We start from the raw sequence: 72,089 nt of genomic DNA on the forward strand, positions 1-72,089 counted from the left end.
TCGGGTCTGTGGTTCCGTCATAGAGGTTCATATCAGGGCTTTTGAAGTTTCTTGGAACTTTCGCCCTCATTATGTCCTCACTGAACGGGTCCTCTCCTCCCAGGGGCGACTCTTCTCGGTCGCCGTGGGAGTTCCGGCTTTTGAGGGAGGATTCAAGTTTTAAGAGTTTTTCTTCCAACTCTTTTCGTCGTTCTATTTCCTCCCGGAGGTTTCTTTCCGCCTCTCGCTATCGTTCTAGTTCCTGTTCCAGTTGCTCCAGACGACCTTGGTGGTTGTGGACCAGCCCCATTAGCTCAGTTGCATGGGGTGGCCCTTCCTTTCCGAATTCTCGTCCTTCCGAGGAGTTTACCTTTGGGTTTTTGAGCCCAGAGGTGCCTTCTCAATGCTGGTCGCTGGTTCCTTGATGAAGGGTCAGGTCTGCGTCATTGTTTCCGATATTTGGATTTTCTTGCTCGGAATCAGACGCTGTATGACCATCTTCTAGTGAGTTGTCCGCCATTATGGGTTGATCCCTCGGGTCCCCGGTAACGGCGCCAATGTTACGTTGGGTAACCGGAGGTTAATGGGCTGGACTCGTTAGGTTGGCCCAATCGTATGAAGGAGGAAGCCTTTGAGCGGGTTTACGCCTTCAGAGACTCCTTCCGACTTGTGAGCGTGAGAGAATGGGGGGTGGTACCTGCAAAGACACTCCGATGCCTAAGTTAGCAAGAGTGTGAGCAGGTCTAGAGAGTATTGGGACTTAGAGATACCTGAGGGATATCAGTGTATTTATAGTGGCGAACCAATAACCACTGTTGGAGTAGTTTCACCTTTTAAGGTGGATAACCGTCCTTTTATCTTAGGGAGGTTACTATATGGCTCCTGGAAATGGGTTGAGAGATTTTAGGGTCGGTTATTATCTGCCAGCTAATCTTCGCTCCCAACTTCCTTAGAGCAAGTCGTAGGGAGCACCGACTTCTTAAGATGAGGTCGGTGTATTGAGGAGTCCAATTAGTGGGTTGGATCTCGTCATATGGACCTGGACCTTAGCGTTGGGTCAGGGTATGAACATATTTAAATAGATTTTTTTAAAAAAATTAAAAATATTAAAAATGTCTTTTTTTTAATAAAATATTTAAAATATATATATATATATATCTAAATAAATTTAAAATTGAATAAACATATTTTATTTTTTAAAAAAATATTTTTAAATTAAAAAAAATCAATTCAAACTAATACTAATTAACAAAAGTTAATAAGAAGACCAAATTAATTTATATGAATATTTTTAAAAATAAAATTAAGATATCAATTTTTTTAAGAATCTAATAATTGATTCAGTCGTTATATTTCATAGATTAATTAATATATATTATGTTATTATTAACATGATGATAATAGTAAATATGTGTGATTATTTTAGTATTTATAAATAGTTAATTAATAGTATATAAATAAATTAAATATTATTAATTAATTTTCTTTACATATAAGTATATAACTATATTTGGATTGGACCTATTTAATTAACGATTCATATAATGACTATAATGACTAAATGATAATGTGAAAAGTTAATGGTAGTAAGACAAGTCACGCCTCCTCCTCCTTCCCCACCCCGCTGCTCTTCTCCACATCCAAACAGCACTTTTCAACGGCCAAAAAGCAACCAAATTCAAAATTAAAAAGAAATACGCAACACCCGCAGAGAGAAAAAACCGTCATAACGTAACAGAAATCAAACTGAATTCTGAACACTGAATACTGAACTGCACCCAAACCCAAAAATCACTAACAAAAAAAAAAAAATAGCTTCCTTTCTCTTCTTCCTCCCGTTCCTTCTTTTCCTACCCCTCACACTCACTTTCCTAGCCTCCTTCCTTCCCATCGTTTCTTCTTCCTCCGAACCTGAGCCCGAACCTACCGCTTCCAAACCTACTCACACCACGATGGACTCGTTGATCGGACTCGTCAACCGTATTCAGCGTGCATGCACCGTCCTCGGCGACCACGGCGGCGACTCCGCTCTCCCTACACTCTGGGAAGCTCTTCCCTCTGTCGCCGTCGTCGGCGGCCAGGTCTCTTCTCTTTCTACAATGCGTTTGAATTGTCTGTTTGATTTCAGATTTTAACGCCAGTTCACGTTCTTATGCGCTTTTGGTTTTGCTTTCCGTGACTGTGAAACCTTTTTTTGATGGAAGCGTGGTTTGTAACTGAATGCAGAGTTCTGGAAAGTCGTCGGTGTTGGAGAGCATTGTTGGCCGTGATTTTCTGCCTCGGGGATCAGGTTTGTTACGATTTAACAGTTGATTTGGAATTTTATATTTTTTCCACTGAAAGTTTTCTTTGGTTGCCGAGAAAAATTTGGAAATGGAAGAAATCAACACAATTTTTAATTTTTAACATTTTATTGTTCTTGAATTTTGCTTTACAAGAACTGTCGAATTCTGACAAGGGGACAGTATAAGACAATTCTGACAATAAGCTATGTTTTCTTTTTTCATTTTTTGAAAACTTTATTTTTATTTAATTATTATTGTTACTGACTTGCTGGCATCAAAATGAAAAATTCATGAACATGATAATTTTGGATAATGAAGGGACAAATGATACTCTGAATATTAATGAAAAAAAATGATACTCTGAATAATAATGAAAAAAATGGATTTAGCTAATATGTTACTACACATATTAATATTTACTATAAATAGAGATTTTAAAATTTTTTACTTTAATAAATGCATAACAAATGTATTGGAAATTTTAATTTTGCAATGTTTCTTATAAAATCTTTTATAATCGATAACCTTAACATGTACTTTTAGGAGTTAGGATGCATGTTAGCTAAATTCTAAAAAATAAAATGCAGAGAAATTAAGTAACGTTTCACTTTCGGTGCTGAAAAAAAAAAAGCAATGCTTGGCCTTTTGTTTTTGTTTTTGTTCTTTTTTTTCCTTTGTTTTTTTTTTCCCTGGATATCTTACATTTCAAATGCTTTGTAGGGATTGTGACTCGGAGGCCTTTGGTGCTGCAGCTTCATAAAACAGAAGACGGGGTGCAAGAACATGCGGAATTTCTTCACTTGCCAAGGAAACGGTTTACAGACTTCTGTATGTCTTCTCATAAAGTTCAAATATACATTCAAATATAGTGGAACTTAGAGTTCTCTGATTACAGCATGCTCCCTGCATGCATTTTTTTAAACTCTTAAATTGAGCCAACGCATGGCTGCATTGTGTCAATTTGTATTCAGTAATAATGTGTTTAACAGTAGGATATATGACTAAGATTATCTTTGTATCTCTTAGTGCGAGCATTTCCTTCGGTTGACTTAAAACTCTAATATAATATTAGCTGCTATGTTATTAGTGTTATACAAGTTGACACTGGTCACTGTAATAAATAAGTGATATGTATCTTACTATCTTCTAATCTGATTCTAGTTGATTGTTTTAGTAATAATATTCAAGATTTCTGTTTGATTTCTTAGTTATTTTTTGTAGCTAAGGTTCGAGTGGAAATTGAAGAGGAAACTGATAGACTTACTGGGAAATCAAAACAGATATCTCATGTTCCCATCCATCTCAGCATCTACTCTCCAAATGGTAAAGAGGTTTTCTACATTTTTATTTTGTTTATGCATGCTGCATATAGGAGAGGTTGCTGTCTGTTTATGGAATTATGGTTGTTCCCAATTCTTGTGTTATTCAAGTTGGTCTGATTATTACCCTTTCTGTTGTTAGTTGTCAATCTGACGCTTATAGATCTACCTGGTTTGACAAAGGTTGCAATAGGTACACTTTTTTCTTCGTCCTTTCTAGGTTGAACATCGATTTCAGCTTCTGCTTATTATCAATTTAAACTTGCTATTCTTGGTTTATGAAAAGATGTTTTATTTTGTCAGAGGGGCAGCCTGAAAGTATTGTTCAAGAGATTGAAAACATGATTTACTCATACATTGAAAAGGTATATAAAGAATTTACTCTTATCTACACTCCTACAGAAAATGAGTTCCCTTTCCCTCCCCTAACCTTGCCTACACGAGCGTGGAAATCTGAACTATGTTCACTTTTGTGGGAAAGAGAACAAAAATGTAATTCCTGCTTAATGAAAATGGCCAAGTCAAAATATTCAATGGATCTATTGGATAGATAACTTGTAGTTTTGTATTGCAGCCAAATTGCTTAATTTTAGCTATTACTCCAGCAAACCAAGATATAGCAACATCAGATGCGATCAAAGTTGCCCGACAAGTTGACCCTACAGGTATAGTTAATGCAGTTTATTTACTATCATGCTTCGATAGTTAGATGATATGACTCTTGTGTTTATTTCCTAATTGTGTTTTTCTTGATCATGCACTCAAAATGCTTTTCTTTTAGGTGAAAGAACATTTGGAGTGTTGACAAAGCTTGACTTGATGGACAAGGGAACAAATGCTCTGGATGTAAGAATCTTCACCTTTTCAGCATTCTAAAATCTAAATTTATGAGACTATACTGTTGGCTCTACGAATCAACTTCAAATTGGATGTATGGATAAATTTTCTGATTTTGACGGTAACTTTACCAATTTCTCATGTTGTAGGTCCTTGAGGACAGATCATATCGTCTTCGAAATCCTTGGGTGGGAGTTGTAAACCGTTCTCAGGCAGATATCAATAGGAATATAGATATGCTTGCTGCTAGGCAGAGGGAGTGTGAATTTTTTGCCACTAGTCCTGATTATTCACACTTGGCCAGCAAAATGGGTTCGGAGTATCTAGCAAGACTTCTCTCAAAGGTTTTTATTTATCCTTCTATGGGGCAATTACAGTGATGGGATTTGCAATTCTTTGTAGTAGTGGCAATTTGTATAAGAACTGACTTTGTTTCAGCATCTAGAGTCCGTGATACGGGCACAGATCCCAGGGATTGCTTCTTTAATTACTAGAAGCATTGATGAGCTAGAGGCAGAGATGGCGCACCTTGGTAGACCAGTAGCAGTTGATGTTGGGGTAAATATCCCATCTACTATCAATATTAGTTGAAAGTAATTCCAAATAGGATATTTATCAAGCTTCCTTCTATTTTTTCAGGCCCAGCTATACACCATTTTGGAATTATGTCGTGCCTTTGAACGGGTATTTAAGGAGCATTTGGATGGAGGGTAAGAAATCATGTCATTCTTCTATTCTAAAATTATTCTGTTTGCAATCCTCCATAAATGCTGACGTTTTATGGGAGAATAACAATGCCTTACCCAATTCTATACTGATAAACATTTGACTTACGACCAGAGGTTTCATTTTTTTTTTTTAGATATATGCAGTTCTTCAATCATATATAGCTTTTTTTAGATCGTTCGTTACAACTCGACCTATTAAAGGGAGCAAAGTAAGACATACTCAATGACTATTAATCCAACCTCTTTGGTATTGCCATCAAGGACGGATTCATAATCATGAGCTACAACAAGAGCAAAACACAAAACTCATGACTAACAACCAAAACATTCCTCTTATATGTTTCAACTCCTAATACAATCCCCCCCAGTCAAAAAAAAAAAAAATCTATACAATCCACCATAATAGTCTAATCCCTCTCTATGGCCACTGCATCTGTCTGCTCACCTTGCTTACCTTGGTTATAACACCTCTTGTTTCTATTGCCTTCTTAATGTAGACTCCTTTTAAGCTTTATATTCTACACATAGATCTTGAAACAAATTGCTTCCAGTTGGTCTCCTCCTTCCCTTTAAACCACCCCACATGCATTTATTATTTAATATCGGCTTTAGTTTCTAATTATAGATCAACACTCTTGACCATGAAAGTGGGAGAAAGTCTAGGTTAAGATCCAACAGCACATAAACATGCAAAAACAACACAAACATGGTGAAAGATCTCTGTTCAAGCCTTCTAAAAGCTTTCCAAGACTGTTCACCTATAGCTAATGGTGGCTGGTTATAGATTTTCTGTTGATAAGAACTGTTGTTCCTATTCCTCACCTCAATCCATTGATGTTCCGCTCTCACCATCACTATGGTTTTCTTGCTGTTTCTCTCTCTCCCCCAAGCTCAACTAATAGCTACGCGCATAAAATTTGTGTTTCTTATCTAAATTTCTTGTAAAAGATGAAGTAGATTGATTAATAATGCCAAGACAATTTTATAAATTATCCGAAATTCTTATGAAAGATAAATTGCAAAATAAAATGTTATAAAAAACAAACTAAACTTGTCCTTACATTTTCCTAAAAATATCTAGTCATTTAAATGTTATAGGAATTATAGGATGACATATAAGTAGGAGTTAAAGGTGTTGTCAGTTTTTTGTTTTTTTTGTTTCCTTGGTCAAGGTGTTGTCAGTTATTATCTGTTTGAACAAACAAGTTTCTATGAGATTTTTAACCTATTACCTACTCTGAAAGTTTGAAACAATCGGATTAATACTTCCTGCAAAGGAAAATTTTATACTTTCAATATTCATCTTTCCTAGACGACCAGGTGGCAACCGGATCCATATAGTTTTTGATTACCAGCTTCCAGCTGCATTGCGAAAGCTTCCACTGGACCGTCACTTGTCACTGCAAAATGTGAAACGAGTGATTTCAGAGGCAGATGGGTACCAACCTCACCTGATCGCTCCAGAGCAAGGTTACCGGCGTCTCCTAGAGAGTTCAGTTAACTATTTTAAAGGTCCCGCACAAGCTTCTGTGGATGCTGTAAGTGCTTCCGCTTTAAATAGTTTGATTAAGTTAACTTGTTCTATATTATTGGCCAACTTTAATACTGATTATGGATGTGTCACGTTAATGAAATTTTCCTTATTGAATGATATATGTGGCAGGTTCACTTCATACTGAAGGAACTTGTGAGAAAGTCAATAGGAGAAACTGAGGTTTGAGTTTTTTTTTTTTTTTTTTTTTTGTTAGTTTTTTTTTTCGGAAAAAAAAGTAACAGATTACTTTCTAACCAAAATATGGTTGTGTTTAATTTTTCCAATGCTGCAGGAGCTGAGGCGCTTTCCAACGCTTCAAGCTGAGATAGCCGCAGCTTCAAATGAGGCATTAGAGAGATTTCGCCAAGACAGTAAGAAGACGACTCTACGAATGGTAGAAATGGAATCATCTTATCTTACTGTTGAATTCTTTCGAAAACTCCCACAGGAAGTTGAGAAGGGAGGAAATCCAACTTCGCAATCGGCAGACCGATACTCAGATGGACACTTCCAGAGGATCGGTTCAAATGTTTTATCCTATATTGGCATGGTATCAGAAACACTGAGGAATACCATTCCAAAGGCCGTGGTTCATTGTCAAGTACGGGAATCCAAGAGAACTTTACTTGACCATTTCTATGTTCAACTGGGCAAAAAGGAGGTACGAGACATAACTTTAGATTCATTTGACACCGGATGAAATTGTGTTCATAGCCATATCCTTCGTATTGTACTGGGAAAATTGACCAGAATAGGGAACTTTACAGTTAAAAAAGATATTTGTTTCTGAAGTCTGAATTATTACTAAATTCTGTATGTGCATATAAATCTATTTTCCGATAATTGAAGTTAGGTGTTTAGGTCACTTTCTGGACTCACCGTTGCTGTTCTATTTTTCAGGGAAGGCAATTGGCTCAGTTGCTTGACGAAGATTATACATTGACAGAAAGGAGGAAGCTATGTGCCAAGAGGCTTCAGTTATATAGGTCTGCAAGGAATGAGATTGATGCAGTTTGTTGGTCGGGTTGAGATGAATCAAGTTATAGAGTTGAGAGTTGAGTGTGTTGACGGTAAAAGGATTGGTTTTCGTTGCTTACTCTGATGATGCCTGATCAGAGTTATAGTGGTATATATTGTTTTTTTTTTTTATCTTTTTAAATTGAATACATGTTGGTTTTCTACCCATGTTAAGATTTGAACTTCAAAAGCATTGTTGAAATTTAATCCAACTCTTCCTTATTTGTTCAAGTGACTTTCACCTTTTTAAAGGTCAGTTTTATATTTAAAAAAGTATTTAGTGTTATATTTTATAAAACAATGATGGTATATGATTAAGTTATTTTGTTAACCAAGTTAGTCTAATAGTTTAAGTATTAATTACCAGAAATTTTAGTTGAAGAAGAAAGAGGAAAAAAGGAAAGGCATAAGAAGTAAAAAGACTTGGTTACAAAAATAATTTGTTCATCTAACATCACTCTTTACTGAATACAAGATAATTGGAGTGTCCAAGTTAAAAGTTAAAACTATTAAATTATCCTTAACTAACTAATTTGACATACTTTTTTAGACTAAACCACCAAAACAATTCTCAATATATTTTGAAGTTGGCAAAATGAATTTTAAAAGTGCAAACGCCTCTCATGGCCTCTAAGAATGTGTTTGGTTTTGAGAATAGGATAAGACACTGAAAACAGACACAAAAGTATAGATATAAAATTAGTATTCTTATAGTATGTTTGATGATAAACTAAAGCAAATTATGAAAGTCCAATTTATTTTTTTTTATTCAAAACATTTGAGATGAAACTCCGCTTATGTTACACTTGCGGTACATAGTCGGTCCCAAACCCAGATAAAGGAGGAGGGTTGTGTTAGGTCTTCGACAACCAACATAAAAATATAGTCGAATCCCCATGACATGAATCAAAGATATTATTGCGCTAAAGCTAGGTCGTTGTTTGGAAGCAACGCACTGTATGGCTCGAGTACGGTGTCAAATGAGCAAGAGCCGCTGCATCGGTGCCCGGATGTAGTGTTAAATGAGCAAGAGTTCTCGCGTTTTCATGAACGGATGAGGGTAAATAAGCTAGTTCACAAAGTAAAAGGTAAATATCAGAGCGACAGAAGGTTGAGATTTGGGACATGGAACATAGGTACTCTAACAAGAAAGTCCATGGAGGTGGTGGACACCATGACAAGGAGGAAGATTAATATTATGTGCCTATAAGAAACAAAATGGGTTGGTGCGAAGACTAGGGAGTTTGATACTTCTGGTTTCAAACTTTGGTATACAGAAAAGGTGAAGAATAAGAATGGGGTTTGAATTATTGTGGATACGTAGTGAAAGAAGGACGTAGTGGATGTCAAGAGGGTGGGAGATCGGATCATCTCTATCAAACTTGTGGTGGAGGGAGGTGCTTTCCATGTGATTAGCGCCTATGCACCGCAAGTCAGTTCGGATGAACAACACAAGATAAGATTTTGGGAGGATCTAGAAAGTTTGGTTCAATACATACCTTCGGGAGATAAAATTTTCTTACGAGGAGATTTAAATGGCCATGTTGGGAGAGAAGTGACTGGGTATGAGAGTATTCACGGAGGGCATGGTTTTGGGGTGATCAATGTTGAAGGTAAAACTATTTTGGACTTTTCCTCACCCTTTGATATTCTCATTGCAAATACATGTTTTAAAAAGAGAGACGAACATCTTATAACCTATAAGAGTGGCATAACAAGCTCTCAAATCAACTTTTTTTGTTGAGGAGAGTCGACCAGAAATTTTGCATTAATTGTAAAATTATCTCGGGAGAGAGTTTGACAACACAACATATGGTGCTCGTCATGGATTTTCGTGTTGAACAAAAGTTGAGGAAAAGACATCATACGAAGAACCCAAGGATGAGGTGGTGGCAGATGAAAAGTGAGGAACAAAGAAATTTCCTAAGACGGGTAGGAGAAGAGGCAAAGTGGGATGGGAATGAAAGCGTGGAAGAGATGTGGAGGGAGATTGCAGAAGTTATTAGAAGAACAACAAAAGAAAGCTTTGGTGAATCTAGAAGAATAGGACCAAGAGACAAGGAGTCTTGGTGGTGGAATGCGAGTGTACAAGAAAAGATAAAGATAAAACGGGAGTGCTTTAAAGAGTGGTCTTTATGCCACAATGCAGATAATTGGAAAAAATATAAGACGGCTAAGAAAGAGACAAAAGTGGCTGTAAGTGAAGCAAGAACAAGAGCATATGAGGGTCTCTACCAGTCTTTGGGCACGAAAGAAGAAGAAAAAGATATATATAGAATCGCAAAGAGTCGTGAAAGAAGAACGAGAGATTTGGATCAGGTTAAGTGCATAAAGGATAAGGATGGAGAGGTGCTGGCTCAAGAGGAGAAGATTAATGAAAGGTAGAAGAGCTACTTTTACAAGTTATTTAATGAGGAACAGAAGACTCTTCCGAGCCTTGGTCGGTTATGCACAAGGAAAGAAGATCAAAACTTTGACTACTATCGAAGGATTTGAGACTTTGAGGTAAAAGAGGTTCTAAAGCAGATAAAAAATGGCAGGACAGTAGGACCTGATAATATCCCGAATGAGATTTGGAAAGGCCTTGGAGGAAAAGGCATCAACTGGTTAACCAAACTTTTTAATGAGATTTTAAGGTCAAAGAAGATGCATGATGAGTGGAGAAAGAGTACCTTGGTACCTATCTACAAGAATAAGGGGGATATACAAAGTTGCAGAAACTATAGAAGGATCAAACTCATGAGTCATACCATGAAGTTATGGAAAAGGGTCATAGAACGGAGGTTTTGAAAAGAGACACGAGTAACAGAGAACCAATTTGGATTTATGCGATATACCTATTAAGAAAGATGATGAATAGGTATCGTAGTAATAAAATAGATCTACATATGGTGTTTATTGATTTGGAAAAAGTGTATAATAGGGTGCCAAGGGATGTCTTATGGAAGGTTTTAGAAAAGAAGAGAGTAAAGATCACATATATTCATGCAATTAAAGACATGTAGATGGGGTCACAAATAGTGTGAAGACTCAAGTTGGTGTGACAGAGAAATTTCCTATTGGTATAGGATTACACCAGGGATCATCCTTATTCCTTAAATCCATTCCTTTTTACATTAGTCTTGGAAGTACTCACAGAGCACATCTAAGAGCCTGTGCTATTGTGCATGCGTTTTGTCGATGATATCATCCTTATGGAAAAGTCAAGGGAAGACCTAAATAAGAAGTTGGATTTATAGCGAGAAGCTCTAGAAGTGTATGGTCTGCGCATAAGTCATAGCAAGACGAAATATATGGAATGTAAGTTCAGTCTGAGAAGGAAAAACCCTAATATAGAAGTGAAGATTGGAGAAAACATCCTACGAAAAGTTAAAAGTTTTAAGTATCTTGGGTGCATGATGCAGGATAATGGAGAGATTGAACAGGATGTAAATCATAGGATTCAAGCAGGTTGGTCAAAATGGCAGAGTGAATCTGCTTTTATATGCAACAAAAAAGTGCCTTTAAAACTTAAAGGTAAATTCTATAGCACCGCTATAAGACCGGCTATACTTTATGGTACGGAGTGGTGGGCGGCCAAAGGAGAGCACGAACATAAGCTAAGTGTGGCAGAGATGAAGATGTTGAGATGGATGAGTGGTCATACGCGATTGGATAAAATAAGGAACGAAGATATAAGGGAGAGAGTTGGAGTAGCACCCATTGTGAAAAAGATGGTTGAATCGCATTGACGATTGGATTTTTGACGGTTTAGAATTTCACAAATGAATTCTCGTTGCAAGTATAGTTTCTAAACCAAGCAATAATCCAATCATACAAAAATTTGTTTGTCACAAGTACAAACCCCTAAAATCTATAAACCGAAGTATTTAAACCTCGGGTCGTTCTCCCTAGGATTTACAATAAAGTGTCTTGTTATTGGTTGTGAGTTATATTTGGGGTTTTTAAGATTTTAGACAAGAAATATAAATGGCAAAGAAAATAAACTAACAACTAGCAAAGCTCTTGGCAAGATATGAGAACTAGAAGTCCTATCCTAGTTATCCTCCTCAATTATGATGGCAAATTGCCCATTGCTCCCACTTAGTCAACCTCTAACCATGGAGGAAAGTCAAGTGGATGAATTAATTTGATTCCTCAAGTCCTAATCAACTCCTAAAGGAAAGACTAGCTTTAGAGGTATTCAAATCAATTAGCAACTTCAAATTATCAATCAACAAAAGGATTAGATAACTCAAGAGTCACTAATTACTCAACCAAAGCCAAGAGGAACAAAAGCTACACTAAAACCCAACCAAGCATTTCATCAAACACTTGGAAGGCATAAAAGAAAAGCATAGTGAATTGACAACAAGAATAGAATCGAACTACAATTATTGCAAAGAATTAATCAACAACAATCAAGGAAATCACAATTATCATGAATTACCTCAAATTGCATTATTGAAAGGAAATAAAGGAACAACAATATATCCAAAAACAAAATGAAGAATTACAATTATCAAAACACATAACTAGGAAGAGAGAGATGAGAAGATTAAGAATTGATAAAAGAAAATTGAATCAAAGCATGAATTAAATCTAGATCTAAGAAGAAAGATTATCCTAAACCTAATCCTAATCCTAATTCTAGAGAGAAGTGAGAGTTTCTCTCTCTAGAAACTACTTCTAAAACTAACTATCTATCTAATCCCCTCCTAATTAGTCTATGGGTGTGAATGTATGTCAATCCCCTTCAATCCTTGGCTCTTATATGCATTTTGGCGCCAAAGTTGGTTGCTGAAACCTTCCAAAATCGCCAGGCACGTGTTGCAATAAAAGAATCACGTGCGGACCACGACGCGTGCGCGCACGGTACGCGTGCGCGTCTCTGGCTAATTCTGCGATGTGCGCGCGAGCGCCTTGTGCGCGTACGCGTGCTTGGCCGAGATCAACTCTTTGGCTTTTTTGTGCTTCTCTCCACTTGCATGCTTCCTTCCTTGCTTCCTTTGATCCATGCCTAGCCTATTTCAATCCTGTAATTACTAGCAAACACATCAAGGCATCTTATGGAATCAAAGAGAAATTAGAATTCATCAAAATAAGGATTGAAAAGCATGTTTTTACACTTAAGCACAAATATGGGAGAGATACAAAACCATGCTAATTCATAGGCTAAATGTGACAAAAGGTTATCAAAAATACTCTAAATTCAATACAAAACAAACCGTCAAATTGGGGTTTGTCACGCATCTCAGGTGGTTTGGACATGTGAGAAGAAGACCGATAGAACACCCAGTCAGGAGGGTGGATGAGATGAAAGATGGAAAAGAGGCGAAAGGCAGAGGAAGACCTAAGAAGACCATCCATGAGGTAGTCAAACGAGATCTGCATGTAAACAGTCTCTATGTAGACATGATACAATGCAGAGCATAATAGCGTCGTTTGATTCATGTAGCCGACCCCACCTAGTGGGACAAGGCTTTGTTGTTGTTGTTGTTGTAAAACATTTGAGATGAAAAATATAATAATAAAAAATATAATTATATAAAATTAACAAGAATAATAAAAAAAAATAAAAAATAAGTTGTATTCCTTGTTAGTGTTTCTGTGTCTTTCTTGTCAAGATGGATATAAAATACACTAATTCAGTGTTCTAAATATAATGTCTCTGTCCATATCTCATCAACACAATTTTGTACCTTTGGGCTTCGTTTGGTTAGTGGGTGGAGATAAATAAGACACAGACACAAATACACAAAATGATATAGACACAATGAGACATGAAATTTGAGAACTTGTTTGGTATTCAAGGACAGAACACTATTTGTAATTTACTATTCTAACAAAATGACAATGTTATCCCTGCCACAAACCATTAACACCACCTCTTTACCATTATTTCAGTTCAAATTGTCACTGTTAAAACTACCATAACCACCTGTCTACCACCATTTCAATAAAAATTACAACTATTAATAATAACAAACATAGAATAAATTCAAAATTCAGATCCAATCTAATTTAATATATGAATTAAAAAAATAGAAAACTAAATAGATCTGGCAATGAGGAAGAGAGGCAGAAAAATTGTAGAAGAGAAGCGGAGAGAAAATTGGAAGAGAATTGAGAGAGGAAGAGGGAGCCACGACAAAGGCGGCGACGGTGGATTTGGTAAAGACAGATGCAAAGTGGAGGCGGCAACAAATTTAAGCAGAAAGAAGCTCAAAGATGAGGGAGCCAAGAAGGGAGAGAAGAGTTGAGGCAGTAGAGAGGAGGAGGAGGAGAAGAGGCGACAAGAAAGGACAAAGGAATGGAGGCGGTGGAGAGGGACAGAGAAGGTGAGGCGATGGTTGGAGTGGGAGGCATGGAAGAAGAAAGGAGGCAATGAGGAAGAAGGTGAGAAAGAAGAGAAAAAAAGTGGATTAGGATTAAGAGGAAAATGGTATAAATAAAAATAAAAAAAAAAAGATAACAGGGATAAAAGTGAAAATAAAAAACTATGTCTGTGTCTCAAACTTGTGTCACAGGTTAAAGATGAGACACAAAAAATATGTATTTTGTGTCCATGCGTGTGTCACCGTATCTATGATAATTTTGTGTCTCATTAAACAAACAATATACATGTGTTACCGTGTCCGTGTCTCTGACAGACATGAACACCAACCAAACGGGCTATTGTATCTTGTCTTAGTGTCCCGTGTCTATAAAATAAATGCAGTATAAAATTATGATCATTTGACAAATCATCTAATAACAATTCATGTTCAATAACAAGTTACTTATGTTTAAATGATTTTATCAAACATCTATAAGCTTCTGTGATCTTTCAAGATCTGTATTATTAGTACCAATATTTTTCGGATTGTGTTTTTAATACTTTTTTTGTTCAAATTTTTTTTTTCAAAAACTAAAATGGTTGAAAAGAAGTTGATAACAAAAAACTATACATAACAATAGCAATTATACTTTTTTTCTTCTAAATTAAGTTCCTGTAAAATGAGAGAGTTGATAAATAATAGAATGAGGAATTAATTGTTCTTGAATTAAAAGAGTTGAGCTTATATATAATGAGAGTTATAAATTAAATAGTAATTAATTTTTCAATTTATAACAATATTTTGAAAATCGGACCAGACCAACCAATTGAACCGATCCAACTAAAAACTGTCAATACAAATGAGTCGGCTCACAGGAAAAAACCGTTGAGAAGAAAATCGGAGGTGAACCGCTAAATCAATCAAGAACTGGCTAGTTGGGTCCGCCGGGACCTTCAGTCACAAGAAGGAAAAAAGGTCTTCGAAGGTCAATGCTCTCTTCATGGCTCACTGTAATAGTGTAATGACATTGTTTTTTGTTTTTTTTTTTTTGCTCTGTTCATAAGGGTTATTGATCTTTGAATTATTCTTGAATGATTTGTGTTTTCAGTTTTTTGTTCATTGATTAATTGATTATTGATGAGCTTTTACCGCTATTTGTGATTATTCATTGTAAATGTGCTATTGTCCTGCTGTTCTTGGTGCTTTTGTGTCTTAATTATGCTTAGATTGTGATTATCTTAATCAAATTATTGAGGTTTGTTGCCTCCAGATTTGGGTGCTCCAATTGAATATTTATATTCTTTGTTTTCATGATTTATTGTTTTGTTCATGATTATTTGAAATTTGAAAGGCTTTGACCGGGTTGATATTGTTGCTGATTTTGAACCTGGACTTTGGCTTTGTTGTTACGTTTCTGGATATGGTTACCCTTCAGCTTCAATTTTCATTCCACACACCCTGCACTAAACTAGGCTCATAGATTTTAGATTTTTTCAGAAAAACCTCTATAGGAATGAGATTTTAAGTCATTAATGAAACATGAAATCAGTAATTGGATATGTTATTAATACTCTTTGCATAGGCTAGTAATTGTTATAATATTCTGAAACTAAACCAGATTGTTTCTTAATTGTGAATATAAATATATTTTAGAGGATTTATTTATAATTTATTTATTATTATATTATAAAATAATTTTTTCGATTAAATTACTGTTAAATTAGTTGAATCAATAAATCAATAAACTAATTACTAGAGCGATTCAATAACCGATCGGATTTTCAGAACTTTGCTTTATAGCCTTACCAATCTCAACATGTAAATTCCTTACTAAATACTTATATAGGAATGACGGCTCAATATCTAAACATCTACTCAATGTTATCTCCTATTACTATCTTTCCCTCTTGTTTCGAATTGATTACTACTGGTTACGCTGGGTCCAGAGCCATAAAATGGTTTTCATGTGGCTTAAGGGACTTGCTTCATGGCAGTCTTTGTCAGCACACTGTACGTGATGGCTTTTCATTTTTCAATAACGATAACACCTTTGAATTGTCAATATATGGAAAATATGGTCTTGCTTAGGTCAAATTTCTCTGTTCTTAACATTCCAATAAGTGTCGGCTACCATAAATTTAAACGATAATATATACGACATCCCTTTATTATATATATATATATATATTAAAGTTTTCTGAGATTTAACTTATATTATACTCAATATTCTTATATTTTATAAAAATATGATATTAATTTTTCTTATAAACACGAGACTGACTCTTCTTTAGGAGGCATCGAAAATAATGAAGTGTATGTGTAATATAATGCTAGAGGAGACCAGTTATCCTAAAATCATTATAATGGCACTAACGTCCACCATGTATGGGACATGACCTGTGAAAGGTGCTACATTCAGAAGAATCTCCTTTGAGGGCCAAAGTCATTTTCTAATTATGACTATAGTCTGCTCCTTTTGCATTGTGCCCCTCTAGTAGATGGATGATACCAGACAGAGATCAATGTCGTTAGTATGTAATATGTGGCCAAGTGGGAATTAAAATATCAAGGTCTTCATAGTGGAGAAAGACCACCTAACCATTCCTCCTTGTGTTCCAAGCAAGATTAAGACATTTCTCAATTCAGTAAAACCCAATCTTTGGTTTTAACCTATCTTTTAAAATATTATGATTGTGAATGTCAGCTAATAATTCTGTTAAGATTCTTCTGTTTGCCTCATGTTTCCTATCTAGATAGTGTTCTGAAACATAGAATGAAAGTTAATGAAATTGAAGAAAAGTAAACGATCACTAAATATGACATTTATTAATGGAATGATTGACTACATATCCGTTGGACCGAGGAACACAGTGGTAAAAACCAAATCAAAAATTTATGAATCGGTTAGGTTATTAATTTATTGGTTTAACTGACAAATTATTAGTTGAATCGATAAAATCAGTCTTATATAAATAAAAAAATAAAAAATAATAAAAAATTTAAAATTAAAATTTAAAATACATATTTTAACTAATATCTTAAACACAATTAAACTTAAACAAATTATAATCAATAAGTTATAATTTGGTTAGTACATAAAATTTTAGTATTAATCATAAAGATTTTTAATTTTATTTGTATGTTAAAGTATTTTTATATTTATTATATAATTATATACTATATGTATTTATTAAAAAATAATATTAATAAATATTAAATAATCATAAAAAATAATTATATTGTAATTAATAAAAATATTTGATATTTTTATTTATAAATATTTAATAATATTTATATTAATAATTATGAATAATAAAAAATATAATTAATCTAAATATAAGTGAATATAAAATTAAAATAATATTTAAAAAAATTATTGTGTGATTTTACTATATAATTAACAATTAGCATAAAAATAACAAAGAATAATCTAAGTTAGTGGTAAGGGAAACATGCAATATAGCCACCAAAAAAAAAAGGAAAACATGCAATATAAGGAGGACACAAGTTCAACCATTCAAACCACATCTTTATCAATTTCTAAATCTTCTTTTGAATGGTTTGGTTGGATTGGTTTTCACCAGTTTGACCAATTCTTACTGATTCTTAACCTTAAACAGTTTTTTGATTGAACCGGATTGATTGGGATCCGATTTACCGATTTTTCAGTCCGATCTGAGTACACATAACATAATGGTGTGAGTGGTAAATTATTTCTTTGGAATATTAATACCGAGTAATACTAAGAATCCTAGGTAGTCAATTTTGTCTCATATCAGGTAATCTTTTTAAAATTGTTTTATTTATTTTAGATTGTAAATACTAAATCATAAACCCTTAATTCTAAATCCTAAATTATAGATTCGAAACTCTAAATTCTCCAAAAGAAGTATTTTTAGAATTAAAAAAATTGACTAATTTTACTAACTAAAAGTTAATTCTTTACACTTTCTCTATATATAACGAATCATAACTAACTGCTACTCTTGATTTATAATTGTGTGAGAAATCACTACAACCAAAACAAATAGAACAAACATACTAATTTGGAAAACAATGCCAACTTTCGGATGGCAAAGTGCACTTTACCTCCATACTTTAGAAAATACTCAAATTTACTTCTCTCTATTCTTGAATATTTTAGCCTTTTGTTTACTTAAGAGAAAGGCTGATTTGCAAATATCGAAAATGTTAGAAATCATTTTGTATATTCCCAAAATTCTGAGGGTATAATGCTCTTCCTCTGATTTTTATTCTTTATATTTGGAACGTCAAAGTTTGTAAGATTGACCAAACCAATTTTCTATAAATAGAAGAAGCCCGGTTCTCTTCAAGCATAAACTAGTTTCTGTTTTTCACTTTTTCTTCTCCACCTTAACTGCTTTCTTTATTCTTCCCTTCATGGCTGTCTCACTTTTGGGTCCTCTGGTTATTACCACCTTGCTTTGCATGCAAACTCTGGCAGATACTTCATGCACTGATTGTTTTGTTCAATCTCGAGCAGAATATTACCCGAACTCTGAAGTAAATGGCACAGATGGTAATAAAACTAGGGAATGAACTTAGTGCATAATACACTAGGAGAATCTAATTATGTAGATTTAATAGAAGTTATCAATGTAAAGTTATGCTAACATATATCACTGGACAATCTTAGTGCATGATACACACAATTTTATCTTGGTGCATGGACTGTAGCATTGTCAATAAAACTGCTAGAAGGATAACAAAAAGTGCACATCTGAATTGAGAAACTAGTAAACATGCTCAAACATGTGCTCATACTTTTGACTGATACATATGCTCCTCTTACATTCATTTCAGCTGGTGCATGCGGATTCGGTTCCTTTGGTGCTACCATTAATGGTGGCGATGTATCAGCTGCATCCAATCTTTACCGTAATGGTGTTGGCTGTGGCTCCTGTTACCAGGTAAGTGCGTAATCAAGTTAGCATTACTGCATAAGAACTACAAAGAGAGTTCATCAAGGATCCAGCTATGTGGCAAACTGCCAATTACTGTAGGCCACCAACTTAGCATGTTTTTTTGAATGAAGTATATATGTATATGTGTATATATTTAAAAAAAGGCATTCACTTAAAACCTATGAATCTTATTCTTATCACACAAAAAAAATTCTTCTTTCCTATTTCTTCCATTTGGTGCTCTGACTTTCAAACATGTAACAATTCAACAGCAATTCACATGGTTCAAAGTAGTAGAGATGTCATGATGTTGTACTTTTGATACTTGCTCAGGTAAGGTGTACAAACAATACCTATTGCTTAGACAATGGTGTCACTGTAGTTATAACTGACCAAGGCTCAGGTGATGGCACCGACTTCATTCTGAGTCAACGAGCCTTTGGTGGGATGGCTCAGACCAGTGACAAAGCTCCTTATCTATTAGCTCTTGGCATAGTTGATATTGAATACAGGCGGTATGATATAATTTTACACAGATAAAACCCTATGAGTTCATGTTTGCATCATCAACTTTTGAAGCTGTAGATATTTACAAACACACACACATATATTCAATGGATTAAAGATTTAACTGAGGCCTCTCTCTCTTCTTCTCAAGTGTTTCATGCAGCTACCCAAACAAAAACATAACAATTAAGATAGACGAGAGCAGCAGTAATCCTAATTACTTGGCTTTTGTCATATGGTTCCAACAAGGAATGAGAGACATAACTGCTGTGCAGCTCTGTGAGGTAGTTTTTGCCTCCTTTTCCTGTGCAAATTGGAATTCATAAATCTCTGAGATGAATAAACTCAATGCTTTAAACAGATAATTTTGTGAAGGAGGACTTGGAAATAAACAGTGTGTTAAAGATCACATAATCATGCTCTATCTTCAAACATTTATTTAAATAGAACACTTCAAACAGAAATAAACTGCAATAGCATTAGCGGTTAACTTGTCACTATACAGAAAGGAAATAATACACAAAAACAAAGAGATAAACTAAGGAAGAAGGATCCAGTGTCTTATTAGGAAATAATGCTGGCAAACTAGCAGTGACAATGACATTGTAATCTCTTGTACCGTGTGCAGACGCAGAACTTTGTCTGTAAGTTACTGGATCGGACTCATGGAGCAGTCTGGACTACTACCTCTCCACCAAGTGGACCTCTGTCGTTACGGATGCTGTTTAGTGCTGAAGATGGAGACCAAACATGGGTTGTCCCCAGTAGTAACATACCAGAAGACTGGAAAGCAGGGGAGACATATGACTCAGGAGTACAAGTGGACAAATAGAAAAACAGCAAAAATGAAATATCATCTAATCATAAACCTTTCTGTAATGAAAGAATAAAATAAGGCATCAATCCATCCTATCAAGTTCTGTCAATCACCCTTTTTTACAATCCCATCTACTTGATTGTCTTTCCCTTGATAAATTTATTATTTGGTCTCCATCTAGCTTTCAACTGATCAATAACTGAACTCTGGAATGATCATATCAAGAATCACTCACAAGGTGTACAAATACAATACAAATTTTCAGTGGGGAGCCAAATGCTTAAAGCTTTCTCTCAACTTTGACGAAGGATTCTGACATTTGCACATTATGAAATATTAATTGGAAACATTAACACAATTGATTGTTTCATTAATTAATCTTCAAAATATATGCCTCAAACAATTCTTTCAAATAAGGTCAGACAATTATGGACCAAACATGGAACTAGCAATCTGATATCTTATGGAAATCCTTTTATCAGGGAAAGCGAGACTGTTTTGGGATGGTTTGCAATCTGATACCATATATGAAGATATTAAGCATTAGCTGGATTTCAAAAGGTGTGAAACAGAAGTAAATGACTTCGATACAAATGGATAGAATTTTCCAAAACAAGAATGAAAGAGCTTTGATTTTAGTAAACATTAAACATCACATCTTGAGAATACAACAAACAAATTTGAAGTCACTCAAGTCAAATATAAAGTATGACATACAAAAGAAACAAAATAAACATTAGGAGTGTGTAAGAATAGAAAGAAATGGAAGGGAGGGATTTGTAGATTCCAAAACTCCATGGAAATTTTATATCTCATGTGGAAAGGAACCAAGGGGTGTGTGATTCGTTGAATGGTTTTACATTCTGGGAATTTTACACTAAAAATCTTATATGAGAATGTATTTTTAGTGTAAGTTTCCCAAGAATGTGAAAATATTCTACGAACCACACAACCCTAAGAGTAAACAAATGAAAATGTGATTTTAAAGTATGAGATCCTGTGCTTACATCCTTCACTTAGAATAAGGGGAAAGCATAAATAAATACCAAAATCACTACATGATTCCAATATTTAGTATTCTAGTATAGCGGTGAGTTTGGTTTTGTTGTTATCATCTGAAGCACTTGGTTAGAAAGGAATCACAGAATCTTCAGAAATCAAGAAAACAGGTATTGCGGAAATAGTCAACAGGTCGATTAGGAGTTACAAAGAGTGGAATGATATTTGATCTTTTGGGTTGTTGATGGCATTGACGAAGATGATTAGGAATTAATTTGTTTTATCTATTTAGTACTTTTCCTTTGATGCTCCACTTTATTGTATTGAGCTTTTTGTTTAAAAAAAAAAAGTAAATCAGCATTTTACTTGAGAAACAAAGACATGATCTTGGATCTGAAAACGCGTAACAAACCTGTTAGTGTTGACGAATTTGTCGTACATGAATTGGGTGATGATGCTGGTTTTTCCGACGAATTGATCACCTAAGATCAGAAACTAACTTTGTCAACTGAATTGCCAAATGATATTTTCATCCGTGCACCCAATTCACCCAGCAGTGAGTTAATTATGTTTTTCCTATAGGCAGCTTTTTTCTTAATCAAATATTCTGATTCAAAATCTTCAAGATGAACTAAATGGGGTGCTGCTTCTTTCTGTAGTCCTTTTCCCTTTATCATCAGCCTCACATGTTCAACATCATCCCATCTCCCTTCAGCAGCATAGATGTTTGAGAGCATTATATAAGGACCAATATCCAGTGGTTCCATCTCAATAAGTCTCTTGGCTGCAAACTCTCCAAGCTCCAGGTCTATATGCGTCCTACAACCAGAAAGCAATGCACCCCATAATACAGATCCAGCCTTGGGGACCTTTCTTATAAGATCTTCCGAGTTTTTCACCAAACCAGCTCGAGCTAGGAGATCAACCATGCAACCATAGTGTTCAACCTTGGGTTCAATTTTGTAAACTCGACACATGAGGCCAAAATACCAACAACCCTCCATGACCATACCTGCATGTGTACATGCAGATAAGACGCTAATGAAAGTAGCATCATTTGGCTGCAGACCTGACTTCTCCATCTCCAAGAATAGTTCCAAAGCTTTGTCCCCACTGCCATGCAAGCCATATGCCATGATCATAGAGTTCCATGATACAATGCTCTTAACTGGCATCTTGTTAAAAACATCTCTAGCCAGATCCATAGCCCCACATTTTGCATACATTGTCAGAAGACAGGTTGAAAGCAAGACATCAGGTTTAATGTTCCTACTTTTGATAAAAGAATGAACCCAAATGCCCATATCAATCCTCCCTAAATTAGCACATGCTGTCAGCACGCTCACCATGGTAGCCTCATTTGGCACAACTTCGCCACTCTCCATCATCCTCTCAAACATTCTCAAACACTCACTGAACTTCTTGACCCGCACATACAATGCCAACATGGAATTCCACGAAACTACATTCCTCACAGGCATCAGGTCAAACAACTCAAGAGCCCTAAAAACATCCCCAATCCTTGCATACCCATCAACCATACAATTCCAAGACACTACATCTCTGACAGGCATTCTCTCAAACAACTCATTCGCAGACTCCAAATCACGAACTTCCACATACCCTGCGATCAGCGAATTCCAACTAAAAACATCCCTCTCTGGCATTTCATCAAACAACTGGCGAGCATCTCCAATTCCTCCATTCTTCATATACCCATCTATCATCGAGTTATAACTCACCAAATCCAACACAGAACTTCCCTCAAACACCGCACGTGCATCCGCAACCCTCCCAAAAACCGAGTACATCCGTATCAGTGAGTTCCTAACAAACAAATCTGATTCAAACCCGAATTTCACAACCCTGGCATGCCCTTTTTCCCCTTCTCCCACGGACCCAACATCCCCAGAAATCTTGATCAGAATCGGGAACGTGTAGTGATTTGGCTCGACACAGCGGGAGATCATTCTGTCGTAGTAGAAGCGAAGCGCCCCGGAGGAATCGCCCCTGCGAGCGTGGCTCCGCATGATGGTGTTGCAGAGGAAAGCATCAGGCTGGCGCACGTAATCGAACAGGTGAGTGGCACGTGGGGCAGTGAGGGGGTCAGAGCAGAGCTTCTTGATCGCCCTGCCAGCTGCGAGAGGGTTCTGGAAGATTCCAGAAACGAGGAGCTGGGTGTGGACCTGGTTGAACTGTCGAATGCCGGCGCATGAGTCAAGCAAGAATAAGATGGGGTGGGTTGGATCCAGTATGGGTAAGATTTGTTCGGAGAGGCTGAGGTTGTTGTTGTGCAGTGATGGTGAACGAGAGCGAGACAGAGAAGATAGTTTAGGCCTAACTGCCATTTCGTTTAGGCGGTAAGGTGTTGGTTTCAGTTCCTTTTAGCTTCAACTTAATTTTATAACGGTCCATTTAAATTTAGGAGAAGTACAATGGTGACATTTTTTTTATAGAATAAAGTTCTATATATCCAAGCAAAATCTTTATGTAAGTCTATCTAAATTGTTGTACCAAAAGTACCCATGAAGTTTACGAACGCTGACAAAAGTACCCATAAACTAAGGAAATTAATGATGTACCCACGGGGTTTGTATGACAAAAGTATCTAAACCCTAATTTTTTTGTTAATTTTTTAATAAAATTCTCAAACTACCCTCACTCTCAACCTCAACTTACTTTTTCAACCTTCCATAACCCAACTTGTACCTTTAAAACCTTTGTCATGGAGTCTAAAACTACTCCTATAATAGACCAGGCCAAAATCAATGGTGGTGGTGGTGGTAGAGGACTTCGACCGATTCCTAACAGATAAATTTAGTATGGTAAGCTCTTTTCCATTTTTTTCGCCAATCCCTTCACACAAAGAAAGCCCTCAAATTAAGAAAAAAGGAAAAAACAAATGAAACGATTAAAAGCTGTTCCTTTATGATTCTTTCTCTCATTCTTCATCAGTATTGATTAATTCTTTTGTTAATCTCGACGCTGTAATCCTTTGTTGCGTTATTATTCAAAATTTTCACCATAAAAGATTCATTTCATCTGTTGTAGGAGTAGTTTTGGATTCTATAGCAAGTTTTAAAGGTGCATGTTGAGTTATGGAAGATTAAAAAAGTGAGTTGAAGTTGAGGGTGGGGATAGTTTGGGAATTTTATTAAAAAAATAAACAAAAAATTATGATTTGGATACTTTTGTCATATGGAACTCATCTTCCATGGGTACATCATTAATTTCCTTAGTTTATGGGTATTTTTGTCAGTGTTCGTAAACTTCATGGGTACTTTTAGTAGTTTTTTCTTTAGGAGAAGTACAATGGTGACATTTTTCTTATAGAATAAAGTTCTATATATCCAAGCAAAATCTTTATGTAAGTCTATCTAAATTGTTGTAACAATTTTTTAAATTACTCACTTCTTCTTTTTTATCTTCTCTTTCTTTTCCTTCTCCTCCTCCTTATATTTCTTCTTCTTCCAAATTTGCGCAGGTTCTTTTTCTCTTCTTCTTCTTCTCTTTCTCCTTTTTCTTCTTTTTTTTCCAAATTTGCACACGCAGATTTTTCTTCTTTCCTTCTTCTTTTCCTCCTCAGATTATCAATTCAATTCAGAACACCTGCGTCCATTTAATTCAATTTAATTTATAATGAACCAAACATATTATTAAAGTGAAACAATTGTATAATACTAAATGAACGGAACATTATCCATTATATAAAATCAAATTCAAAATAGTTTTTTGCATAATTGATGCGGAAATTATGAAACACAATATTTCGTAGGAGTACTGGCAAGTGCAACGAGTCGTATCAAGTAATATAACTCACTTTGAATGAGGTCGATCCCACAAAGATTGGTAGATTCAAGCAACTTTAGTCTATTAGTGATCTTAGTTGAACAAATCAATGATTGAGGATTGATGAATCACCAATGAATTAAATAACTGAAACATAAATGGTAAGAAATTAAATGACTAAATTAGAGAGCTGAAATGTAAAACACTTAGAATCTAAATTACATAAAGTAAATTGAAAGCGAGTAAAAGGTGAAAGTAAAGAATTGAAATAATAATGGGGTAAGGGAAATAAGCATTAAATGTAAAAGTATAATCAGGAAGTGAAAAGATAAGAATAGGAAGAATTATTGGGTTCAAGAGATACTGTAATCTCTAGATCAAAGTGTACTCATTCTTTTCTCAATCATTTAATTCATTGATCTCTTGGCCAATTATGAGTAATTGAATCTCAATCTCTTAGTGATCCAATCTCTCTAAACTTGATCAATTGCCAATTTCTTGATCTAATTGTTCATGAAAAAAAATGAAGATTGGTCCCTGATTTAAGGTCACACAATCTCCTAAACCCAAGTTTTAGGATGATTACATGTCACTATATCAAACCCAAACTCAAATATATTCAATTGTGAGAACGAACTTCAAGCATGACTCTATAATCCCTTTTCCAAGGCTCACATAGAATCCATGTGAACTCAATCTTTTTCCAAGATAATTAAATCCTTGAATGTAGAACGAAGATCTTTCTACCAAATCAAATAAAAGATGAAGTGAAGAAGAAATCAGATTTCACTATCGATCCATCAAAATACGATAGAGCTCCCTCCCCCAATGAAAGGGAAGTTAGCTATTTATAGCTCAAGTATAAAAGATGAAAAGTGAGATGGGAGTCAGAAGTGGAAAAAGAAGATCCCTACTAAAGTACCTTCTTGAGGTTTTTATACTACTCCTAGTTCAAAAAGTATAAGTAAAATTTTCTAACTAACTAAAATTAGGCCCAATCTTTGCTGAAGGGAGGCGTGCTGAGTAGCGTACCACGCCTTCGAGCAGGCCCCTACTTTCTTCTCACTTTGCTACCTGGCGTGCCACGTCATAGTGCACGCTCAGTGACACGCCAGTGTAGTCAGAGTTGACGTCCCACTTGGCTAACACGCCTTGTTTTGGAGTCCTTGGAATACTTTCTGTGATGTTGGCCCAGCATGCCACGCTTGCGGTATGCCTATTGACATGCCAACATTGATGATTGGCGTGCCACTCTGAAGTTTCACTCCCATTGACAAGCCCATTGAAGTAGAACTAGCGTGCCACGCCCAAAGCACGCTGCTGGCACGCCCATTATAATGGCTCCAGGGATATCCCTGGTCAGTAAGCCCAGTGTACCACGCCTGGGACACGCCCCTTGACACGCCAATATTGAGGGTTGGTGTGCTACTCTAAAGTTTCACTTCCATTGACATGCCCAATGAAGTAGAACTAGCGTGTCACGTCCAAAACACGCTACCGGGACGCCCATTGTGAGGGTTCCAAAATCCTTTTCTGGTCATTATTCCCTGCCACGCCTTCGAGCATGTCCAGTGGCACGCTGGCTTTGCAAAATTGGCGTGGAGCGCCAAAGTACACGCCCATGCGACCTTTACTTGTAATTCTTTCATTCTGGATACCTGGCATGCCACACTCATTGGCACGCCCTTGACACATCCTCCTTCTTGAGTTGGCATGCCATGCCTTCAAGCATGCCCAATGGTACGCCCATTTAAGACATCCTAGCGTGGCACTTCGCATTACACGTCATAGACATGCCTTTGTTGGAGGAGTTTGGGAGTACTTCTGGACCTCTAGCCCAGCATGCCACGCCCTTGGCACGCCCATGGACACGCTTGTGGTGGGATCTGGCATGCCACGCCCTTGCACTCGTGGCCACATCTGTGTTGTTTGCCTCAAAATTCATTTTCTGAAAACTAAGCTTAGCGTGCCACGCCCTTGTTGATGACCCAAAATCACCTCTCTGAAAACTGTCAGGTGTGCCACGCCTGTAGGTATGCCCTTGTTAAAGGTTGGTGTGCCACGCCTTTGAGCATTACTAGTGGCACGCCCTTGTTGATGACACAAAACCACCTCTCTGGATACTATGCCTGGCGTGCCACGCCTGGGGACATGACCACGGCACGCCAGCTTTACATTCACCCTTGATGTTTCTCTGGTGTTTAGGCCTAGCATGCCACGCCAGTTGGCACGCTTCTGACACGCCCAGCCTCTTTTTTCTATTTCCATCTTCTTTGCTTCTCTTCTTCTCCTAAAATTCATGCAAGACACATATTCAAGGTAGTATTCAAATAATTCATGATACATCTATCAATATGGCATTAATTCAGTGAGAAAGTCCCTATTCTTTGAGAAATTTCTATGAGAAAATAGATAGATGATGCAAGTCATCAAGAATGAACCAAACACGTTATTAAGGTGAAACAATTGTATAGTATTAAATGAAGAGAACTTTATCCAACAATTGTATAGTACTAATTGAACGGAACATTATTCATTATATAAAATCAAATTCAAAATAGCTTTCTACATAATAGACCGAACACGTTATTAAGGTGAAACAATTGTATAGTACTAAATGAATGGAACATTATCCATTATATAAAATCAAATTCAAAACACCTATGTCTACAAATTAGAGATTATCAATTCAATTCAATTCAATTCATAATGAACCGAACATGTTATTAAGGTGAAACAATTGTATAGTACTAAATAAACGGAACATTATCCATTATATAAAATCAAATTCAAAACTACTTTCTGCATAATGAACCGAACATATTATTAAGGTGAAATAATTGTATAGTACTAAATGATCGGAACATTATTTATTATATAAAATCAAATTCAAAACAGCTTTCTACATAATGAACCGAACACGGTATTAAGGTGAACAATTGTAAAGTACTAAGGTAGCGTTTGTTTTCGGGGGCAGGACACGGAAACATGGACAACACTTGTTTAAAAAGTGTTTGGAAGCATAGACATGGACAGTGGACATATTGTTTTCAAGACAGTTTTTTATACTTTTGTGTCCACTCTTTCACGAAGGACAATGATGGATACGGGATTTGGAAGAGTGAACACGGACAATTTTATAAATTTTGTTTTCCTTTTTTTCCACTATTACCCCTTCTTATTTTTCCTATTGCGTTGTTCAGAGATACTTTTTTCTTCCTGTTCTTTCTCTATCTCTTTCTTTTCCAGGTACTCTCTCCTTTCTGTAGAATTTTTTATTGGGGGTAGATAATTCTTTTCTTTTTATCGTTTTACTTCAATACCATTTTAACCTTATATTATATTATTTGATTTGTAATAAAAATAATAACAAAAATAATTAATCTTGAAACTTTTAAAAGATAAATATTATCAAAAGTAAAATTGATCTTTTAAAATGCTAAAAAATAATTTATAAATTGTAATTGATTTTATATAATTTAAAGATAAATAAGTTTTTTTATAAAGAAAAATCAGTTTTTAGATAAAAAAATTAGTTTTTTTAAATAAAAATAGATTTTTATATGCAAAAACTAATTGTTTTTTCATGTAAAAATGGATTTTTTTAAAAATTAATTTGGCTTATTAAGTTAAACAAAATTTTTTATCAATCAAACTCAAATTTATTTTTTTTGTTAATCTTAACTATATGTATTCCTACATATTAATAATAAATTTTAAAATAAAATAATTATATTTATAAATTTTATTTTAATATAAATACTAATATATTTTTTTATTAAAATTTTTTGCCTCTTCAAATATTTTTTTCAAGTTCCGTCTGTACTCCTACGTACTCTCATTTTTTATTAAATTAATTTGTATTGATGTAAAAAATTTGGAATTACAGGGCTATTTTAGTCATTTTATATAATATTTTAGTCTTGTCCATGTGTATCAAAACATAATACTAGACATGACATTAGTGTTTTATCCATCGTATCCAAACACAATACACAAAAGATAATTTTTAGTGCAGCCTAAATGAACGGAACATTATCCATTATATAAAATCAAATTCAAAATACCTGTGTCTACAATTTTGAGATTATCAATTCAATTTAATTCAGAATACCTGTGTCCATTCAATTCAATTCAATTTAGCAATTGCATTCCATTCAATTGGATTAAAAAATCCATTAACAAAATGTTAGTGTTATTGGTGATGGCGATAATGAAAGAAAAGAACAAAAAAAGGAGGAAGAGGAGAAGCAAAAGAAGAATCTGCGTAGAAGGAGGTATGCGTGAATTTGAAAGAAGAAGAAGAGAATATATGCGTGTATTTGAAATAAGAAGAAGAAAAAGCGCGTGTAACGACGCTCTTTTAATGAGAGTGATTTTTGTTGGTGTTAGATCTACTTTAATAAATTTAGATGAAAAAATACTTAAATGTGTAACAATTCTATGTTTTATAATTGCAGTAATTAAGTTGATACAAGTTTAATAAAATAAATATATGTTACTGCTTCTCTTCTTTCGCAATTTTATGGCACACAAATTTTTATTATAGAGCACATAAATTTATTGATCTAATTTATACATTTTTATATATAATAAAACTTTTACATATAGTAAAAGTTTTATTAATATAACAAAAATTTTTACACATAGTATACAATTTTTTACATAACAAAAATTTTTTTATATATAATACAAAAATTTTGTACATAATATATAATTTTTTATCACTAATGTAATTTGTTATTTGGATGAGTCAATGTTTTAAAATGTGAATATTCACAAAATTTTACGTTGTGCATAAAAAATTATGTGTTGTGCGTGAAAATTTTTTTTATATCAGAATTTTTTTGATATGTGTATATTGTTGGTTGGATGTCAATGTTTTGAATATATAGTCTTTTAAAAATTTTTGTGTTGTGTGTAAAATTTATGTACTATGTACCAAATTTTATGTGTTGAGTACTCAAATTTTTGTACTATGTATATTTTGTTAGTTAAATATTAATGCTCGTGGTTATTTAAAAATTTTTGTATTATCCATCAAAATATTTTATACATTAAAATTTGAATCAAATTTTATGTGATTTAATTTTTGAACATTTAGAATAATAATAATAATAATAATAATAATAATAATAATAATAATAATAATAATAATAATAATAATAAAAAAAAAGAGAAGAAGGAAGAAAAAGAATAAAAAAAGAAGAAATAATAACAGCAACAGAGTATATACATATGTCTGAAGAAGCATGTTGTTACTTAGCTAAATACTTAATTTAAAAAAAATTCAAACGCATAGCTTTATTGATAATTGTATAAGGGTGTTTGTTGTCTGATCTGGATTGGTTCGGTTTTCATACATAAAACTGTTCCATCTAATCATTTTGATTTTAATTGAATTGGTTTTTTTTTTTTTGGTCTTAATTCAACCAAATTAAACCGAATGGCGGCAACCAAATTAAAACCTTTCCATCTAATCGGTGTTTTTTTTTAATTTTTTTGTTAGATAATTTTTTTTATTTGATTTAATTGTTAGATGAATTTTTTTTATTTTTATCTTTTTTTTATTAGATAATTTTTTTATTTAATTTGATTTTAAGGAAATACTCCGATAAAGATACTTAAAACATCTTTTTTTAAAGATATTTGTTATTAACTAAAATTTAATACATATAATTTATTAGACTATATTATTTTTGTCAAAATAAGATCATATGAATTGATTTGGTCAAAAAATCGATAAATCAAATCTTGAACCGATTTAAATTAATATTCTTTTTTTTATAGAAAATGACTACAATAACTTTATTATAGAAAATGACTAAAATATTTTTATTATATATTTTTTTAATTTTAAAAATCCAAAATTCTAACCCTATAATGACACAAAGAAAAAAAGAGTTAGAATTTAGGGTTCTTAAAATATATATATATATATATATAAAAGAATATTTTAATTATTTTTTATAATAGAAATATTGTAATTATTATTTATAAAAAATATTAATTTAGACCGATTCAAAGTATAGTTTATCGATTTTTTTGGCCAAATCAATTTATCTGATCTAATTTTGATAAAAATGACATAGTTTAATCAATTATATGTATTGAATTTTAATTACTTAAAAACATCTTTAAAAAAAGATATTTTAAACGTCTTTATCTAAGTGACTCTATTTATTTTATTTTTTAATTTTGATGTGTTGTGAATGCCAACAAAAATCTAAAAATTCAGTTCATAAAATATTTGAGCAATCTCATATACCAGTGCGTCCACAGAAAAGAAAATAGCAATGTATCTTGCTCAGCAGGCGTCGCTTGGAGTGAGAGTGTAGCGTGGGTAAGGTAAGGAAAGTGGCCGCCAGAGAGGAAGCCAAGCCGGCCTCTTAAGCGCAGCTAATATGCGCCGGAGAAAGCCAAGCGCCGGAGGTAAGCTCTATTCTATTCGGCCTGGAGCATAGATTTCCCATAATGAATAGGTTAGCTCTATCTCTCGCCTAACTTGTGCTCGAGAAGGTCCCCCAGTTCCTCGGCAGCACCTCGAGGTGCATTTAGTTGTCTTACATGAGATTTAGGATATTCTCACTCCATGGCATGACGCCTTTCACTTATCCATTCCGCCCGTCCAGACCCGGCACCCTTTTTCATTATTATCTACCGCCCTTTCTTTCCTTCCGGCTATTCACGCATGAAGATCGTCGTATGTATGCTTGATTTCGGTTGTCAGTGCGTGTAAGTAGGAGTACATTATGGCAGGATTAGTCACCTGGGCAAACCAACCCTCCTCCAAGAAGAATTGTGCTATGCCCCCGATTCCTATAGAGCGAAAGAGCTGCTTGGTGATTTTTTTATTTTTTAAAAAAGTATTACTAATATTTTTATAAAAAATTTGGGAAGATTATCATCCTCCATTATCTCAACTAAGCTCCGTTCTTAGACACTGCGTATGTAGAAGCGAAACGAAGAAAGGCGAGTAGGTGACAGCTTGTGAAGGCTCGGACTGGTCACAACTGTTGTTGTGTTGCTATGATACTGCCCCAGCAAAGAGTGAAAAGTAGAGGGAGAGAGAGATTTTGACTGTGAGAAAAGTGGAGACAAAGGAAGAGAGAGATCTCTATCAGCGTGTTTGTGGTTCAAGTTTTTCATTTTAGAATCAAAACTAAACAATGAAAAATAACAAAATTTTTTATTTTTCAGTTTTTTTCAACATTCAATTTCAGTATTTTGTTCAATTGATTCGTTGGTTTGTTTGGCTTTATTCAATTTTGAACATTGCTAAATTATATATATATATATATATATATATATATATATATATATATCTAAATATTTTTTTTACTAATAAAAATCCATAATTAAAAAAAATTTATTATTATATTAGTCTCTATAATTTTACTAAATTTTCAATTAAGTCTCTATACTTTTTTTCTTTTTAATTGGATCTCTATACTGTTTTTAATTTTATAATTAGGTCCCTCATAGTATAAAACATATTAGGGTTAACTGAATATTTCTTCATAAATTGAAGATATTCATAATTAGAAACCTAACTAGATCTTTGACCATATGTATTTTAGAAAAAATATTCTATTAATTTTAGTGTTCTTTATATGAAAAGGATCTAATTAAAAAATTAAAACGTGTAAAGACTCAATTAAAAAAAATATAAAAATCTAATTGAAAAATTAATAAAATCATAAGAATCAATAAAATAATTAAATCTTAAGAAAGTAAAAATTTAAAAATATATTTGTACAAATTTAGAGTTAGTTCTAACAATAAAAATATTTTTTAATAGAATCTAACTTGTTAATTTATTAAAACTTCATAAGGCTATAGCTTTATTAAAAGAATAAATTGACATTGGAAAGCTAAAAATTTAATGTAATTATACTTTTGATTGTTAAATGTTAACAGTGTATTTTAATCTTGGTTTATGTTTTTTAAAATTAAAAGCCTAACATAATTTTATACATAGTTGTTAAAATTATATCGAACAAATCAATTTAATTAAAAATCGGTAGATTGAATTATAAATCGATTCGGTCTAGTATTCTGATCGTTTAAGAAAGTAAATTGATCATAATTAAATAAAACCGTTACAAATTAGTCAAATTTTAAATCAATAATTAACAAAAGAAAATTCCTCCTTTAATTCTCTTGTATGTGTAGCACTTTGGCTGTTACTAGATCAAATTATATTTCATTACATTTGTCTTTTTTGTTAATATATAATATATACAAATAAAATTATATTTTTAAAATTTATATTTATTAATTATAATTTAAATTGTTTAACCAGTGATTTATTTGTTGAACTAATAAATTAGTACATTATTAATTTGATCGATTTGATCACCAATTTAATTTTGACAACTATAATTTTATATTTTAATTATTCTTATTTTAAAATAATTGAAAAAAAAGAGAAAATTTTTTTAAGAGATAAAGAAGAATAATAAATTTTTCAATTAATTAAGGGCTAATAGAGAGAAGAGAGAGTAGAGAGAATTTCAAGAAGGGTCAACGAAAAAAGACATCAATTGCTATAATTATTCATTCCTATTATTTTTTTACTATATCTATTTATGGTAGATCAATTACTAGTAAAACTATCTTAATTGATCTATTTAACTCATTTTTATTCCTTACATTACACTTTTCTTAACAATAATTTTGTCCTCAAAATTGTGAAAAACTATAAATTCTAATTACAATTAACAAAAAAACATATAATCCTAAAACAATATTTTTTATCTTATTTTTATTCTACTGCTAAAAAAAATAAAAAAAATTTATGGATCCCATTGATAAAATGTTAGTCTATTAATCCAAAACTAATAAAATATATTGAAAAACTCTTGAGTACCAGTAATTTTTAGTATTTTTGGTCATTATTTAACTAGTATAAATATTAAATTGTCTTTAACAAATAAATTTTACTAATTTATGCATGCAAACTATGAGAAATGTGGGTGCAAACCAATATTCTAAAAATTGGACCAAATTGGTCGGTCGAATCGGTTCAACCGAAAACCGACAAAAAAAATGGTTCGATCCTCAGTCTAAAATTGCCAATTCTTGAACCGTTGAGAAATTACTGAACCGGCCGATTCTCGGCCGGTTGGATTGGACCAAAAACTGGCCGGTTCTGTATAAACGACGCGGTTTTGACTTTTTAAGGAAAAAAAAAACCCACTCGTTCAGTCACCCTCACCCACCCCTTTTCCCAACAGCCCTCCTTCACTTACGAATCTCACACTCAGACTCAGACACACGCATTCACCCCCATCTGAAGCCCAAAACCTTAGCTTCCTCCTCAACAGTTCTGCCGCATAGCCGCCGCCATCCGCGTTCTCGGCGCCTCCGTGGCTTCTTCCTTCCCCCTTTCCGAACCCAAGCCCTCTCTTGTTGGCTGTAGCTCGACATGTCATCCCCATCGTCGCTGGCTTCTCTGTTCGACGGTTGGAGCAAGTCGTCGTCGTGTCGCCGCTCACCGTCCGTCTCTTCGTCGAAGGTTAGTGGCACTGCTTTCACTTCTTCGATTCTTCACTTCTTCCTTTTATCAATCTTTTTAGTCTGAATGTTCTCTTGTGAATCGATTAATGGAAAGGAAATCAATATTCAAATTTTGTGCTGCTAGCCTGCTACTCATTGATTTTGTGCTGTTGCTGTGTTTTTAATTTCTGAAATTTTTGTTGAAATTTGGTTGCAACTGCTAAACATAGAAATCAAATAATTATTGAAATTTTGTGCTTCTGCTCATTGATTTTGTGATGCTGTTGTTTTTTCAATTTCTAAAAATTTTGTTGAAATTTTTTTGCTGTTGCAAAAAATAGATGATGATGATGATGGTAGCGTGTATTTCTCTGATGCAGAAGACGGTGGTTCAAGCCATTCTCATTTCTATTCAACACATGGTGATGGTGGTTCAACATTTGATTATTGTAGCTTCTCATGTGTCTCTGATCTTGAAGTTGATGCTGTTATTCATGATTTTGGGAGGGGAATTGTAGAATTTGTCACATGGGTTTATGATTTGTGATTTTTGTCATCTTTTGTTATGCTATTGTTGTTGTTACTTGTTATGCTGCTGTTTTGTTATGGCACTGTGATTTTGTGATTTCTAAATCTGGCTGAATTGGGAGTACTGTTTTGCATACATTGATGATCCTTGCAGTGCTACATACCCTTTGATGCATAAGCTAAGGCAAGTTTTGGTGGAACAACCTTTGAGGAAGAATTGCAGACCCTTTTGCCTAAAGAAGTAGAGGGTGCAAGAATTGCATATGAGAATGGGCAAAGTGCGTTACCAAACAAGATCAAGGAATGCAGGTCCTATCAACTGTACAAGTTTGTGAGGGAGGAGTTGGGGACTGAGATGCTAACTGGTGAGAAGGTTTGGTCACTTACTGAAGAATGTGACAAATTGTTCACAACAATGTGCCAAGGGAAGATCATTGATCCTCTTCTAGAGTGCATTGGCTTAGCATCATCTTCAAGAAGGATCTTGTGCATACACTTGGTTGGACTAATCCCCTTTAAATCACCAATGGTCCACCCAAGAGCTGTTTTATGACTCCTGAGCACTGAAATCAGCGCCTCTTCCTCCTTAGGCTTCAAGGAAGAGCTAATAATCACTGGATATGAATCATTTTCACTTAGGAACATAAATTTGAAAGAAGGAGGCAAGGGCTTGAGTTCTAGCCTAGGGACTTCTCCCTCTGTAGTAGGCATGCTAGACAAGTCCTTTTTAGGTAGTGAATCATCAATCTCAAGCAAATCATCCTCAGAGAGGATCCAGAATATCATTAAGTACCTCAGCTTTTAGTACCTCTTGAACAAGTGGTTCAACAACATCAACTCTCATACACCCCTCAGAATCATTAGGGTGTTTAATAGTTTCAAACATATTAAAGACCACCTATTCTTCATTGACCCTCAGGGTTAATTCACCCTTTTACACATCAATTAGAGCTCTATCTGTAGCTAAAAATGGTCTTCCAATAATAATAGAGGACTTTTTATCCTCTTCCATATCCAATATAACAAAATCAGCAGAAAAAATAAATGGACCCACTTTCATAAGTAAATCCTCAACAACTCCTACTGGAATTTTAATAGAGAGATCAGCAAGTTGAAGAAAAATACGTGTGGGTTTTACCTTTTCAATTTGGAGCTTTTTCATCACTGAAAGTGGCATGAGGTTGATGCTAGCTCCAAGATCACACAAAACTCTCTGAATAATGACATCTTCAATGGTGCAAGGAATTACAAAGCTTCCTGGGTCCTACATCTTCTCAGGAAGGTTATGTTGAATAATAGCACCACATTCCTTTGTCAACACTACTGTCTCATTTTACTTCTAATTCCTCTTGTTAGTCAACAGTTCTTTCATGAATTTAGCATAGAGAGGCATTTGCTCAAGGGCCTCAGCAAAAGGAATGTTGATTTGAAGCTTCTTGAAGACTTCTAAAAATTTAGAAAATTGCTTGTCTTTGGAAGCCTTCTGAAGTCTCTAAGGATATGGCATTTTAGGCTTGTACTCAGGAGCCTTAGGCAATGTAGGATGAGTGTCAAGAGAGACTGGGAATGGATTATCTGCATGCCTAGGGGGACGTGCTCCACCTCCTCTTTCTTCTCCTCTGGAGCTTCTTTTTCAACTAGCTCCTTATTGACCTTAGTCTCAGAACCAGCTACTTTACCACTTCTCAATTGAATGGCCTTGCAATCTTCTCTTGGGTTTACACTGTATCACCAGGAAGTGTATTTGGAGGCCTCTCAGGTACTTGATTGCTCAACTGGCCTACTTGCACCTCCAAGTTTCTGAGTGAAGCTCTAGTCTCCTACATAAAACTAGCCAGTAGTGCTTCCAAATAAGTGTTCTTATGGGATTGAGAATCTGACTGTTGAGGTGGTTGTTGTTGATGAGACTGAAACTGGCGGTTATTATAATTATTCTACTGAAAACTGCCCTGAGAATTATTGTTAAAATTCTGTAGGCTCTGAGGTTGCTCTCTCCACCCTAAATTTGGGTGATTTCTCCACCTCTGATTATAGGTCTTGGCATATGGATCGTTATTGGTGTTTCTAAGAGCATTCCCCATGTAGTTGACCTATTTAGAAGAAAATTGAGCATAATCATAATTCTCACCTTGCATAAAGCCACCAGTTATGTCATAAGGAGCTTCTTGAAAGGCATTCTGAGCATTAACAGCTGAAACCTACATTCCACTCAAGTGTTGAGTAAGCATATTAATTTGCTCAAACATAACTTTGTTTTGAGAAAGAATAGCATCCAAAGCCTCTACTTTCAAAACGTCTTTCTTTTGAGGAGTCTCAGAGTTCACAGGATTTCTATTAGAGGAGTAAAGATATTGGTTATTGGCAACCAACTCAATAAGCTCAGTAGTCTCTTCAGGCATCTTCTTCATGTGCAATGAACTACTTGCAAAATTATCTAAACATATTTTGGACATTTCACATAAGCCCTCATAAAAGATCTCCAGCTGAGTCCATTTAGAAAACATGTCAGGGGGGCATTGCCTGGTTAGCAGCTTGTATCTCTCCCAAGCTTCATAGAGGGTCTCACCATCTCTCTGCCTGAAGGTCTGAACCTCCACCCTTAGATTAGTCAGCTTCTGTGGTGGGAATAATTTGGACAAAAATCCAGTGACTACCTTATCCTAAGTGTCCAAGCTCTCCTTGGGTTGAGAATCTAGCTACAGCTTTGCTTTATCTCTCACATCAAACGGAAAGAGCATGAGCTTGTAAACTTCAGGACTCACTCCATTAGTTTCACAGTGTCACAAATCTGCAGGAAGTTAGAGATAAATTGATTTAGATCTTCCTGCGGGAGTCCGTGATACTGCCAATTTTGCTGCACCAGAGTGACTAACTGAGGCTTCACCTCAAAGTTGTTTGCAACTATAGGAGGCATGACGAACGAATTTTCTATCGGTAAAGAATTTTACAAATAAAGTCTCGTTGAAAGTATAGCTTCTAAACCAATCCTTTCGTACAAAAAATTGTTTGTCACTAAAGCAAACCCAGTCAAATTTATAACCGAAGTATTTAAACCTCGGGTCATCTCTCAAGGAATTGCAGGGAGGTATGATTTATTATTGGTTATGGAAAAGTATGGTTTTGGGGTTTTGATGAGCGGATATTTTATACGCTTTTTGGGGGTAATTTCATGTAGATTTTAGTATGTTTTAGTTAGTTTTAATAAATTTTTATTAGTTTTTAGGCAAAAATCATATTTCTGGACTTTACTATGAGTTTGTGTGTTTTTCTGTAATTTCAGGTATTTTCTGGCTGAAATTAAGGGAGCTGAGCAAAAAATTGATTTAGGTTGAAAAAAAGGACTGCTGATGCTGTTGAATTCTGACCTCCCTGCACTCGGAATGGATTTTTTGGAGCTACAGGAGTCTAATTGGCGCGCTCTCAATTGAGTTGGAAAGTAGACATCTAGGGCTTTCCAGAAATATATAATAGTTCATACTTTGTGTGAAGATAGATAACGTAAAGTGGCGTTCAACGCCAGTTCCATGTTATAGTCTGGCGTTCAGCGCTAGAAACAGGTTGCAAGTTGGAGTTCAACGCCAGAAACAGGTTACAACCTGGCGTTCAACTCCAGAAACAGTCCAGGCACGTGAGAAGCTTAAGTCTCAGTCCCAGCACACACCAAGTGGGCCCCAGAAGTGGATTTCTGCACTATCCATCTTAGTTTACTCATTTTCTGTAAACCTAGGTTACTAGTTTAGTATTTAAACAACTTTTAGAGACTTATTTTGTATCTCATGACATTTTTAGATCTGAATTTTATACTCTTTGATGGCATGAGTCTCTAAACTCCATTGTTGGGGGGTGAGGAGCACTGCAGCGTCTCGATGAATTAATGCAATTATTTCTGTTTTCCATTCAAACACGCTTGTTCCTATCTAAGATGTTCATTCGCGCTTCACTATGAAGAAGGTGATGATCCGTGACACTCATCACCTTCCTCAATCCATGAACGTGTGCCTGACAACCACCTCCGTTCTACATCAGATTGAATGAGTATCTCTTAGTGGTATAAGCTAGAATTTATGGCAGCATTCATGAGAATCTGGAAAGTCTAAACCTTGTCTGTGGTATTCCGAGTAGGATTTAATGATTGAATGGCTGTGACGAGCTTCAAACTCGCGATTGTTGGGCGTAGTGACAGACGCAAAAGGATCAATGGATCTTATTCCGACATGATTGAGAACCAACAGATGATTAGCCGTGCTTTGACAGAGCATTTGGACCATTTTCACTGAGAGGATGGGAAGTAGCCATTGACAACGGTGACACCCTACATACAGCTTGCCATGGAAGGAGCCTTGCATTTATGAAAGTGAGGAAGCATTATGTTACAGAAATTCAGAAGACAAAGCATCTCCAAAACTTCAACATATTCTCCATTATTGCACAATAAGTATTTATTTTATGCCCTTTGACTTTTTACAGTTAAAACGAAAGAACCCTATTGGCATCCTGACTAAGATCAACAAGATAACTATTGCTTGCTTCAAGCCAACAATCTCCGTGGGATTCGACCCTTACTCACGTAAGGTATTACTTGGACGACCCAGTGCACTTGCTGGTTAGTTGTGCGGATTGCAAAAGTGTGATTGCAATTTCGTGCACCAAGTTTTTGGCGCTGTTGCCGGGGATTGTTTGAGTTTGAACAACTAAAGGTTTATTTTGTTGCTTAGATTAGGAATAGAGTATTGTTGCTATAGAGTCATTAAATCTAAGTCCTTATTTTCTTTTCAAAAATTTTCAAAATTATTATTTTTCTTTATCAATTTTCAAATTTTTTTCGTGAGTTTAGTGTTTTGTTCTAAGTTTGGTGTCAATTTCATATTTTATATTTTCCTTTTAATTTTTCGAATTTGTGTTCTTCATTCTTCCTTGATCTTCAAGTTGTTCTTGTTTATTTTTCTTGTTTGATCTTTAGTTTTTCTTATTCTGTGTCTTTTCTTGTTTTTCTTGTGCTTTTCCAAAGCATTAGTCTTCCAAAAAAAAAATATACCTCTTCAAAATAAGTGTTACATTTACAGCTCAATTGGCTAGAGCATTGGTTTATGTTCTTGGTAATTGGGTATCTTCTTTTTAAAATCTTTTTCAAAAATAATTTTTCTTTGATTGAATCTTGTGCCAAACTTTAAGTTTGGTGTGTTTATTGTTAATCTTTTTATAATTTTCGAAAATTTTATTGAAGTTTTCTAAAAATTTTAAGTTTGGTGTTCTTTCTTTTGTTCTTGTTGTTCTTGTGAATCTTCAAAGTGTTCTTGAGTCTTCTTTGTGTTTTGATCTTAAAATTTTAAGTTTGGTGTTCCTTGGTGTTTTCCCTCCAAAATTTTCGAAAACAAGGAGCATTAGATCTAAAAATTTTAAGTCTTGTGCCTTTTGTGTGTTTTTCTCTTTCATCATAAAATTTAAAATTCAAAAAAAAAATTTATCTTTTCTAACTATTTTTAAGCTACTTTTTCGAAATTTTTTTATAAAAATTCAGATTTCAATTTCAAAATTTTTCAAATCTTATCCTTTTAAGATTTAAAAAAAATTATATATATATTTTTTCTTTTTCGAAAATATCCTAACCACTTTCTCTCTCCTCACTTTTTCGAAAATCTTCACAAAATATTTTCTAATTTTTATTATTTTTAATTTTCTTTTTTATTTATTTATTTTATTTTATTTTTATTTCGGTTTTTATTTTATTTTATTTTATTCTTTCGAAAATCAATTTTTTTATAATAAATTAAATAAAATAAATCCAAGTCATCTCCCTTTCTTCATCATGGACCTAAGTGAAAATGAACAATCTAGAAGGACTCTGGGGTCATATGCTAACCCCACTACTACTTCATATGGGAGTAGTATATGTATACCCTCCATTGGAGTTAGTAATTTTGAGTTGAATCCTCAGCTCATTATCATGGTGCAGCAAAGTTGTCAGTATTCCGGTCTTCCACAAGAAGAACCTACAGAGTTTCTGGCACAGTTTTTACAAATCGCTGATACAATACATGATAAGGAAGTAGATCAGGATGTCTACAGATTATTACTGTTTCCATTTGCTGTAAAAGACCAAGCTAAGAGGAAGTTAAATAACCAACCTAAGGACAGCATAAAGACATGGAAACAGCTGTCATAAAGACATGAAAACAGCATAAACGGATGACACAGCTAAGGCTGAGCATCCAAGGCTTCAAACAAGGAGATAATGAATCTCTTTATGATTCTTGGGAGAGATACAGAGAGATGCTAAGAAAATGCTCCTCTGAAATGTTTTCAGAGTGGGTGCAGTTAGACATCTTCTACTATGGACTTACAGAAAGAGCTCAGATTTCTCTAGACCACTCAGCTGGTGGATCTATACACATGAGAAAGACAATAGAAGAAGCTCAAGAGCTCATTGATACAGTTGCCAGAAATCAGCATCTGTACCTAAGCAGTGAATCTTCCATGAAAGAAGAGGCTAAAACAGTAACTGCTGAACTCAGTCCTGCAGATCAAGCTACTAAATTCAATCATCAATTAGACTTTCTAACAAAACAGTTAGCTGAATTCAAGGAGATATTACAAGAAACAAGAATGGCTAATATGAATATGGAAGTACAGTTGAAGCAAACAGAACAGCAACTATCAAAACAAATAACAGAAGAGTGCCAAGCAGTTCAATTAAGAAGTGGGAAAATATTAAATATCTCACTTCAAGATAGCAGGAAGCCAAGAAATGATCAAACCACCCAAAATCCATCTGAGGACAGTAAGAGCCCAGAAAGGAATAATTCTGGCGCTCAAACACCAGAAAATGGGTGGGAAGCTGGCATTGAACGCCCAACCTATGCTCAGTCCTGGCGTTCAACGCCAGAAACAAGCAAGGAGTTGGCATTGAACGCCCAAAGGAAGCACAGTTCTAGCGTTCAAACGCCAGAAACAGGTAAGGAGTTGGCGTCTAACGCCACTCCAGCTTCCACCCCTAGCATTCAATTGCCAATGGGTGATCAGACACATACAAGTGCTGATAATAACCCTTCTAAAAAGGCATCCCAACCCACATCTGTAGGCAATAAACTTGCAGCAACTAAGGTTGAGGAATACAAAGCCAAAATGCCTTATCCTCAGAAACTCTGCCAAGCGGAACAGGATAAGCAATTTGCCCGCTTTGCAGACTATCTCAGGACTCTTGAAATAAAGATTCCGTTTGTAGAGGCACTTGAGCAAATACCCTCTTATGCTAAGTTCATGAAAGAGATCTTAAGTCATAAGAAGGATTGGAGGGAAACTGAAAAAGTTTACCTCACTGAAGAATGCAGTGCAGTCATTCTGAAAAGCTTACCTGAGAAGCTTAAAGATCCCGGAAGCTTTATGATACCATGCACATTAGAGGGTACTTGTACCAAGCAAGCTCTATGTGATCTTGGGGTAAGTATCAACCTAATACATGCATCTACTATCAAAAAGCTTGGGTTGACTGAAGAAGTCAAACCAACCCGGATATGTCTCCAACTTGCTGATGGCTCCATTAGACACCCATCAGGCATGATTGAAGACATGATTGTCAAGGTTGGGCCATTCGCCTTTCCTACTGACTTTGTGGTGCTGGAAATGGAGGAGCACAAGAGTTCAACTCTCATTCTAGGAGGATCTTTCCTAGCAACTAGCCGAATCCTTATTGACGTCCAAAAAGGGGAAGTAACCCTGAGAGTCAATGAGGATGAGTTCAAGTTGAATGTTGTCAAATCAATGCAGCATCCAGACACCCCAAATGACTGCATGAGCATTGATATTATTGACTCTCTCGTAAAAGAGGTCAATATGACTGAGAGTCTCGAATCAGAGCTAGAGGACATTTTTAAAGATGTTCAGCCTGATCTGGAAGAATCAGAGAGAATAATAGAACCTCTGAAAATACCTCAGGAAGAGGAGAAAACTCCTAAACCCTAGCTCAAACCATTACCACCATCCCTGAAATATGCATTTCTGGGAGAAGGTGATACCTTCTCTGTGATCATAAGCTCTACCTTAGAGCCACATGAAGAGGAAGCACTAATTCAAGTACTAAGGACACACAAAAAAGCTCTTGGGTGGTCCATCAGTGATCTTAAAGGCATTAGCCCAGCCAGATGCATGCATAAGATCCTATTGGAGGGTGACGCCAAGCCAGTGGTTCAACCACAAAGGCGGCTGAATCCAGCCATGAAGGAGGTGGTGCAGAAGGAGGTCACTAAATTACTAGAGGCTGGGATTATTTATCCTATTTCTGATAGCCCCTGGGTAAGCCCTGTCCAAGTCGTCCCTAAGAAGGGTGGCATGACAGTGGTCCATAATGAAAAAAATGAACCGGTTCCCACAAGGATAGTTACAAGGTGGCGTATGTGTATTGATTATAGAAGGCTCAATACAGCTACCAGAAAGGATCATTTTCCTTTACCATTCATAGACCAAATGCTAGAAAGACTAGCAGGTCATGAATACTACTGCTTCCTGGATGGATATTCATATTATAATCAAATTGCAGTAGATCCCCAGGATTAAGAGAAAACAGCATTCACATGTCCATCTGGAGTATTTGCATACAGAAGGATGCCATTTGGTCTGTGCAATGCACCTGCAACCTTTCAAAGGTGCATGCTCTCTATTTTCTCTGATATGGTGGAAAAATTTCTGGAAGTCTTCATGAATGACTTTTCAGTATTTGGAGACTCATTCAGCTCCTGTCTTAACCATCTAGCACTTGTTCTAAAGAGGTGCCAAGAGACTAACCTGGTTTTAAACTGGGAGAAATGTCACTTTATGGTGACTGAAGGAATTGTCCTTGGGCACAAAATTTCGAACAAGGGAATATAGGTGGATCAAGCTAAGGTAGAGGTAATTGAAAAATTACCATCACCTGCCAATGTTAAGGCAATCAGAAGCTTTCTGGGGCATGCAGGATTCTATAGGAGGTTCATAAAAGATTTTTCAAAAATCACCAAACCTCTGAGTAATCTGCTAGCTGCTGACACGCCATTTATCTTTGATAAGGAGTGTCTGCAGGCATTTGAGACTCTGAAAGCTAAGCTGGTCACAGCACCAGTCATTTCTGCACCAGACTGGACATTACCATTTGAACTGATGTGTGATGCTAATGACCATGCCATTGGTGTAGTGTTGGGACAAAGGCATGACAAGCTTTTGCACGTCATTTACTATGCCAGTCGTGTTTTAAATGATGCACAGCAGAACTACACAACCACAAAAAAGAGTTACTTGCAGTGGTTTACGCCATTGACAAATTTAGATCTTATTAGTAGGATCAAAAGTGATTGTGTACACTGACCATGCTGCTCTTAAATATCTACTCACAAAGCAGGATTCAAAACCCAGACTCATCAGATGGGTGTTGCTTCTGCAAGAGTTTGATATATAAATAAGAGACAGAAAAGGGACAGAGAACCAAGTAGCAGATCACCTATCCCGAATAGAACCAGTAGAAGGGGCGTCCCTCCCTCTTACTGAGATCTCTGAAAACTTTCTGGATGAGCAACTCTTTGCCATCCAGGAGGTGCCATGGTTTGCAGACATTGCAAACTACAAGGCAGTAAGATTCATACCCAAAGAGTACAGTAGGCAGCAAACAAAGAAATTGATCACGGATGCAAAGTACTATCTTTGGGATGAACCATATCTCTTCAAGAGATGTGCAGACGGAGTAATCCATAGATGTGTGCCTAAAGAAGAAGCACAGAAGATCCTCTGGCACTGCCATGGATCACAATATGGAGGACATTTTGGAAGTGAGCGAACAGCCACAAGAGTCCTCCAATGTGGCTTCTACTGGCCTACTCTCTATAAAGACTCCCGAGTGTTTGTACTTAATTGTGACAGTTGCCAAAGATCTGGCAATCTGCCTCACAGTTATGCCATGCCTTAACAAGGGATCTTGTAGATTGAGTTGTTTGATCTATGGGGTATTGACTTCATGGGGCCATTCCCACCATCATACTCAAACACTTATATTCTGGTGGCAGTGGATTATGTATCCAACTGGGTAGAAGCTATAGCAACACCCACTAATGATACTAAGACAGTGCTGAAATTCCTCCAGAAACACATCTTCAGCAGATTTGGTATCCCTAGTGTACTAATCAGTGATGGAGGCACTCATTTCTGCAATAAATAGCTTTACTCTACTTTGGTTAGATATGGAGTTAGCCATAGGGTGACCATTCTATATCATCCACAAACAAATGGGCAAGCTGAAGTCTCTAATAGAGAACTTAAAAGAATCCTGGAACGGACTGTGATTAACTGTAGAAGGGATTGGGCAAGAAACTTGGATGATGCTCTGTGGGCATACAGAACAGCATTCAAGACACCTATAGGAACTTCTCCATACCAGCTGGTGTATGGAAAAGCCTGTCACTTTCCAGTGGAACTAGAACACAAGGCTTATTGGGCAACCAGATTCCTAAACCTTAATGCCAAGTTAGCTGGAGAAAAACGATTGCTCCAGTTAAATGAGCTAGAGGAATTTAGACTAAATGCTTTCGAAAATGCAAAAATTTACAAAGAGAAAGCAAAAAGATGGCATGATAAGAAATTATTATCCAGAGTCTTTGAGCCAGGACAGAAAGTTCTGCTATTTAATTCTAGGCTCAGATTATTCCCTGGGAAATTGAAATCCCGGTGGAGAGGTCCATATGTGATTACAAATGTGTCACCATATGGATACGTGGAGCTTCAGGATAATGATTCTAACAAAAAGTTCATTGTTAATGGACAGAGAGTTAAACATTATCCTGAAAGCAATTTTGAGCAGGAATGCTCAAAACTGAGACTTGATTAAAGCTCAGTAATAGTCCAGCTAAAGACAATAAAGAAGCACTTGTTGGGAGGCAACCCAGCCATTTACAAAGGCTTATTTGTTAATTAATTGATTTTTACAGGTATATGTCAATTATCTTCAAGGTAAAATAGCAATTGCTTAAGTTCACAGAGTTACAGAAGGATCTAGAGGATTAAACAGCAAAAAGAAAGCTCACTGGTGCGAAAAAGCCAGTAAAAGCTGTTTTGGGCGTTGAACGCCCAAAAGAAGCACCTACTGGGCATTCAACGCCAGTAAGGATAGCCATCTGGGCATTAAACGCCAGAAAGGAGCATCTTTTTGGCGTTGAACGCCAGAAAGAAGCACCTTCAGGGCGTTCAACGCCAGATTTACAGCGTCCTGGGCGTTCAGAAAAATGCCCAGTGACAAAGGAGTTCCTGGTGTTCAACGCCAGAAAGAAGCAACAGCTGGGCGTTGAACGCCCAGGAGAAGCTGCACATGGGTGTTAAACGCCCAAAACATGCAGCGTTTGGGCGTTTAAACGCCAGGATGGTGGGGAGGAGGTAAATTCGTTTTTATTTCAAATTTTTTTAATTTTTATGTTCCAATTCATGATTTCTTGCATAAACATGTTACAAATTCTCATCCTTAAATTCCAAAAATTTTAATCCTAATTTCTAAAAGCCCTTTTTCAAAAATATCAAATATATCTTAATCCATAAACACAAATCTTTTTCCAATCCAATCCAACTCTTTTTCAAATTTTTCAAAACTCAATTATCTTTTAAAATCTTTTTCAAAATAAAATTCAGATTTATCTTTTTCAAATACCATTCACAATTTTTTTTAATTTTAAATTATATCTTTTTCTTATCATATTTATCTTTTATAAATCATATCTTTTATCTTATCTCTTTTTAAAATTTTCGAAAAACCCACCCCTCCCTTTAAATCCACATTCGGTCTCCCTCCTCTCATCCACCATTTGACACTAGCTCTCCTTCTATCCTTCTCCTTTCTTTTCTTTTGATTGAGGATAAGCAAACCTCTAAGTTTGGTGTGTTTATCCGTGATCACTAAACCATACTCACTAAGATCATGGCTCCTAAAGGAAAATAACCCACTCCAAGAGGCAAGAAAGAGAGTATTCCAAAACCACTTTGGAATCAAGGGAAGTTCTTAACCAAAGAACATTCAGACCATTACTACAAAATAATGGGTCTAAGATCAGTGATCCCGGAAGTCAAATTCGATCTGAAAGAAGATGAATATCCGGAGATCCAAGAGCAAATTCGAAACAGGAACTGGGAAATCCTAGCTAATCCTGAAACAAAAGTGGGAAGGAATATGGTTCAGGAGTTCTACGCTAATCTGTGGCAAACAGACAGGCAGAGAATATCTGGAACTGCCCTCTATGACTATCGGACCTTGGTCAGAGGAAAGATTGTTCACATCCACCCTAATAAAATCAGGGAGATCTTTAAGCTGCTGATGAGCGGATAATTTATACGCTTTTTGGCATTGTTTTTAGTATGTTTTTAGTATGTTTTAGTTATTTTTTATTACATTTTTATTAGTTTTTAGTTAAAATTCACTTTTCTGGACTTTACTATGAGTTTGTGTGTTTTTCTGTGATTTCAGGTATTTTCTGGCTGAAATTGAGGGACCTGAGCAAAAATCTGATTCAGAGGCTGAAAAGGACTGCAGATGCTGTTGGATTCTGACCTCCCTGCACTCGAAGTAGATTTTCTGGAGCTACAGAAACCCAATTGGCGCTCTCTTAACTTCATTGGAAAGTAGACATCCTGGGCTTTCCATCAATGTATAATAGTCCATACTTTGCCCGAGATTTGATGGCCCAAACAGGCGTTCCAAGTTAGCTCAAGAATTCTGGCGTAAAACGCCGGAACTGGCACAAGAATGGGAGTTAAACGCCCAAACTGGCACAAAAGCTGGCGTTTAACTCCAAGAAGAGTCTCTACACGAAAATGCTTCAATGCTCAGCCCAAGCACACACCAAGTGGGCCCGGAAGTGGATTTTTATGTCATTTACTCATATTTGTAAACCCTAAGCTACTAGTTCTCTATAAGTAGGACCTTTTGCTATTGTATTTACATCTTTTGATCACTTTAGATCTTAGGATCATCTTTTGATCATGTTTTTATGATTGAACCCTCTATGGGAGGCTGGCCATTCGGCCATGCCTAGACCTTGTTCTTATGTATTTTCAACGGTGGAGTTTCTACACACCATAGATTAAGGTGTGGAGCTCTGCTGTACCTCGAGTATTAATGCAATTACTATTGTTCTTCTATTCAATTCAGCTTATTCTTGTTCTAAGATATCACTTGTTCCTCAACTTGATGAATGTGATGATCCGTGACACTCATCATCATTCTCACCTATGAACGTGTGCCTGACAACCACCTCCGTTCTACCTTAGGTTGAGTGGATATCTCTTGGGTTCCTTAATCAGAATCTTCATGGTATAAGCTAGAATTGATGGCGGCATTCAAGAGAATCCGAAAGGTCTAAACCTTGTCTGTGGTATTCTGAGTAGGATTCGAGGATTGAATGACTGTGACGAGCTTCAAACTCGCGATTGTGGGGCGTTAGTGATAGACGCAAAAGAATCACTGGATTCTATTCCGACATGATCGAGAACCGACAGCTGAATAGCCGTGCTATGACAGAGCGTGTTGAACATTTTCACTGAGATGACGGGACTGTAGCCATTGACAACGGTGATGCCCAACATACAGCTTGCCATGGAAAGGAGTAAGAAGGATTGGATGAAGACAGTAGGAAAGCAGAGAGACAGAAGGGACAAAGCATCTCCATACGCTTATCTGAAATTCTCACCAATGAATTACATAAGTATCTCTATCTTTATTATATGCTTTATTCATAAATCATTCATAACCATTTGAATTCGCCTGACTGAGATTTACAAGATGACCATAGCTTGCTTCATACCAACAATCTCCGTGGGATCGACCCTTACTCGCGTAAGGTTTATTACTTGGACGACCCAGTGCACTTGCTGGTTAGTTGTGCAAAGTTGTGATAAAGAGTTGAGTTTGCAATTGAGCGTACCATGTTGATGGCGCCATTGATGATCACAATTTTGTGCACCAGCTGCCTCAGCTGAAAGATGATCCAGACTCCTTTAATAGGAGAATGATGAGAACAAACATGGGCCTGGACAAGATTCTAGAGGATATATGTATCCCTGGAGCCAGGTGGATCACCAGCACCACGGGCGTCCCAAATCAACTCAAGAGAGAAGATCTCAAACCAGTAGCCAGAGGCTGGCTGGACTTCATTGGGCGTTCGATATTGCCCACTAGCAACCGTTTTGAAGTCACAGTTAAAAGAGCAGTGATGATTCACTGCATTATGTTGGGAAAAGAAGTAGAAGTTCATCAATTAATTTTGTGTGAACTTTACATAATAGCAAACAAGAAATCCAAAGATGCCAAATTGGCTTATCCAAGCCTAATCTCTATGCTATGTAAAGATGCTGGAGTAAAAATGGGAATAACTGAATATATCTCAGTTGAGCGGCCAATCACCAAAATATCAATGGAAAAACAACAAGTGCAGGATGACCCATCAAAAGGAGAGCACAGGAATTCCTCCCAGAAATCCCTCAATTTGAATACTAGGAGCATCTTGAAGCATCTGTTACCAAGTTGCAAGAAGCTATTGGCCAAATAAAGGAAGAGCAGAATAATCAAAATTGCATGCTTTGCAAATTTCTTAGGGAACAAGAAGAGCAAGGGCGTGACTTAAAGGAACTGAAGCGTCAAAAATTATCTCTTGAAGGACCAAGCACCCCACAGACTAGAGGAACATCCACTTTCCAAAATAAAGGTTGTTGAGTTTTAATTTTTGCTTTAACTCTGTGATAGTTGTTATTATAGGAATTTACCCTAGAAGTTATATATAAGTAGTAGTAATTAGTATATCTATTTTGATTTTATTTTCAATTAAGTTATAATTTATTTTTCTCATCATCATCAAACATAAATAAAATAGTAGATTTTTAGAATAAAGAGGCAATTTATATTTTTTGAGTATTTAATAAGAAAAATTCTAATTAATTATATGTGGTGGCAATACTTTCTGTCTTCTGAATGAATGCTTGAACAGTGCATATTTTTTATCTTAAATTTTATGAATGTTAAAATTGTTGGCTCCTGAAAGAATGATGAACAAGAGAAATATTATTGCTGATCTGAAAAATCATGAAATTGATTCTTAAAGCAAGAAAAAGCAGTGAAAAAAAAATTTACAAGGAATCATTGGATAAAGAAAAAGAAAAAGCCAATAGCCCTTAAAACCAAAAGGCAAGGGTAAAAAGGATCCAAGGATTTGAGCATCAATGGATAGGAGGGCCTAAGGAAATGAATCCAGGCCTAAGCGGCTAAATCAAGCTGCCCCTAACCATGTGCTTATGGCATGCAGGTCCAAGTGAAAAGCTTGAGACTGAGTGGTTAAAGTCGTGATCCAAAGTAGAAAGAGTGTGCTTAAGAACTCTGGACACTTCTAATTGGAGACTTTAGCAAAGCTAAGTCACAATCTAAAAAGGTTCACCCAGTTATGTGTCTTGGCATTTATGTATCCGGTGGTAATACTGGAAAACAAAGTGCTTAGGGCCATGGCCAAGACTCATAAAGTAGCTGTGTTCAAGAATCAGCATACTAAACTAGGAGAATCAATAATACTATCTAAATTCTGAGTTCCTATGGATGCCAATCATTCTGAAATTCAAAGGATAAAGTGAGATGCCAAAACTGTTCAGAAGCAAAAAGCTACTAGCCCCGCTCATCTAATTAGAATCTGAGCTTCACTTGAAACTCTGAGATACGATTGTTTCTTAATTTCTTTTTATCCTATTTTAATTTATCTATTTGCTTGAGGATAAGCAACAGTTTAAGTTTGGTGTTGTGATGAGCGGATATTTTATACGCTTTTTGGGGGTAATTTCATGTAGATTTTAGTATGTTTTAGTTAGTTTTTAATAAATTTTTATTAGTTTTTAGGCAAAAATTATATTTCTGGACTTTACTATGAGTTTGTGTGTTTTTCTATAATTTTAGGTATTTTCTGGCTAAAATTAAGGGAGCTGAGCAAAAATCTGATTTAGGCTGAAAAAAAGGACTGCTGATGTTGTTGGATTCTGACCTCCCTGCACTCGGAATGGATTTTTTGGAGCTACAGGAGTCCAATTGGCGCCCTCTCAATTGGGTTGGAAAGTAGACATCCAGGACTTTCCACCAATATATAATAGTAAATACTTTGCGCGAAGATAGACGACGTAAAGTGGCATTCAATGCCAGTTTCATGTTACAGTCTGGCGTTCAGCGCCAGAAACAGGGTTGCAAGTTGGAGTTCAACGCCAGAAACAGGTTACAACCTGGCGTTCAACTCCAGAAACAGCCCAGGCACATGAGAAGCTTAAGTCTCAACCCCAACACACACCAAGTGGGCCCCAGAAGTAGATTTCTGCACTATCCATCTTAGTTTACTCATTTTCTGTAAACCTAGGTTACTAGTTTAGTATTTAAAAAACTTTTAGAGCCTTATTTTGTATCTCATGATATTTTTAGATTTGAATTTTATACTCTTTGACGGCATGAGTCGCTAAACTCCATTGTTGGGGGTGAGGAGCTCTGCAGCGTCTCAATGAATTAATGCAATTATTTCTGTTTTCCATTCAAACATGCTTGTTCCTATCTAAGATGTTCATTCGCGCTTCACTATGAAGAAGGTGATGATCCATGACACTCATCACCTTCCTCAATCCATGAACGTGTGCCTGACAACTACCTCCATTCTACATCAGATTGAATGAGTATCTCTTAGATTTCTTAATCAGAATCTTCGTGGTATAAGCTAGAATTTATGGCAGCATTCATGAGAATCCGGAAAGTCTAAACCTTGTCTATGGTATTCCGAGTAGGATTCAATGATTGAATGGCTGTGATGAGCTTCAAACTCGCGATTGTTGGGCATAGTGAGGGACGCAAAAGGATCAATGGATCTTATTCCGACATGATCGAGAACCAACAGATGATTAGCCGTGCTGTGACAGAGCATTTGGACCATTTTCACTGAGAGGATGGGAAGTAGCCATTGACAACGGTGACACCCTACATACAGCTTGCCATGGAAGGAGCCTTGCATTTATGAAAGTGAGGAAGCATTATGTTACAAAAATTCAGAAGACAAAGCATCTCCAAAACTCCAACATATTCTCCATTATTGCACAATAAGTATTTATTTTATGCCCTTTGACTTTTTACAGCTAAAACGAAAGAACCCTATTGGTATCCTGACTAAGATCAACAAGATAACTATAGCTTGCTTCAACCCAACAATCTCCGTGGGATTCGACCCTTACTCACGTAAGGTATTACTTGGACGACCCAGTGCACTTGCTGGTTAGTTGTGCGGATTGCAAAAGTGTGATTGCAATTTCGTGCACCAGGTTTTTAGATAAGAAGCAAGAATAGTAGATGGCAAAAGGAATAAACTAATAACTAGAAAAGCTCTTGGCAAGGTATGAGAACTGGATGTCCTATCCTAGTTATCCTTATCAATTGTGATGAGAATTGGCTTTTGCTCCCACTTGGTCAACCTCTAACTATGAAGGTACGTTAAATGGATAAATCAATTTGATTCCTCAGGTCCTAGTCAATTCCTAAGAAAAGACTAGAGTTAGGGGAATTCAAATCAATCAGCAAAGAATTTCAATTTTCAATCAACAAGGAGTTTGATAACTCAAGTGTCTCCAATTACTCAACCAAAGCCAAAGAGGGGAAAATCCAAATTATTTATATCATAAATAAAAGAAAGAAATCATAAATCTGAAATAACTCAAATTACATTAAATAAAGAAATCAAATCTAACATGGAGTTCATAAACAAATAAAAGAGAAACTAAATTAAAAGAACATTGAACATGGAATTGAGAAGAAGAAGAAATCCTAATCCTAAAACCTAAGAGAGAGGAAAGAGCCTCTCTCTCTCTCTCTCTCTAGAGAACTACATCTAAAATCTAAAATTGTGTGAATGAAAGTTGTCTCCATGATTCCTCCACTCTGTAGCATCTAATTTGTATTTTTTGAGCCGAGAACTGGGTCAAAAACAGCCCAGAAATCGCTGGATGCAAATTTTAACACACTGGTTTTTTGTCAATGCGACGCGTGCGTGTGATGCACGCATGCGCATTGCCTACATGTATGGCGACTATAGACAATTATATATTATTTCGAAGCCCCGGATGTTAGCTTTCCAACGCAACTAGAACCGCCTCATTTGGACCTCTATAGCTCAAGTTATGACCGTTTGAGTGTGAAGAGGTCAGGGTTGACAGCTTTGCAGTTCCTTCAATTTCTTGTATTCCTTCCACTTTTGCATGCTTCCTTTCCATCCTCTTCCTGTCTTGTAATCCCTGAAATCACTTAACGCATATATCACGGTATTGAATAGTAATAAGGGAGTATTAAGATTAGCAAAATTAAGGCTAAAGAAGCATGTTTTCAATCATAACACAAAATCAGGAAGTAAAATGTAAAACATGCAAATTCTATGAATAAGTGTGAGATTAGTGGATAAAATCCACTCAATTAAGCACAAGATGTGCCATGAAATAGTGGTGCATCAAATCTCCCCACACTTAAACATTAGCATGTCCTCGTGCTAAGCTCAAGAGAAGCTATAAGAGTGAAGAGGAATGGTAGAAAGTATGAGATGCAACCTATAAATGCAACTATATGCTAAGATATTTTTGTCTACTTGGTTAAAAGCAAATAAGTTCTTCAAGACAAATATAAATCAAATTTCACTAATTCAAATTATATAATTAAAGACAAGTAAACTTGTAAGAAGATAGCTCATAAAAGCAGGGAACATATAATCAAGCATTGAACCCTCACTAATAGTGTATATGCACTCTAGTCACTCAAGTGTATAGGGTAATCACTCTACTCTTCTCTAGTCATGCTTTCTAAACTTTGTTCTTCACCTAACCAATCAACAAGTATTTAATGTACCAATGCAAACATCATGAGGTCTTTTCAAGGTTGTAATGAGGCCAAGGTAAGAGTAATGACATATGTATGGCTAAGTGAGCTATAAATTGAATCTTTAACTAACATAAGCTCTCATATAAACACACACATGCTCTGTATAACTTCTAAATTTATGCCTAGCTACCCATAATTTCCCACTTTTGCATTACATACTCATGCATTAACCTTTCTTTTAATTTGTATCACATGTGCATTGATCTTTTCATCAATTTAACATTGGGGTAATTTTGTCCCCTTATTTACTGATTTATTTAATTATTTGAATATTTTTTGTTTTTTGTTTTTTTTCTTTTTTTTTGGAAGCAAACATAACATATCAATGCACATGAGTTTTTAATTTTTCTGGTCTCACATGAGTAGGTGCCCAAATTCTCAATATTTTGTCAATGAAATACTGTATACTTTCATCAACCCAAGTTCCCACAGTTCTCCACACTTAATTGACACACAATCTCTAACTTAAGCTAACCAAAGATTCATTTGGGGTTATTAATTATTTTTTCGCTTAAGGCTAGTGATATGGTAAAATATAGAACAAACGGGGATTAAAATGCTCAAGGTGGTTAACAAAGGTGATTGAAAGGGTAGGCTTATTTTTGGGATAAGTGAGAAAAATAATTAATGGCCTCAATCATATGCATATATTTAAATACACTAAACAATGGACATCTATGATGGAACAAAATATATATTACAATCATAGAGAAGTAAACACACAATAATAAAATTTTTATTGTTAAATAATGTAACCATGTAATTAAGCTCAAATCTCACGGGTTGTGTGTTCTTTAACTATCATTTTATGTTCCAAATACAACTTCAAACAAGTTTTAACAAAAATATTTTAATTTAAATTAGTGAAATATTGTAAAAAGGGTCTTGAAAAGAAACTCATTACTTTAACCAAGCAAGACATACATGCAAACAAACATGCAAATGCAACAACTAACAAGAAAAATAAATGATTGGTGTCGAAAAGAAGGTAACTAACCCACAAAAGTCAGTATCGACCTCCCCACACTTAAAGATTGCACCGTCCTCGGTGCATGCTAAGATGTGCAAGTGGACAGGTTACTCCAACTGACGCTTGTAGATGGAAGCGCCTTAGCTGGAGGCCTCGTGGTTCCTTTCTGTGCCGGTGTCTTGTCAGTGGCCTTCTCTTTTCCTTTCTTGGTACCCATGTCTAAAGAAGAAAGAAAAGGAAGAGTGTGAAATATAGACAACTAAGACCGGAAGGGAGAAAATTCCAAGTGATAATGAATGCCAAAGGAAAGATGTTAGCACAACTACATGGTAGCTACAATACGTATGTAAGACATCAATACGGATCAAAAATACAATTCATAAAATTAGATGCAAGATGGTAAAAGCATGCAAGTAATGGGCATGAGAAGCATAATTCAAGCATCAATTATTAAATGTGCCAAATTAAAGAGCATATGTAATGAAGACAATTGTGAATAATAACCTCAAATACATGTGGAATCCAAGTGTTGTGAAAAAGAGGCATACAAGTAAACGAGTAAAAGAAAATAGGATTCAAAGTGCCAGAAAAGCTTTTTCACAAACACGTAGTGTGCAAGGTATAATTGGAATGAAAATAATGTAATCCAAACGTATAAGAGAGCCAAATTAAAATATCAATTGTCAAATCACTCCTCATAAAATCCACAAGTTCAAAATAATAAAATAGCTCCCAAATAAAATTTCAACACCAACATAAAAATGCATGAGAAGAAACCATAGATAACTAAGGCAACATGAAATAAATAAATGCAATAATGGAAATAAGGAGGATAGAGTAGATGGGGGGAAGGAAAAGAAGGGGAAAGGAGAGAAGAAAGGAGAAGGGAATGAGAAATGGGACGCGACGCGTGCGCGTCGCTCACGTGTACGGGTGGGTGAGCAGAATCACAAACGACGCGTAAGCGTCGGTCATGCGCACACGTGACCTTGGTCGTGCTACTCGCGCGAGGCCAGCTCTGTGCACGCACAACTCTCTGTTTGCTCCGCGTTGTGGCCAAAATTGCATTTCGATGCGTGCGCGTCAGGCACGTGCACGCTGAGTGGCCAGAAATTGAAAATGACGCGCACGCGTGACCGATTTTGTGCCTCCAGCACAGTATCAGCACCAGGCCCGCAAAAATTTCGGAAAAACACCTTTTTACGTCGATTTTTTTGGGTCGCGCGTGCGCGTCATTGACGCGTACGCGTGAGGTGCCAGAATCGCAAATGACGCGTACGCGTGGTGTTGCTTATGCGATTGGCACACTTTCTACACTGCTCCCACGCAACTTTCTATCACTTTCCTTTTTTTAGAATGCAGATGCAAATACAGACTATATGCTGTAATATTGAGAAGAGTCACTTAAAAAGAAAACTAAGAAGAGAGAAAAGAACGATCATACTATGGTGGGTTGTCTCCCACCTAGCACTTTTAGTTATTGTCCTTAAGTTGGACAGTTGGTGAGCTCATTATCATGGTGGCTTGTGCTTGAACTCGTCTTGAAACTTCCACCAATGCTTGGACTTCTAATAAGCTCTATCAATACCAGGTAAATTTCTCAAGCTTTGATGGAATTCTTCACAAGCTTTGAGCTCTCAAAATTGATCCTCATATATTCATAGATCCCAAATCTTGTTTCTACACCTGCCTTCAAGTGGATCATGATGATTTCATCCAGGTGGTTCAGCCTTGGAATTCTCATTTAGGCATCCAAATAGCTTCTTAGACCCATTCATTCAAGCTCTACACCAACCCTTGCATTTCAACTTGGAACATGAAACCATATTGAACCTTGCAGGACAACTCTTTCCACTAACCATTTCCCTCTCACTCTTAAAGCCACAGAGAGCTCTAAGTCGACCATCCGTCTCCAGTAGCCCATATTCAAGTGGGAAAGTAAAGGTCAAGGATGAGAATTTTACCCACTTGAATGTTGTGTTGAACGGTAATGGCCTTGGGAGAGGTGTTTCTAATGATCTTGCAAGCTCCACTCCCTTGTGCTCGTCTTTGATAACTTCCACCTCTTTGCAAGCTTCTTCAATATCAACCTCTTCCTCTTGGTAGCTTTCTTCCAATTCAATCTCTTCTTCATTGCTTACCAAGGACATGGGAGGTTGTGCTTCTTCTTCTTGAATCTCCATCTCTTGATCAACCTCTTCCAAGTCTTCAACCATGACATGCCTTGGAGGTTGTACACCCTCCTCAACATCAAATACAATCGTCTTGGAAGGAAGCTCCATGACTTGAGGTTCAAATGGAGGTTTCGCATCTCCTAAATCTTCAACCATTTCCTCTTTAACTATTGTGGCTTTGTCCAATTGTTTTAGCATAAAATTGTACTCCTCCTTGATGATTACCTTTACATGACAACTCTCTTCAACTACTCCTTCATCTTCAAGGGTCACTCCTACCTCCACATGTTGGGCCTTCTCTTGCTCCTCTGGAAATAAGGCCACGTGTAACCGATCCATTGCGTTCCTAAGATGATCATTTTTCTCTTGTTCCATGTCAATAACATCATTGGGATCATGTTATTCTTGGGTTGATGGATGTGGGTGCTCTTCCATGGAGGGTGGTGATGGGATAGGTGGGTCATTATGTGGTTGAAATGGAAGTGCACTAGAGCTTGAGGGTTGAATATTGGAGGTACAGGGGTGGTCCATGTGGGATATAAGATTTTGGAGTTTAGAGGTGAGACCAATGAGATAGGTAAGTATTTTCTCCATGGAGGTTCGGGGTGGATAGGAGAGTTCATTTGTTAGGAGAAATGGCTCATAACATGGAGGTGGTTCTTCTTGATAAGGATATGGAGATGATGAACATGGAGGTGGTGGCTCATGAGAGTAATTGTGTTGGAATGGGGGTGGTTTTATGTATGGTTCATTTGGCTCATAAGGTGGTTGGTATGGTGGATATGGGTTAGGGTCATATGAAGGTGAATGGTGGAAAGGGGCTTGTGAGTATGGTGGTTCACAGTTATGTTGAGGAGGGGGTTCATAGGCATATGGTGGGTCTTGCTGGTAACTACAAGGGGGTCCACTATATCTATCATCTTGGTACGCACCCTGGAATGGCTCTTGACCATAGTAATTTGGTGGAGGTTGGTTGTCACGAAAGGGTCAACCACAACTATTGTCTTGGTTTGCATTATAGAATGGTTGTTGGTGATAGCGCATTGGAGGCAGTTGTTGCCAAGAGGGTTGATCAAATCTTGGTGGCTCCTCCCATCTTTGATTCTTCCAACCTTGATGCCTGTTCTCATTATAGCTCCCATTCTTTACAACAATATTGGAATCAAACTTAAAGCCAGAGGGGGTGAGAATTCATAGTAGTTAATAAAAATTAAAAACAAAAAATAAATAAAAATAAGCAAAAACAAATATTTACAATAACCAATAATAAGATACACGTTTGTAATTTCCCGGCAACGGCGCCATTTTGACGAACGGATTTTCTGTCGGTAAAGAATTTTACAAATAAAGTCTTGTTGAAAGTATAGCTTCTAAACTAACGAAGAATCCTTTCGTACAAAATCTTGTTTGTCATTAAAGCAAACCCAGTAAAATTTATAACCGAAGTATTTAAACCTCGGGTCGTCTCTCAAGGAATTGCAGGGATGTATGATTTATTATTGGTTATGGAAAAGTATGGTTTTGGGGTTTTTAAATAAGAAGCAAGAATAGTAGATGGCAAAATGAATAAACTAATAACTAGAAAAGCTCTTGGCAAGGTATGAGAACTGGATGTCCTATCCTAGTTATCCTTATCAATTGTGATGAGAATTGGCTTTTGCTCCCACTTGGTCAACCTCTAACTATGAAGGTATATTAAGTGGATAAATCAATTTGATTCCTCATGTCCTAGTTAATTTCTAAGAAAAGACTAGAGTTAGGGGAATTCAAATCAATCAGTAAAGAATTCTAATTTTCAATCAACAAGGAGTTTGATAACTCAAGTGTCTCCAATTACTCAACCAAAGCCAAAGAGGGGAAAATCCAAATTATTTATATCATAAATAAAAGAAAGAAATCATAAATCTGAAATAACTCAAATTACATTAAATAAAGAAATCAAATCTAACATGGAGTTCATAAACAAATAAAAGAGAAACTAAATTAAAAGAACATTGAACATGGAATTGAGAAGAAGAAGAAATCCTAATCCTAAAACCTAAGAGAGAGGAGAGAGCCTCTCTCTCTCTCTCTCTCTAGAGAACTACATCTAAAATCTAAAATTGTGTGAATGAAAGTTGTCTCCATGATTCCTCCACTCTGTAGCATCTAATTTGTATTTTTTGAGCCGAGAACTGGGTCAAAAACAGCCCAGAAATCGCTGGATGCGAATTTTAACACGCTGGTTTTTCGTCAATGCGATGCGTGCGAATGATGCACTCATTCCCGTCGCCTAGCTGTACGGCCACTATAGAAAATTATATATCATTTCGAAACCCCGGATGTTAGCTTTCCAACGCAATTAGAACCGCCTCATTTGGACCTCTGTAGCTCAAGCTATGACCGTTTGAGTACGAAGAGGTCAGGGATGACAGCTTTGCAGTTCCTTCAATTTCTTGTATTCCTTTCACTTTTGCATGCTTCCTTTCCATCCTCTAAGCCTTTCCTGCCCTGTAATCCCTAAAATCACTTAACGCACATATCACGGCATTGAATGGTAATAAGAGAGGATTAAGATTAGCAAAATTAAGGCCAAAGAAGCATGTTTTCAATCATAACACAAAATCAGGAAGGAAAATGTAAAACACGCGAATTCTATGAATAATTATGAGATTAGTGGATAAAATCTACTCAATTAAGCACAAGATGTGCCACGAAATAGTGGTGCATCAAGGCACCACAATAATGTTCCCATAGAAATTTGGATTAGGAGCAGTGTATGAGCCAAGCACCCTTCTTGTAGGGCCTACAAAAAAAAGAAAAAAAAGGTGGGCCAAGCCCATCACTTTTCACTCTTTCCCTTCTGCTCCAACGACACACATGAAAGCAATACACACACGTATTTTTTGTTGCATCACTTTAGAGTTCAGAATCTTCACCGCCAATGCTACGTCCCTCTCTCATGTCACTTTACCAATAATTCCTTCCTCCTTCATATCACTATATCACTTCTTCAACAATAATTTTATACACCTGTATTTAAATTAATTTCACTACTCTTCTTCTACTCCAACTCTATTACACCCTATCAAGTGTGTTCTCTTTTGTTGGTATTATTCTAAAACTCTATTGAAGTAGCCTAAGCTTGAAGAAGGGAGAAATAACCTTTAATTCAAGTATTACCAATTATTAAGCCATTAAGGTGATTTTTTAGTTTGATAATTGCCTATATCTTTAATTCTTGTTATGTTTATAATTATGGGCATTAATAAATCCAAAAATTTAGGGTTAGGGTAAGATAGAATTTGGGATTATTTAGTATGTAGGTTTTATTATATCAATTGATGTTAAGATTAACTTATTAGAGTTATTATTGTTATGTTTGTGGTATTAGATACTCAAAGGAATCGCTGTCCTTGCTTGTTGGAACATGTGGAGTAGAAATTCCTCTCTTGGATTTTAGTCTGTGAGTAAACTTAGTATCTATAGTTAAATTTTAGCATTCACATCATCTTTATAACTATTGAAGACAATTTTTATAATTTATTATTTAATTATTTACTAACTTATTTGTTAATATGATGGTTATGTTAAATATTTTACAAAGAAAATCCCACTTGAGACATGATATTTAAGATTGAAATGAATGAAGTGGTTATTTGAGAAATTAAACTATAATGTAAATATTATCTTGCATATACACTTTGAAAGTAAATTTAGTATTGAATTTGAATAAAAGTTATTACATGAATTATTACTATTGAATTGATGATGTATTTATTCATTTGTTGACAACCTTTAGTTTGATCATAATTTGTATGTCAAAATATTTTGGAAGGTTCTATGATAGAAACTGTAGCTAGCGGCAGTAAACGCTAGACTTCGTGCACCTTGTCAATTATATAATTGCATTTTTTAGAACCATATGGGATGAAATGGTTCCTGTCTGTTTCATGTCCACAAAATTAGTGGAACATGTCTGTTTCAGAACTCGCACGAAGGAATACAACCTAAGTGTGATTTCTGTCTATTATTTTGATTTTTCTGGATTAGATAACCTTCCGCATATATTGTTATAAATAAAGAAGTTTGAATGCTTGATATTTATAATTAATTATCATTATGTTTGAGTATGATTTTGTCTCTATTATTAAAGTAGAATTATTGTAATTAAGAGCTTACTAATTATACAACTGTCTCTTGTGAGGCTATAGATGCTCTGCTTACTCACTGAGTTGCAAAACTCACTCTGTTATTCTTTCATTTTTTCAGATATGGGCATTGATCCTAATCCAACTTCATCAATTCCGCTCTAGTTTTGTTTGTATTGGTGAGCCCTTTATTGTTTAAGGGCTTAGTGTTTGTGTAAATAGCTTTAAAGCTCTTTAGACTTGTTAAACTGCTCCATGTGACACAGGCAGGGTCCGACTTTAGTGACTTGAGTATGTTGCTTGTAAATATTCTAATAGATGAAGCCAATAGACTATACTTTGCTGTAAATATTTAAGTCAAATTTTATATAAATATGCTGAGTATATTTTAAATATGAGGTTGAGAATGCGTTGTTTTTTTTTGTATAATTAGAAATTCTATTTGTTCTATTTCCTGCAATATCGATTTCTGAGGCTTGCTTGGGAAGATTTTCCTAAGCGCAGTCGCAGTCAGATTGGGTCGTGACAAATTGGTATCAGAGCTTAGGTTTTCCTATATAATATAGAGCAGTTGTCCTGTAGTAAGATCATGATTGCGAAATGGAAGCCGGCCCATTTGCACAAGTTCTGATGTTACTAAGGACTTATAGGAATATTTGTAAAATAATGTCTTTAAAGTGTGTTTTTATTGTCTTCTGTGTTTGAGCCTATCTGTAATTGATATAATCATTCATTATTAGGTGGAAGATGCCACATAAATGTCATATTCCTACTCCACGGGCAGGAGCGCGTAATGCTCCTAATGTTGAAGCTAATAGAGCACCCTCTCCCCCACTCAATCAATGGGGTGGTGGTCGTAGAAGACCAATAGGGCAAGGCAGAGGTGCGACTATCACAGAAGAACCAGTGAATGTTGCTGCTGTGATACGAGGACTTCATCAGGATGTTAATAATCTTGTGGAGTCTTTGACTAATCGAAGAGAAGTTAGAGCTGCACATTCTGCGGGGCCAAATGTCCTTAATCAAGAAAACCAACAACCCCTTGGGGAACGAGCTGTTACTCTCCAATCGTTCGTTAAGCTGAATCCGCCTACTTTCTCTGGAAATCTTCTGAAGGACGATCTTCAGTTCTTCATTGACAGCTTGAACAAAGTTTTTTGAGCCCTCGGATGTCCAGATGACACAGCGGTGGATCTAGCTATATACAATTTAACAGGACATGCTTATCATTAGTATGAAACACTTCTTCAAAGTAGAAGGGCACGTCGGATGCCATCTCTTTTGTGGGATGAGTTTGTTAAGATCCTTTTAGAAAGATTCCTTCCTACTAGCATAAAGGAGAAAAATGTTGCTGATTTTGAGAAGTTGAGGCAAACTCCTGGTATGTCTGTGATGCAGTATGAGAATCGTTTCACTGAGCTTTCTAGATATGCTGAGCACTTAGTGACCCCAGATATCATGAGGGTCAAGAGATTTGTTCGAGGACTAGCAAATCTTTACTTCACTGCTCTTTCACCCCTGGTTGGAAGTATGACCTATTCGGAAATTGTAAATGCTGCTTATGGTATTGAAGCTGGATTAGAGGAAAGGAGAGTGAACAAAGAAATGGGTAAAAAGAAAAAGATACAAGGAGCATTCTCTGGAGGATCAAGCTATGGGAGAATATCAGGTCATCAGAATCGCCCACAAACACAACCAGGTGGGGTTAACCATTCTAAAGCTGCCTCAAAGGGTACCTCCGCCTTAGGGAGTCGAGCTAGGAGTGCATCTAAACCAAGCATGCAGAGATCTAAGCCTTCAGAAATTCTTAGGTCACCATGTCAGCATTGTGGGAAGTATCATTCTGGAGCATGCTTCAAGACTACTGGAGCATGTTATGGTTGTGGACAGACTGGTCACCTTCGTAGAGATTGTCCTCATCCTCAGGGACGTTCCATTCAAAGTTCAGCACTACCTGCAACATCCAATCCATCTTTCTCAGCTATGTCGCCTGGAAATTCTTTAGCTCCATTAGTTAAGGGCGCAGGTAGAGGATCTGGTGGTCGAGGGTCTAACAAAAAAGGTGCAGCACAAGGTGGCAAAGGTCAGTCATAAATTCATGCTTTAACCTGTCAGGATGCTCAGGCTTTAAATGCAGTGATAGCAGGTACCTTACAAGTTTGCTCTTTAGATTCTCAAGTATTGTTTGATCCGGGTTCTCATCACTCTTATATATCCCCATATTTTGCATCGTGTTTAGATAAGCAAGTTCAAGTATTAGACTGTCCATTTTATGTTGGTACTCCACTTGGAGTTTCTGTAATAGTTCAATATGTTTATCGATCTTGCATTGTTAGAGTGGACACTGTTGATACCTTAGTTGATTTGATCCTTCATGAAATGATGAATGAATTTGATGTTATCTTGGGCATGGATTGGCTATCCTCTTATCATGCCGATGTAAGTTGCTAGTCCAAAACAATGAAATTTGATATTCCGGGCATTCCACCCTTTGTTTTCTTTGGTGAGGGTTGTTCTACCTTGGCTAATCTTATCTCTTCTACGAGTACGTTACACTTGATGGATAAAGGAAATCAAGGATTTCTTGCAGTAGTTAGGGACGTTGAAGCCAAAGTACCTAGCATAGATCAAGTTCCCATGGTTAGGGAATTCTTAGATGTGTTTTCAGAGGAACTACCAGGCATACCACTGGATCGGGAGGTAGAGTTTTCCATAGACTTAGCTCCAGGGGTTTTTCCTGTGTCAATCCCTCCTTATCGCATGGCTCCCGCGGAATTACAAGAGTTGAAAATTCAGTTACAAGAGCTATTAGACAAAAGATTTATCCATCCTAGTACTTCTCCTTGGGGAGCTTCGATCCTCTTTGTAAAGAAAAAGGATGGTTCAATGAGATTGTGTGTCGATTATCGGCAACTTAACAAAGTAACTATTCGTAATAAGTATCCCTTACCAAGGATTGATGATTTGTTTGACCAACTTCAGGGAGCTTCTTGTTTTTCCAAGATAGATCTTCGTTCTGGATACCATCAGTTAAAGATTAAGGGAGAAGACATTCTAAAAATGGCTTTTCGAACTCGATATGGGCACTATGAATTTTTGGTGATGCCCTTTGGTTTAACCAATGTCCCAGCTGCTTTTATGGACTTGATGAATCATGTATTCAAGGCTTTTTTAGATCACTTTGTGATTGTCTTTATTGATGACATTCTAGTGTATTCCAAGAGTGAGGAAGAACATAAACATCATCTAAGAGTTGTTTTGCAAACTTTAAGAAATCACAAACTGTATGCAAAATTTTCTAAGTGTGAGTTTTGGTTGGACCAAGTAGCATTCTTAGGTCATGTTGTATCAAAAGATGGAATCAAAGTGGATTCGAAGAAAGTAGAAGCCATCCAACAGTGACCAAGACCTACATCAGTAAAAGAGATCCGTAGCTTTTTAGTATTGGCAGGCTACTACAGACATTTTGTCAAAGATTTCTCAAAGATATCAGCTCCTTTGACCAAGCTGACTCAGAAGAATGTAAAATTTCAATGGACTGATGAATGTGAACAAAGCTTTCAAAAGCTTAAGAAGTGTTTGACTACTGCCCCAATTCTAGTTTTACCTTTAGGATCCGGAGGATATTCGGTATATTGTGATGTATCTCGGGTAGGACTTGGATGTGTTCTTATGTAGCATGGTAGAGTCATCGCCTATACATCTAGACAACTCAAGAAGCGCGAGCAAAATTATCCAACTCATGATTTAGAAATAGCAGTAGTGGTTTTTGCCTTAAAGATTCGGAGACATTATCTTTATGGAGAAACATGTGAGATTTATACAGATCACAAGAGTTTAAAGTACATCTTTCAACAAAAAGATCTTAACCTCAGACAACGTAGATGGATGGAGTTACTTAAGGATTATGATTGTACTATCTTATACCGTCCAGGTAAGGCTAACGTAGTTGCTGATGCATTGAGTAGAAAATCTATGTGTAGTTTGAATCACATTGTTTTATCAAGGAAACCTTTAGTGCAAGAGATTCACAAGTTGAAATCTGAGGGTGTATACTTTAAGCTTGAAGGGTCAGGGCCACTCTTAGCTTATGTACGATCTCAGTCCTCCCTAATAGAACAAATCAAGTCTGCGCAAGGTGATGATCCAAAGTTAAGAAAGCTAATGGAAGATGTTCACAATGGGAAGAATTCAGATTTTTCTCTTGATCAAGGTGTTTTACATTGTGGTAACCGTTTATGTGTGCCAAATAACAATGATTTAAAGAAAGCTATTATGGAGGAGGCTCACAATTCTAAATACACCGTTCATCCGGGCACTAATAAGATGTACCAAGATTTGAAGCAATTGTTTTGGTGGGAAGGCATGAAGAAAGATGTAAGTACTTTTGTTTCTCATTGTTTGACTTGTCAACAAGTTAAAGCTGAACATCAAAGGCCTGCAGGGTTGCTACAATATATTGAGATACCTGAATGGAAATGGGAGAGAATTACTATGGACTTTGTGACAGGTTTACCTTGTAGTTTTAAGGGCTACGATTCAGTCTGGGTGATAGTAGATAGAATGACGAAGTCAGCTCACTTTCTTCCTATGAAAACCACTTATACCGCTGCCCGATATGCTAAGCTTTATGTTGATGAGATATTCAAGCTTCATGGAGCTCCAGTGTCCATTATCTCAGATTGTGGGCCACAATTTAACTCTCATTTTTGGAAATCCTTTCAGAATGCACTTGGAACAAGAGTAAATCTTAGTACAGCTTTCCATCCCCAAACGGACGGACAATCTGAGAGAACAATTCAAATTTTGAAAGATATGTTGAGATGTTGTGTTTTGGATTTTGGTGGGAATTGGGATAGCTATCTATCTTTGATTGAGTTTTCTTATAATAATAGTTACCAAGCCAGTATCCAAATTGCACCATTTGAAGCTCTTTATGGAAGGCGATGTAGATCACCAATCGGATGGTTTGAAGTTGGTGAAACCAAACTGTTGGGACCCGATTTGGTACAAGATGCGATTGAAAAGGTTTGCTTGATCAAGGAACGTTTATTAGCAGCCCAAAGTAGACAGAAGGCCTATGCTGATCATAGGAGACGTAACTTAGAATCTCGGTAGGTGATCAAGTTTTTCTCCGAGTGTCACATATGAAGGGTGTGATGAGGTTTGGCAAAAAGGGTAAGCTTAGTCCTCGCTATATTGGTCCTTATGAGATTTTGGAACAAATAGGTGCAGTAGCATATCGCTTAGCATTACCACCTGATTTGTCTATGATTCACCCGGTATTTCATGTGTCCATGTTACGTAAATATATTCATGATTGGTGCACGAAATTGTGATCATCAACAATGGCTCCAATAACTTGGTAGCACTCTCAAACGTGAATCACACTTAATCACAACTCCGCACAACTAACCAGCAATTGCACTGGGTCATCCAAGTAATACCTTACGTGAGTAAGGGTCGATCCCATGGAGATTGTTGGTATGAAGCAAGCTATGGTCATCTTGTAAATCTCAGTTAGGCGGATAATAAATGTTATGGAGTTTTTGAATAGTAAATAAAGCAGAAAATAAAGATAGAGTTACTCATGTAATTCAATGGTGGGAATTTCAGATAAGTGTATGGAGATGCTTGTCCCTGTTGAATCTCTGCTTTCCTACTGCCTTCCTTCAATCCTTCTCATTCCTTTCCATGGCAAGCTGTATGTAGGGCATCACTGTTGTCAATGGCTACATCCCATCCTCTCAGTGAAAATGGTCCAAATGCTCTGTCACAGCATGACTAATCATCTGTCGGTTCTCGATCATGTTGGAATAGAATCCCTTGATTCTTTTGCGTTTGTCATCACGCCCAACAATCGCGAGTTTGAAGCTCGTCACAGTCATTCAATCCTGGAATCCTACTCGGAATACCACAGACAAGGTTAGACTTTCCGGATTTCCATGAATGCCGCCATCAATTCTAGCTTATACCACGAAGATTCTGATTAAGGAATCCAAGAGATATGCGCCCGACCTAAAGTAGAATGGAAGTGGTTGTCAGTCACGCGTTCATAGGTGAAAATGATGATGAGTGTCATGGATCATCACATTCATCATGTTGAAGTGCAACGAATATCTTAGAATAGGAATAGCTGAATTGAATAGAAAATAGTAGTAATTGCATTAAAACTTGAGGTACAGCAGAGCTCCACACCCTTAATCTATGGTGTGTAGATACTCCACCGTTGAAAATACATAAGTGATGAAGGTTCAGGCATGGCCGAATGGCCAGCCCCCAAACGTGATCAATAGTCTCCTAACATGAATAATAGAATAAAACTGAGACCAAAGATGAAAATACAATAGTAAAAAGTTCTATTTATACTAAACTAGTTACTAGGGTTTACAAAAATAAGTCTAAGTGCAGAAATCCACTTCCGGGGCCCACTTTGGTGTGTGCTTGGGCTGAGCTTGAACTTTACACGAGCTGAGGCTTCTTTTCGAGTTGAACGCCAAGTTGTAACGTGTTTTTGGCGTTCAACTCTGGTTCGTGACGTGTTTCTGGCATTTGATTTCAGAATGCAGCATGGAACTGGCGTTGAGCGCCAGTTTACATCGTCTAATCACGAATAAAGTATGAACTATTATATATTTCCGGAAAGCTCTGGATGTCTATTTTTCAATGCCTTTAAGAGCGCGCCATTTGGAGTTCTGTAGCTCCAGAAAATCGATTTCGAGTGTAGGGAGGTCAGAATCCAACAGCATCAGCAGTCCTTTGTCAACCTTCTTTCAGAGTTTTGCTCAGGTCCCTCAATTTCAGCCAGAAAATACCTGAAATTACATAAAAACACACAAACTCATAGTAAAGTCTAGAAATGTGAATTTTACATAAAACTAATAAAAACATTCCTAAAAGTAGCTAGATCCTACTAAAAAACTACCTAAAAACAATGCCAAAAAGCGTATAAATTATCCGCTCATCACAACACCAAACTTAAATTGTTGCTTGTTCCCAAGCAACTGAAAATCAATTAGGATAAAAATAAGAGAATATACTATAAATCCCAAAATATCAATGAATATTAGTTCTAATTAGATGAGTGGGACTTGTAGCTTTTTGCTTTTGAACAGTTTTGGCATCTCACTTTATCCTTTGAAGTTTAGAATGATTGGCATCTATAGAAACTTAGAATTTCAGATAGTGTTATTGATTCTCCTAGTTAAGTATGTTGATTCTTGAACCCAGCTACTTTTATGAGTCTTGGCCGTTGCCCTAAGCACTTTGTTTTCCAGTATTACCATCGGATACATAAATGCCACAGACACATGACTGGGTGAACCTTTTCAGATTGTGACTCAGCTTTGCTAAAGTCCCCAGTTAGAGGTGTCCAGAGCTCTTAAGCACACTCTTTTTGCTTTGGATCACGACTTTAACCACTCAGTCTCAAGCTTTTCACTTGGACCTGCATGCCACAAGCACATGGTTAGGAACAGCTTGATTTAGCCGCTTAGGCCTGGATTTTAGCTCCTTGGGCCCTCCTATCCGTTGATGCTCAAAGCCTTGGATCTTTTTTACCGTTGCCTTTTGTTTTTAAGGGCTATTGGCTTTTTCTGCTTGCTTTTTTCTTTTTCTTTCTAATTTTTTTTGCCATTTTTTCGCAAGCTTTTGTTTTTCACTGCTTTTTCTTGCTTCAAGAATCAATTTTATGATTTTTCAGATCATCAATAACATTTCTCTTTGTTCATCATTCTTTCAAGTACCAACAATTTTAACATTTATAAACAACAAGATAAAAAATATGCACTGTTCAAGCATTCATTCAGAAAATAAAAAGTATTGTCACCACTCAATATAATTAAACTAAATTCAAAGATGAATTCGAAACTCATGTACTTCTTGTTCTTTTGAATTAAAACATATTTCATTTAAGAGAGGTGAAGGATTTATGGAATTTATTCATAGCTTTAAGACATAGTTACTTCATACTAATGATCATGAAGTAGAGACACAAAACATAGATAAACATATAGCATAAAAATCGAAAAACAGAGAAATAAGAACAAGGAATGAGTCCACCTTAGTGGCGTCTTCTTCTTGAAGGACCAATGATGTCCTTAAGCTCTTCTATGTCTCTTCCTTGCCTTTGTTGCTCCTCCCTCATTACTCTTTGATCTTCTCTAATTTAATGGAGAATGATGGAGTGCTCTTGATGTTCCACCCTTAATTGATCCACATTATAACTCAAATCTTCTAGAGAAGTGTTGAGTTATTCCCAATAGTTGTTGGGGGGAAAGTGCATCCCTTGAGGCATCTCCGGGATTTCTTGGTGATGAGCTTCTTCATGCGTCTCTTGGGATCCATGAGTGTGCTCTCTTGTTTGCTCCATCCTTTTCTTAGTGATGGGCTTATCCTCCTCAATGGGGATGTCTCCTTCTATGATAACTCCAGCTGAGTAACATAAATGGCAAATAAGATGAGGAAAAGCTAGCCTTGCCAAAGTAGAGGGCTTATCGGCTATTTTGTAGAATTCATGAGAGATAACTTCATGAACTTCTACTTCCTCTCCAATCATGATGCTATGGATCATGATGGCCCGATCCACAGTAACTTCAGATCGGTTGCTAGTGGGGATGATGGAGCGTTGGATGAATTCCAACCATCCTCTAGCCACAGGCTTGAGGTCCAGTCTTCTTCGTTGAACCGGCTTGCCTTTGGAGTCTCTTTTCCATTGAGCTCCTTCCACACATATGTCCATAAGGACTTGGTTCAAAATTTGATTAAAGTTGACCCTTCTAGTGTAGGGGTGTGCATCTCCTTGCATCATGGGCAAGTTGAACGCCAACCTCACATTTTCTGGACTAAAATCTAAGTATTTCCCTTGAACCATTGTAAGATAATTCTTTGGGTTCGAGTTCATACTTTGATCATGGTTCCTAGTGATCCATGCATTGGCATAGAACTCTTGAACCATCAAGATTCTGACTTGTTGAATGGGGTTGGTCAGAACTTCCCAACCTCTTCTTTGGATCTCATGTCGGATCTCTGGATACTCATTTTTCTTGAGCTTGAAAGGAACCTCGGGGATCACCTTCTTCTTGGCCACAACATCATAGAAGTGGTCTTGATGGGCTTTGGAGATGAATCTTTTCATCTCCCATGACTCGGAGGTGGAAGCTTTTGTCTTCCCTTTCCCTTTTCTAGAGGTTTCTCCGGCCTTAGATGCCATCAATGGTAATGGAAAAACAAAAAGCTTATGCTTTTACCACACCAAACTTAAAATATTGCTCGCCCTCGAGCAAGAGAAGAAAGAAAAGAAGGAGAAGAAAGAAAAGAAGGAGAAGAAGAGAAGATATGGAGGAGAGTAAGGGAGGTGTATTCGGCCAAGGTGTAGAAGAGGGGGTTGTGTTGTGTGAAAATTAAGAAGAATGGAGGGGTTTATATAGGGAGGGGAGAGGGAGTAGGTTCGGCTCTTTAGGGTGGGTTTGGGTGAGGAAGAAATTTTGAATTTTGAAGGTAGTTGGGGTTTATGGGAAAGAGTGGATGGATGTGAGTGGTGAAGGGTGTAGTTGGAAAGAGAGATTGAGGTGATTGGTGAAGGGTTTTGGGGAAGAGTGTTTATTAAAAAGAGAGGATGAATGTTGAGAAGAGGGAAGAATATGGTAGGTGGGGTCCACAGATCCTGAGATGATTTTGTGGGGTTCACAGATCTTGAGGTGTCAAGGATTTACATCCCTGCACCACTTAGGCATGCAAAATGCCTTTGCCTATAATTCTGGCGTTTAAACGCTGAAGTGATGCATGTTCTGGGCGTTTAACGCCCATGTGCAACATGTTTCTGGCGTTGAACGCCAGGTCCATGCTTGTTTCTGGCGTTCAGCGCCAGCTCTCCTTAGGGGACATTCCTGGCGTTTGAACGCCGGGATGTTGCTTGTTTCTGGCGTTCAACGCCAGATCCATGCTCTGTTCTGGCGTTGAACGCCAGCCAGATACTCCTTACTGGCGTTTAAACGCCAGTAAGTCCTTCCTCCAGGGTGTAATTTTTCTTCTGCTGTTTTTGATTCTATTTTTAATTTTTGTATATATTTTGTGACTCCACATGATCATGAACCTAATAAAACATAAAAGAACAATAAAATAAAAAATAAAATTAGATAAATAAAAATTGGGTTGCCTCCCAATAAGCACTTCTTTAATGTCAATAGCTTGACAGTGGGCTCTCATGGAGCCACACAGGTGATCAGGTCAATGTTGTAGACTCCCAACACCAAACTTAGAGTTTGGATATGGGGTTTTAACACCAAACTTAGAGTTTGGTTGTGGCCTTCTAATACCAAACTTAGAGTTTGACTATGGGGGCTCTGTTTGACTCTGTACTGAGAGAAGCTCTGTATGCTTACTCTCCCTTGTTACAGAAGGATAGCCGTGTACCTTAAACACAAGGTAGTCCCCATTCATTTGAAGGACTAATTCTCCTCTGTTAACATCTATCACAGCTTCTGCTGTGGCTAGGAAAGGTCTTCCCAGGATGATGCATTCATCCTCCTCCTTCCTAGTGTCTAAGATTATGAAATCAGCAGGGATGTAAAGGCCTTCAACCTTTACTAACACGTCCTCTACTAATCCATAAGCTTGTCTTACTGACTTGTCTGCCATTTGTAATGAGAACATGGCAGGCTGTACCTCAATGATCCCCAGCTTCTCCATTACAGAGAGTGGCATAAGATTTATGCCTGACCCTAGGTCACACAGAGCTTTCTCAAAGGTCATGGTGCCTATGGTACAGGGTATTAAGAATTTCCCAGGATCTTGTTTCTTTTGAGGTAAAGTTTGCTGAACCCACGTATCAA

The 72,089-nt window shown here is 36.4% G+C and overlaps 3 protein-coding genes across 7 annotated transcripts; 2 read left to right on the forward strand and 1 right to left on the reverse strand.

Annotated features, from left to right (window-relative positions):
* The first annotated feature begins 1,510 nt into the window (after nucleotides 1–1,510).
* LOC112801295 (phragmoplastin DRP1E) lies at nucleotides 1,511–7,930 on the forward strand. The gene is made up of 15 exons (XM_025843957.3): nucleotides 1,511–2,060; nucleotides 2,206–2,269; nucleotides 2,985–3,092; nucleotides 3,486–3,587; nucleotides 3,726–3,776; nucleotides 3,887–3,948; nucleotides 4,158–4,248; nucleotides 4,365–4,429; nucleotides 4,570–4,764; nucleotides 4,859–4,978; nucleotides 5,060–5,130; nucleotides 6,461–6,686; nucleotides 6,812–6,862; nucleotides 6,975–7,343; nucleotides 7,583–7,930. Exons 1-15 carry the CDS (start codon nucleotides 1,932–1,934, stop codon nucleotides 7,709–7,711), a joined length of 1,833 nt encoding a protein of 610 aa, XP_025699742.1. The 5' UTR covers nucleotides 1,511–1,931; the 3' UTR covers nucleotides 7,712–7,930.
* A 10,056-nt stretch (nucleotides 7,931–17,986) lies between these two features.
* Nucleotides 17,987–20,356, forward strand: LOC112801322 (expansin-like B1). 2 transcript variants are annotated; one of them, XM_025843995.3, is made up of 5 exons: nucleotides 17,987–18,538; nucleotides 18,823–18,929; nucleotides 19,257–19,438; nucleotides 19,582–19,714; nucleotides 20,059–20,356. In XM_025843995.3, exons 1-5 carry the CDS (start codon nucleotides 18,400–18,402, stop codon nucleotides 20,260–20,262), a joined length of 765 nt encoding a protein of 254 aa, XP_025699780.1. In that variant the 5' UTR covers nucleotides 17,987–18,399; the 3' UTR covers nucleotides 20,263–20,356. The 2 variants fall into 2 exon arrangements, with proteins under 2 accessions (XP_025699780.1, XP_072052982.1); XM_072196881.1 differs by having other exon boundaries at nucleotides 19,594–19,714.
* LOC112801304 (pentatricopeptide repeat-containing protein At4g18840) lies at nucleotides 18,577–23,684 on the reverse strand. 4 transcript variants are annotated; one of them, XM_025843968.3, is made up of 4 exons: nucleotides 21,659–23,678; nucleotides 20,050–20,213; nucleotides 19,277–19,734; nucleotides 18,577–18,919 (listed from the first exon to the last, which is right to left on the reverse strand). In XM_025843968.3, the coding sequence occupies exon 1, from the start codon at nucleotides 23,592–23,594 to the stop codon at nucleotides 21,735–21,737; it is 1,860 nt and encodes a 619-aa protein (XP_025699753.1). In that variant the 5' UTR covers nucleotides 23,595–23,678; the 3' UTR covers nucleotides 18,577–18,919; nucleotides 19,277–19,734; nucleotides 20,050–20,213; nucleotides 21,659–21,734. The 4 variants fall into 4 exon arrangements, with proteins under 4 accessions (XP_025699753.1, XP_072052970.1, XP_029153929.1 ...); XM_072196869.1 differs by having other exon boundaries at nucleotides 20,050–20,453; XM_029298096.2 differs by lacking the exon at nucleotides 20,050–20,213 and having other exon boundaries at nucleotides 21,659–23,684.
* Nucleotides 23,685–72,089: the final 48,405 nt, after the last annotated feature.

Source organism: Arachis hypogaea, chromosome 1, assembly GCF_003086295.3.
Source record: "Arachis hypogaea cultivar Tifrunner chromosome 1, arahy.Tifrunner.gnm2.J5K5, whole genome shotgun sequence".
In the NCBI taxonomy this organism is placed as follows: domain Eukaryota; kingdom Viridiplantae; phylum Streptophyta; class Magnoliopsida; order Fabales; family Fabaceae; genus Arachis; species Arachis hypogaea.

Bases quoted from the DNA above. Each gene is read 5' to 3' on its own strand.
- LOC112801295 (XM_025843957.3), top strand. From the start codon at position 1,932: ATGGACTCGTTGATCGGACTCGTCAACCGTATTCAGCGTGCATGCACC. The intron at 3,588-3,725 runs GTAAAGAGGTTT...TTCTGTTGTTAG, and splicing joins CAGCATCTACTCTCCAAATG to TTGTCAATCTGACGCTTATA. The intron at 3,777-3,886 runs GTACACTTTTTT...TTATTTTGTCAG, and splicing joins TTTGACAAAGGTTGCAATAG to AGGGGCAGCCTGAAAGTATT.
- LOC112801322 (XM_025843995.3), top strand. From the start codon at position 18,400: ATGGCTGTCTCACTTTTGGGTCCTCTGGTTATTACCACCTTGCTTTGC. The intron at 18,930-19,256 runs GTAAGTGCGTAA...ATACTTGCTCAG, and splicing joins GCTGTGGCTCCTGTTACCAG to GTAAGGTGTACAAACAATAC. The intron at 19,715-20,058 runs GTAGTTTTTGCC...TACCGTGTGCAG, and splicing joins CTGCTGTGCAGCTCTGTGAG to ACGCAGAACTTTGTCTGTAA.
- LOC112801304 (XM_029298096.2), bottom strand. From the start codon at position 23,594: ATGGCAGTTAGGCCTAAACTATCTTCTCTGTCTCGCTCTCGTTCACCA.